This window comes from Phaseolus vulgaris, chromosome 2 (assembly GCF_000499845.2).
Source record: "Phaseolus vulgaris cultivar G19833 chromosome 2, P. vulgaris v2.0, whole genome shotgun sequence".
Taxonomy (NCBI): Eukaryota; Viridiplantae; Streptophyta; class Magnoliopsida; order Fabales; family Fabaceae; genus Phaseolus; species Phaseolus vulgaris.
In genome coordinates this window covers 22,333,026-22,398,240 of record NC_023758.2, presented here as the reverse complement: position 1 = coordinate 22,398,240, position 65,215 = coordinate 22,333,026, and the positions used below count along the sequence as shown (strand labels likewise).

Sequence of the window (65,215 nt, the reverse complement as noted above, 5' to 3'; positions counted from 1 at the left end):
ACAAAAGTCCTCCATTCTTGTTTGGATTCTAATCTCCTACTAATACAAAATTTAACTTATATAAATCTATTATAAAATTTATTAATTATACAAACTTTAAAAGTTAAATAATATTATATCCACATGAGTTGGTGTTACCAGAACTTTAATATCAGACAAATGATACATCAATGTTACAGCTTAAAACAATGTTTTTATGGTCATATATTAATTTTCAGTTTAATTGTGTTTTTTTATTTTTAATTATTTGTGTAAAAACAATAAAACATATTTATGATCTTTTATAATTTATATTTTATGTAGACATATTTGAAAGTAAGTAACACCATTACTACAAAATTGAAAACCAAAGCATTTTCTCAAAATAAACAAGTGATAAAAGTCCTCATCAGTTGTAATGTCAGTGTTGTGTTTCATTCATAAAAAAAACATTACAAATTGCTGATGTTTCATATTTTTGAATGCAAATTTACTGGTATTTATAAACAAATAGATCAGAAGTTAGTATAAATTACATAAGTGAAATAGACACATCTAAATTTTATGTTTGGATATATTATATCAGATTCATCGTGTGTTTTTCATTTATATTCATACCATATATGTTTCATAATAGCTAGTAAAGTATTATTTCTTCCTTTAAACCCTAAACAAGAATTTTGTTTTGCATTCACTAGTTCCTATATATGCATCTTCAATTTGCCAAATATCATGCTATTTATTATGCTTGTTGCTCATTAAAGTCTAAAACAAGTGCACCTAATGTTGGAGGCGAGGGTTTTCTATACACTAATATGTAATTTTCCTAAACGAACAGGACTAGAATAGTGGGAAGTTGCAACATCAGATTCTATGTATTGCCAATTCCCGTAAACTTAGGTTGCAAGTGACCCAATTTCTAAATTTTGTGAATCATGTATATGGATGAGATTTAATGCACAAAACAGCAAATACATTATGAATAATCTTCCTAACTTTTCTTCGGGAGCCTCCCAGAAGATAAAATGTATAAACTATTTAATTTTGCATGCTGATATTGACCAAGCATGTGCATGTCCCTCTAAAGCAAAACTTCCTCCTACTCTTACAACTTTCTAGACCAACATGGTGTCATCAAATTTAGTGTATATGGTGAATGTCTTTTTACCCTTCTTAATCATTTTTCTTTCCACTGCACAATGACCAGTTATTAGAGTCTATAGTGTATTAGGTCAACTAAGAGCTTCCATAACAAAAATTAAGTTAGATTATTTCATACAGAAAATAATTAAATAGTAACTAAATTTAATAATAAAAAATAATCAATTACTATATTGAAAATTTTGATTGGTAAAATATAAATAAAATAATGTGAAGCACTTTAGGGTAATCCAACTTTATTACTAAAAGAATGTCTAATAAAGAGGGTGTCTAACCAAACTTACAAGACCTAAGAGAATTACGTACTTTTGTGTCCCAAAACCAATGTCATCAGAAAAGTTTCTCCAAAACTTTGTTCCACTAATAACTTCATGAAGGACCAACTATTCAGAAGTCTTATTTCATATATACTTTGTTGTCACACAACCTTATAAAAATCATATATATTCCATAGTACAAACAACACATACTACAAAAGATATGCATACAAAATACAATCATATTAAGACCATAAATATGTTTAAATTCCTCAAAAAATCTTCTCAGAGACACAAGTTCCATTTAGCCCATCCAAAAGAGTAATGTCCAAACCCAATTTTGTGTACGAGATTGAATTGCACAATATTGTAAAGATGACTCCAACACCAACATCATGACTCCAGTCCGAACCACCAGATCACGCTTTTCAATCCATGTATTTGTACCCTGCATTACTAACAAAAAATCTTTCTCGACCAACTAAATGATCTATAACTTAAACGAATAAATTTTGCAGTCAGTCATACATATAAAAGCAATAATTCATTCAAGAGATTTTAAACATAAAATTGGGTACATAGACTAATAAGAGAAAGAGAAAGAAAAATGTGTTAAGTTGCATTTCAACCACTGCTAATATTTAAGTTAGGCCATTTACAAGATTTCCTTAACATCAAAACATAGTTTCTATCTTCCCATATTTGTCAAATTATTGCAAACCACACAACCTGCCAGTATTGATTTTGCGTTTTACTCAACAAAACTAAAGAAAACTACTCAAAATTTATAACAGAGACTAATTTATAAAATGGTTTCTAAATTGGTATCTAAATTAACTATCAAGTTTTTAGCTACTAATATTTTATATTATAAATTAGTTTCTAAAAGACTAATAAAGACTAATTTATAATATAAAATAGTTAGGTTCTAAAACTTTGGTAACGGATGGTTAGACACTAATTTAAAAACTACTTTATAATTTTTTATTAATAAAAGGAACTAATTATTTTGATCTTTAAAATTAGTTTATTTTTAATAATTTTCTTGTAGTATAAATGACTATAATATTATTTTAAAAAAGTAATTAAACATAATTTAACATCACAAAAATCAACTTTAAAAAAATTAGCATTTATATATATATAAACACTACAAGAAAAAATGGTTTTAACGGAGGTTATTTAGCGGAGGTTAATATAACCGTAGGAATTGATTTAATTAACAAAGGTTTTTTTAACCTTCGTTAAGTTCCAAAGGTTTTTCTAAAACCTCAGCAAAACAACAGTTTGTTTTTAACCTTCGTTAAATCCTAAAGATTTATTGTAAAACTTCAATAAAACACTCCAAATTTTTCAAACTTCAATAAATAAATATAATTAAATCTCTTTATAAATAAATAATTAAAAACTATATAGTTTTAATATATTTTATAACTAAATTCTCTAAAATTTTGAAAGTGTAACTTTACATTACAAATAAGTTTTCTAAAGTTTCAAAAATTTATTTTAAAAGCTTAGCAAAATAACATTGGATAATAAGTATTTTAACAACTAATATTGGATAATAAGTATTTCAACAGTATTTGCATATTTCTTATGATTGATGGTAGTTGGTTTATATAATTCTTAGTCTTTTTTTTGTTACGAGCTTATACTTCAAAAAACTTGACTTATTCTATTTTAGCTTTTGATGTACATATATTTTATGTGCAATTTTAGTTTTAGTTATAATTGTTAATATTTAATTCTCATAATTTTGAAATATTTTAAATTAAGGCCTTTATTTTAAAATGCATCTAATAATTAATTTACTGTGAAAGTGAGAAATAATAAAGTTAATTTTCTCTCGCAAATGTTTTTGCAATCTTTAGCCAAAATCACACATATCTGACAGATAATGCAATTATTTAGGATATATAAAGCAGTGATAAACATTAGTTGTTGCCGAGCTATGTAACAATGGCTTGTGACCCAAGTTGGGACAGTAAAGTGATGGAAGAAGCAATATTAGAGTAAGAAGAAGATAATGCCTTATTTAGTGTTTCTTCTCCTTATATATAATAGACATAAGTGTGGTTGAATTGTGATTCCTTGTTAGGATTGTCGTCAGCAACCATTAAGCCTTTGTCGGAGAGCAGTGTCTATGGTGGAAGAGAGAAAAGTCAGGAGGATCGTTAGAGATGGTGGAAAATGAGGTTGAATGTTGTTTTAAACTGTTGAAGATGGTTGCTGCCCCCTTCAAGATTGTGTTTGATGAAGACTTATATGTAGTGTTTGATGAAGACTTGTATGTAATTCTCATGTATTTTTGCTTTGCTTTAAGTATATTTTAGTTAGTGCTTAGAGGTTGTCTAAGAGTGGGCTTTTTGCTGAGTAACTCACCTCATAATCACTGGCCATGTGTTAAGAACAAGCATAAGATTTCTTAAACTGTTTTTCACATGTTTTACACAAAAACACGTTTACTGCATAAAAATAAATCTGTTCTTTTCTAAATAAACAGATTCATTTTCTTCACCGATGCCTTGGCTAAAGTCTTGTAAAAATTTGATTTTGTGCATCAGGTATTTTGACTAAGTCTTCTTCTTTTCAAAACGACTGAGTTTCAAATAGTTAAACTTTCTCTGTTTTCGTTTTGAAAAATAAATCTGTTCATCTGTAAATGAATAGATTCTTTTTGCCTCTGGTGCCATGTCAAGCTTAAACGTTTTTCAATTTTATCTCAGCACCAGAATGGTTGACTAAGTCTCCTCACTTAACAGATTCTCTAACTGCTTTTGAAAATAAATCAGTTTATTTTATTTTCAATTTGTTCATTTTATAACAGCTTTAACTGTTTTTCAAAATTCTGTTATAAGCTGACTTTCTATAAAATGCAAACTTGTTTTCTGAGTTCAACAACGATTCAAACAGTTCATACATTTGCACAAAACAAGTTTTGACAACAGAGAGTTAAGTGTTTTCAAGGATTAGCATTTGTTCTTCAAAGATTTCAAAAAATCACAAAGTGCTTGTTCTTGGTTTGGTTCCAAAAGCTTGGTGTGAGGTGCAGCTACTGTTCTAGCAATCTTGCCTACTGGTTTAAGGCAGATCTGTGTATCCTCAATCAGGTGTAGTCGTTTCACATCTCTTTCTTGTAATAGTTTGGTTGAACACTCTTCTTGATAGGTGTTCTTGAAGAGTGAGTGTGTGTGTATGCTGAAATAGGTTTTTTCAGCAAGAGTACCTAAGTTCTTGTAGGTTTCAAGAACAGTGGGAATTGTACTTGGTTGTACTGTGTGTTAGTGAATTCCACCTGTTGTTGGTGAAGACTGGATGTAGCTCAGGTTGAGTGAACCAGTATAATTGCTTGTGTTCATTTTCTCTCTCTCTCTCTGCAATTTCGTTTCTGCACAATTGATAAAACAGCAAAGAAATAAATCTGTTCAATTGAAAATAAATCTGTTCTTTCTGGGCATTGTGCATACTGTTCTTGATTTCTGAAAAAGGTGTTTGAATCTGATAAGAACATATATAATCTGCTAAAAACCATTGGAACAGATTGACTGTGATAGGCTGCTCAAGAAACTGTAAATGCTATTAATTGAATCTTAAACAAATTGCTTAAAGTTGAAGCTTGCTGTTCTGTGATTCATTGTTCTTAATTTCTGGAAAATTTCTTGACATCAAGAAGAACACTCATAGTCTGTTAAAAGCCACTGGAACAGCTTGTTTGCAAAGGTCACTCAATTAACTAGCATGCTATCAATTGAACCTTAATTACTTGCTTGAAATTGAAGCTTGCTGTTTTTGTGTTTCACTGTTTTTCAAATCTGATATTTGTGTGTGTGCTGCTGGAAATTCTCACTGCATAATCTTGTGATTAACCTTGCTGAATTAAAAGCTTTTCAAACAAAAACAGTGCTGAAATAAATCTGTTCATTTTCACATAAATCGATTTATTTTCTGTAAAACTATGTTAAACATTGTTTCTGCGAGAAAGTTTTAAAAGGTCAATTCACCCCCCCTCTTGAACTTTGGCACTATTAAACCCAACAATTGGTATCAAGAGCTAGGACTTGTATTTTAATCAAGTTTGTTTGTAATAATGTCTGAGTTCAATGTGCTTTTTGCTGAAGGTTCTGCTGTTAATAGACCACCTATGTTTAATGGAATGAATTATGCATTTTGGAAAGTTAGAATGAGAATTTTTATGGAATTCATTGATGCATTAATTTGGGAAGCTGTGGTCAATGGACCTTATGTGCCAATGCAGGTTGTCAAGGATGAACAAGTTGAAAAGCCAAGATCAGAATGGAATGAGACAGAAAGGAGGAAGGCTCAACATGATCTTGTGGCCAAGAACATCATAACCTCTGCATTGACCATGGATGAGTTCTTCAGGATATCTCAATGTAAGTCAGCTAAGGAGATGTGGGAAGTCTTAGAAGTGACTCATGAAGGTACTGAAGATGTGAAAAGGTCAAGGAAACATGCACTCATCCAAGAATATGAGCTGTTCAGAATGCAACCCGAGGAGAGCATTGCTGATGTGCAGAAGAGATTCACCCACATTGTGAATCACCTCACTGGCTTGGGAAAAGAATTTGACAGAGAGGAGCTCAACACAAAGATATTGAAGTGCCTCCACAGAAGCTGGCAACCAAAGGTGACAGCTATCTCTGAAAGCCGTGATCTGTCAAAATTGGAAACTGCTGCACTGTTTGGAAAGCTGATGGAGCATGAGCTAGAGCTTAAAAGACTTAAAGAGCAGGAAACAACAGAGAGAAAACCCAAAGGTCTTGCACTGAAAGCAACTGAATTGGATGAGATCAAGGAAGAAAAAGAAGATGCTGAAGATGCTGACACAATCAGCCTTCTTACAAAAAGATTCAGCAAATTCCTGAGAAAGAAAAGCAAAAATAGGAACCAACAGAAAAGAAGGTATCCTAAACCCAATGATTCAAATTCCTCTAAATATACTTGCTTTGGATGTGGCAAAACAGGGCATATCAAAACAGATTGTCCAGACAATCAAACAAGGGACAAATCTGCCAGCAAGAAATTTGAAAGGAACAAAGGAAGAAGAGCCTACATCTCATGGGAGGAAAATGAAGTATCCTCAACCAGCAGCTCTTCAACAGAAGATGAGGAGAATAATTTGTGCTTCATGATGAAGGATGAGGAGTCAAGCTCTGAATCAGTAAGTAATTTTTCTGCTGATTCTGATAACTATGATGATTTGCTTGCTGCCTTCAAGGAAACACATGAGGAAGCCAATAGGCTAGCTGTAATATGCAATAAGCTGCAAAAGGTAAATAATGTGCTTGCACCTAAAGTAAAAACACTTGAGGAAGAATTGCATAAGGCCAAAACAGATTTGGTAAGCCTTGAACTGACTTGCTTGCATGCCTCTATTAAAAACTGTGAAAACTGCAAAAGATTGGAAAAACAAGTGGAATATTTGCTGAAAACCCTTTCCAATTTCACCAAGGGAAGAGAAAACCTTGAGTCTCTCCTTGGATCACAGAATGTTGTTTTCAATAAGAATGGACTTGGTTATACCCCTGGAAATACAACCAATGTCAAAAAGCTTTCAAGTTTTTTTGTTCCAGCAAAATCAGTTTTTTCAGCTTTTAACAGTGGCAAAAAGGCATCTCATGTAACCTGTTTTTACTGCATGAAATCTGGTCATACATCTAGGTCTTGCATTGCTAGAAAACATCTTGTGCCTAAGAACTTAGCTAAATGGCTACCAAAGAGAAGGTTTTAATCTGTGCTGGACCCTATACTGAAAAGGGTACCATTTGTATATTTTTTATTCTGTTTTGCAGATTGAAAGCAAGAAAAACTAGTGGTACTTGGACAGTGGTTGTTCCAAGCATATGACTGGAGATCTTACAAAGTTCACCAGCTTAAAGCTCAAAGCAGAAGGACATGTGACCTATGGTGATAATAACCGAGGGAGGATTTTGGGCAGAGGAACTGTTGGAACAGGGAATTCAACAACCATTGAGAATGTGCTGTATGTAGAAGGACTCAAGCATAGTCTTCTCAGCATAAGTCAGCTTTGTGACAAAGGATACAAAGTGAATTTTGAGTCAAGTGGCTGCACAATCTCAAGTAATTCATCTAGTAAGGCACTGTTTACTGGTAAGAGAGTGAATAACATTTACTTGTTGAATATCATGGAAACTAACTCTTCAAATGAGTGCTTGCTGTCCAGAAGTGATGAGTCTTGGTTGTGGCACAGGAGGTTAGCTCACATACACACAAATCACTTGAATAAATTGAAATCTAAAGATTTAGTTTCTGGTTTACCTAACATTAAATTTCAGGATAACAGGCTTTGTGATGCTTGTGTGAAAGGTAAACAAATCAAATCCTCTTTCAAGTTAAAGGATATTGTCTCTACAAAAAATCCATTGGATGTGTTACATATGGACTTATTTGGTCTATCTAGAGTTGCTAGCTTGGCTGGAAATTTGTATGCTTTAGTTGTTGTGGATGATTACTCTAGATTTACATGGACTTTATTTCTTGCACATAAACATGATGCTTATTCTGCTTTTAAGAGATTAGCAAAAATTCTGCAAAATGAAAATGGTTGCTGCATAAAATCAATTCGAAGTGATCATGGGGGAGAGTTTCAAAATGCTAAGTTTGAGAGGTTCTGTGAGAAGCATGGGATAGCTCATACCTTTTCAGCTCCTAGGACACCCCAACAAAATGGTGTAGTTGAAAGGAAAAATAGATCACTAGAGGAACTTGCTAGAACTATGTTAAATGAATCTAAGCTTCCTAAGTACTTTTGGGCTGATGCTGTTTATACTGCAGGTTATGTCTTAAATAGGACCTTAATAAGACCAATTCTTAAGAAAACCCCATATGAACTGTATAAGGGCAGAAAATCTAGTGTGAGTCACCTTAGAGTATTTGGGTGTAAATGTTTTGTATTGAATAATGGCAAAGAAAATCTTGGTAAGTTTGATGCTAAATCTGATGAAGGTGTGCACATTGGTTATGCTTTGAATGGTCATGCATATAGAGTCTTCAATAAAAGGTTGCTCATAGTAGAAGAATCAATGCATGTTGTTTTTGATGAAACTGATCATAGTATATCTAAAACTGCTGATGAACCTGACAGTAATGAATTTAAATCTGTTTTAAATCAAAATGAATCGATTCATTTTGATACTGCTGATACACATGCTATACAAGAATCTACTGCAGCTGCAGGTTTGCCAAAAGAGTGGAAAACCCCAAGAGATTTAACACTTGATAATGTCATTGGAAACATTGAGAAAGGAGTGTCAACTAGAAAATCCTTAAACAAATTCTGTGAAGCAATGGCCTTTGTATCTCAAGTTGAACCCAAGAATTTGAAGGAAGCTCTCAAGGACAGCAACTGGATTTTAGCTATGCAAGAGGAACTGAATCAATTTGCTCTTAATGAAGTCTGGACTCTTGTTCCTAGAATACCTGAGATGAATGTAATTGGAACAAAATGGGTATTTAGAAACAAAATGGATGAGCATGGAGTGATCACCAGAAACAAAGCTAGGCTTGTAGCTAAAGGGTACAATCAAGAAGAAGGAATAGACTATGATGAGACATATGCACCAGTGACTCGGTTAGAAGCTGTTAGACTGCTGCTTGCTTTTTCCTGCATCAAAGGGTTCAAGCTATTTCAAATGGACGTGAAGAGTGCCTTTCTAAATGGCTATATAAATGAAGAAGTATTTGTCTCACAACCACCAGGTTTTGAAGACCATCAACATCCAGAATATGTGTTCAAACTCCAAAAGGCTCTCTATGGACCCAAGCAAGCTCCTAGGCAATGGTATGAGAGGCTAAGTGATTTTCTCACCTCTCAAGGCTATGACAGAGGCACATCAGATAAGACCTTGTTCATTAAGAAGAAAGGAGATGACTCAATTCTAGTAGAAGTATATGTGGATGATATCATTTTTGGATCAAACAATGGAGAATTGTGTGAAGCTTTCGTGAAAGTCATGAAGAGTGAGTTTGAAATGTCAATGATGGGTGAGTTGAACTATTTTCTAGGTCTGCAGGTCAAACAACTCAAGGATGGCATTTTCCTAAGTCAAGCTAAGTATTGCAAGGATTTGCTGAAGAAATTTGAAATGGACAAGTGTAAACCAATCAGCACACCCTTCTCAACAAGCTGTCATTTGGATCATGATGAAGCTGGAATTTCTGTTGATGAAACCAAATACAGAGGACTCATAGGATCACTACTGTATCTCACTGCTAGCAGGCCAGATATAATGTTTGCAGTGTGCATGTGTGCAAGGTTTCAATCTGCTCCTAAAGAATCACACTACAATGCTGTCAAAAGGATTTTGAAGTATTTACAAGGAACTAAAGAAGTTGGCTTGTGGTATCCAGGTAATATTTCATTAAGCTTAACTGGATATTCTGATTCAGATTTTGCAGGTTGCAAAATTGATAGGAAGAGCACAAGTGGAACCTGTCATTTGCTTGGATCAAGCTTGATCTCATGGCAATGCAAAAAGCAGGCTTGTGTAGCTCTTTCCACTGCTGAAGCAGAATACATTGCAGCAGGGAGTTGCTGTGCTCAAACTATATGGCTAAGACAACAATTGAATGATTTTGGTATCTTACTTAACCATATACCTCTGCTGTGTGATAATACAAGTGCAATCAACTTAACCAAAAATCCTGTCATGCATTCAAGAACCAAACACATTGAAATAATGCATCATTTTCTAAGGGAACACATTTCTAATGGAACATGTGATATTAAGTTCATTGGTACTGATCTACAACTTGCTGATTTGTTCACAAAACCATTAGCTAAAGATAGGTTTAATTTTCTGCTTAATGAATTGGGTATTATAAATGTCAATTGTACCTAGCAGTGAAAATTTAAATCTGTTTATTCGCAATTGAATGTGTTTATTTTCTGCACTGATATGAATTGATGACTAGGAAAGAGAAATTTTGATCTTTGACTGCTTGACTAACGTAGTGGGCATTAACCTCTGTACCTTTGACGGTTTTGGTCATGGTTATGTAACCGATTTGATGGTTTGGGTGCTCAATAATAATTTGAGTGTATGCATCGTGACCCTAAATATTTGGTGCATATTTTCAAAGATTCTCTGCACAAATTCAGAGCATAATATCTTCATGCATATCCACTCATAACTGCCATATCAATCCATTTATTCTGCTATAAATCTGTGTGAATACTTGCTACCCACATTGGCCATTCTCTTTCTATTTCTCACCATTTGAAATCAAGAAAAGAATTCAGGTTCAAAACATGGCTTCAAGACAAAAACAGAAAAGCAAGGGAAAGCAAACCACTTCTCAAGGTGTGTTAGAAGGATGGTTCGCTGGAAATGAAGAAGGCATCAATGCCTACATTCATGAAACAAGCAGGAAGCAGATCAACATACCCAAGGTGCTGGATTTCAACTGGCTGAAATCTGAAAAACTGGTAGAAACAAGGGCTGTGTTGAAGCACCAGAAACTGAAAAAGATGCTGGAATTAACGGGTAATGTTTATCCTGACTTGGTTAAAGTGTTTTATACTAACCTCACATTGGATGGGAAGAATGTTGTCTCTTATGTGAAAGGGACCAAGATGAAGATCACAAGTGAGGTGTGGAATTCTGTGGCTGGAATAAAATATGCTGGACTGAAAGTTGGGAAAGGAAATACCAGTGGAATTTCAGAATTCAACAAGCTGCAATATTATAAGAGTTGCATGAGGAATCCTACAGAGAGTATAAACAGGTTCCATGCAGGGCATTTGAACCTCACTCCACGTCTAGTTGCATACATCATAGCTTGGCAACTGATTTCTAGAGGTACAAACCATGTTGTCTTACATGAAGAGTATCTCATTCTCCTATATTGCATCATGAACCAGATTAAGGTAAATTGGGTGTTCATTGTCAATGAACACATGCTCAAGTCAAAAAGGTTGGCTGATTACAGATTTCCCTATGCTATTCTTGTTTCCAAATTAATTGATTACTTTGGTGTTGATGTTACAAATAAGAGAAATGATCCTATCAAAGCTGTAAGTGAGATTGATACTTCAACTCTCACCAAAATGGGTTTTCACAAAATTGAAAACAAGTGGGTGGTTCTCAAGGAGAAGGACACTCAAGCAGAACATGAGGATGAGGATGAAGCTATTCCTATGGATGATGACTCACCTGCTGCCCAATCTGAACATGAGGAAGTTGCTGCAAATGCCATTGTTGCCTATCAAAGTCCAGAATACCGTGGAGAACCAATGTCTATGTTTGAGAGGCAAGTGCTGTACCGTCTTGATGTCATGTCTGCAGAACAAAGGGCACACTTTGAGACTACTCATGCAAGGTTCCAACACCTTGATCATCAGATTGAAGGAGTTCAAGCACAGCTTGCAGAGCTTTACTACAAGGATCAGTAGTTTTTTTCTGCTTTTAATGCTTTCCTTATCAGTTTTCAAGTTTATGTAATGTTGAACAGTTCGGTTTTCTGGTTCTGAACTATTATGGTTATAATTTCTGCTTTATACCCCTGTATTCCCTATGCTTATATGCTGTTTGATGAATCCAAAGGGGGAGAAAAATAGCTCACCATGCTAGGTGATGCTAGCTATAACAGGGAGTTAATTCTGCACCTTTAAACCAATTCATATGCTATGCAATACTGCTGTTTTCTGGTTTAAAATCTGGTGCAGTGCAGGTACTTAAAGCAACAAAGCTATGAGGTTAGCTATGGGGATTTGTCTCCATCAAACAGGGGGAGATTGTTGAAGATGGTTGCTGCCCCCTTCAAGATTGTGTTTGATGAAGACTTATATGTAGTGTTTGATGAAGACTTGTATGTAATTCTCATGTATTTTTGCTTTGCTTTAAGTATATTTTAGTTAGTGCTTAGAGGTTGTCTAAGAGTGGGCTTTTTGCTGAGTAACTCACCTCATAATCACTGGCCATGTGTTAAGAACAAGCATAAGATTTCTTAAACTGTTTTTCACATGTTTTACACAAAAACATGTTTACTGCATAAAAATAAATCTGTTCTTTTCTAAATAAACAGATTCATTTTCTTCACTGATGCCTTGGCTAAAGTCTTGTAAAAATTTGATTTTGTGCATCAGGTATTTTGACTAAGTCTTCTTCTTTTCAAAACGACTGAGTTTCAAATAGTTAAACTTTCTCTGTTTTCGTTTTGAAAAATAAATCTGTTCATCTGTAAATGAATAGATTCTTTTTGCCTCTGGTGCCATGTCAAGCTTAAACGTTTTTCAATTTTATCTCAGCACCAGAATGGTTGACTAAGTCTCCTCACTTAACAGATTCTCTAACTGCTTTTGAAAATAAATCAGTTTATTTTATTTTCAATTTGTTCATTTTATAACAGCTTTAACTGTTTTTCAAAATTCTGTTATAAGCTGACTTTCTATAAAATGCAAACTTGTTTTCTGAGTTCAACAACGATTCAAACAGTTCATACATTTGCACAAAACAAGTTTTGACAGCAGAGAGTTAAGTGTTTTCAAGGATTAGCATTTGTTCTTCAAAGATTTCAAAAAATCACAAAGTGCTTGTTCTTGGTTTGGTTCCAAAAGCTTGGTGTGAGGTGCAGCTACTGTTCTAGCAATCTTGCCTACTGGTTTAAGGCAGATCTGTGTATCCTCAATCAGGTGTAGTCGTTTCACATCTCTTTCTTGTAATAGTTTGGTTGAACACTCTTCTTGATAGGTGTTCTTGAAGAGTGGGTGTGTGTGTATGCTGAAATAGGTTTTTTCAGCAAGAGTACCTAAGTTCTTGTAGGTTTCAAGAACAGTGGGAATTGTACTTGGTTGTACTGTGTGTTAGTGAATTCCACCTGTTGTTGGTGAAGACTGGATGTAGCTCAGGTTGAGTGAACCAGTATAATTGCTTGTGTTCATTTTCTCTCTCTCTCTCTGCAATTTCGTTTCTGCACAATTGATAAAACAACAAAGAAATAAATCTGTTCAATTGAAAATAAATCTGTTCTTTCTGGGCATTGTGCATACTGTTCTTGATTTCTGAAAAAGGTGTTTGAATCTGATAAGAACATATATAATCTGCTAAAAACCATTGGAACAGATTGACTGTGATAGGCTGCTCAAGAAACTGTAAATGCTATTAATTGAATCTTAAACAAATTGCTTAAAGTTGAAGCTTGCTGTTCTGTGATTCATTGTTCTTAATTTCTGGAAAATTTCTTGACATCAAAAAGAACACTCATAGTCTGTTAAAAGCCACTGGAACAGCTTGTTTGCAAAGGTCACTCAATTAACTAGCATGCTATCAATTGAACCTTAATTACTTGCTTGAAATTGAAGCTTGCTGTTTTTGTGTTTCACTGTTTTTCAAATCTGATATTTGTGTGTGTGCTGCTGGAAATTCTCACTGCATAATCTTGTGATTAACCTTGCTGAATTAAAAGCTTTTCAAACAAAAACAGTGCTGAAATAAATCTGTTCATTTTCACATAAATCGATTTATTTTCTGTAAAACTATGTTAAACATTGTTTCTGCGAGAAAGTTTTAAAAGGTCAATTCACCCCCCCTCTTGAACTTTGGCACTATTAAACCTAACATAAACGACAAGTCATTTTACAGAAATTTTAAAACTGATGATATTTTACGAAGATTCTTAAACCCATGATATTTTACGGAATTTTTTAAACTCATGGTATTTAACAGAGGTTTTGAAACCCATGATATTTTATGGAGATTCTTAAACCCATGGTATTTAATAGAGATTCTAAAAGACTTTTTTTGAAGTTTAAAAAAAATTCAAAGAACACATTTCCAATGATGATTTAGCGAAGAAAACTGTAACCTTAAATAAATGACTTAATAGAGATTTTAACCCTAAATAATATAAAAATAAATTCTATTAAAACATTTTTTTTATTATAGTTCACTTTCTCTGAAAATAAATTTATCTTATATTTGATTTTATAATATAGACAATGTGATATTAGATTAAAGTATAGTATGTAATAATTGCAAGATAAGTGAATGATGTATACTATTTTTTTTATTAGGTGGTAAGTTTTATTATGATGACATATTTATTATAATATTTTCATAAAGATCACACACTTTTAGCTTATGTAAATGTTTATGTGACCTTTTTAACTATTTATTTAAAAGAAGTCAAGGAAAAATAAGTTTGCATTTATTTTAGGTTCGAGTTCCTCCATCTCACTCCATAAAAAAGGTTATTTATTAGTAGTTAACTTAGATTTCATGAATGAATGTTCTAGGGAGATATGGAAAAAGGCAAGGGTTTGAAAGAAAAAACTTAACCTATAGGAGGAAATAAGGTACTCATTAAATTTGTGGTGCCCCACGTATGCTATGAGTTGCATGTTGGTTGCCATCTTCAATATATTGAAAAATTAATAAGGTTTGGGAGTCCTAAAAACCGCAGTGTGGTTGAAGCGAGTGAAGTTGATGATAAGATTAAAAAGAAGATGAAGTTTGGGTTTTAGGGTGACAACAACGTTTCATTTAGTTCTACTGCCCAAACAGTATGGAGATTAATTAAGAGACCAATTTTATTGTTGGCTAAGTTTTATAGAAAGCCATCGAAGTATGAAGATTTTTCTACTTCAACATGAACAATTTTATGTCAATCAAAACTAGTAAAGACACTTATTGCAATTAACAAAAACTATTTTCATGTTGCAGAAAATTCATTTTCACTACCAACATGAGAATGAGAAGTATGGGAAAAAACAATACAAAAAATTTTTAAATATTTTTTTTAAATCATACATAACTAATTATTATATTAATCAAATTATATATTTTAAAAATTAATAAAACTATTGATATTTAAAATAATTTCTACTATTAATAAATAATTTTTAAATTAATATCTAATTAATTATTAAAATTTTAGTTACCAATTTTATAATATAAATAATTAATAACTAAAACCTTATAATTACAGTAAAAAAAATTATTTTTAACGAGGGTTACATTTGGTATTTTGGTGATTTTAACTTCCGTTAAGTACATTATCCGCGATTTGTTTTTTCGTAGAAAATCTAACGTCGTTAATGGATTACCAGTGGTTTCTATGAACCCCTGGAAAATAATTACTTTCTGACGATTCTTCAAAACCCCTGTTACTCTCAGCGATTTGGAAACTCCTGTTATTTGGCAGTTTTCAAACCCTCGTTATTCTCGATAATTTTTGAAACCCCGTTACTTCTAGGAGATGCATATATAAAAAAGTAGGAAACAAATAATAAAAATGTTGAACCAAAATAGTCCAACGATTTTCTCAAATCCTCGTTACTTCAATTTTTTATTATTTACTTTCCAGAGTTATAAATTCAAAATAAATGAATACCAAAGAATAATGCTATTACAATTAAAAATAAAAATATTTATTAGTACAATACAATAAAAAAATATAAGTAAAAAAGATGTTGATAATAAAGTTTTAGAATTACACCGCACTTTGTATCATTCTGATTTTATTCATAATCATTTCTGCACTAACTCATAAATCGAGAAATACAAATATTACACCTTGTGGTGTATTAATCATTAATCGTTTTCAAGTGATTTCAACTTTATATTTTAAATATGCAAAATAAATTGAATATTTAAAGAAAATTTGTGTTATTTGTATTGATCGAATCTGATTAAAAAAGATTTAGCTCTTAAAAAAGAGATTTGTTCTATACAAGCCTTTATTATCTATCCAAGTGATTTTTTATAAAAGAAATTGCTTTACATCATTGAGATTGTTACAAAATTGTGTGAATCTCATTTCATATTTAATGAACCTCCCTTCTGATTTTGTAGTTTTCAACAAATTTTAACCAATGAGAATTTTGAGAAGGGTATATTAGAGATTTCATTGTTGACACTCATCCATAAATAATTGTTGATAACTTTGCCAAATTTGTAAAAAATTCATGCATTTCACATGAGACATATAGGGATGGCAAGGTGGGACGAGTCATGTGGGCTGGTGGCTCGTGGTCCGCTATCAAAAAGTGCGAGGCGGGCTCATTAATCTTGTCCGCTTACCTGCTTTGGCGGGACGAGTTGGCCCATTGGTCCGCGCAAATAAAAAAATATTTATTTAAAAAAAAATATCATGTCACATTCATCCATAGTGTACTAAAAATGATTTTAATGTACTAAAAAAATGAATGTTTTATTTTAATCATCTAAAGGAGTTAGTATTAAGAGTGAAAGTAAATTTAGTTTTAAGTAAAATCTTTTATTTAAAATTTGTTAATAAAAAAATAATATAAAGAAGATATTTCAATAGGATAGTTAAAAATTAGTCATCTTCATTAAAATATTTTGTAGCAAAACTTTGATAAGATCATCTTATACATTTATAGAAAAAAATAGATGCAAAGCAAAACTTTATTATTTTTAATTAAGCCTTTTAACAACCCTCATACTTGAATTTATATTTTTATCTTAATTAAATGAATTGAAACACGAATAAATTTTTAATTTTTCAATAATAAAAATAAGTTTTTTACAATTAATAAAATTTTAATTTTTTTTTAAATTCTTATGTGGCTGGCCCACAGGCTCGTGGGTTACTTCTTATGCGGGACGGATTAGTGAAATGAACTTGCACTCCTAGCACGGGGTGGACCAACCTAACCTGTATTTTGCAGACCAAATACGGGCAGACCAACCTGCATGGTGACCCTTAGAGACATATTCACGTCAATCAAATTCATTAACAATTTCATCAAAATCATTAACACCAGGAATGGATTATTGAACAATAATTAGATAAAAGTTTTAAAATCTAAAAAAATATTAACTATCATAAAGTATTTGAAGCCAAAACAAAACAAAATAATTATAATTGACCAATGCAATTATTCTACACTTGTTTACCAAGAAAAAATGATACGGTTAATCGTGAGGAAGTATATCTGACGTATATCTAACTTACGTTATGTCCATCCCTGATATATCAAATTCCAATTATATGCAAGAACAGTCAGACTCAGGTTTGTGAAGCTCCTTTTGTACAGTAACATTCACCGTTCAAGAAATGAAACAATAGGTTTGTTTAATAGTTTAAACTAGTAAAAAAAACATTATGGTATACAATTCCAAGCACTTCCAAGGATGATGAATATCAAATACAACATTCCCATTTCCCATGGTTGAGTGATTAACATATGTTGATGTTATAGTGGGGTCATGAATCACTACTTGGTATTCAATAATAGCACTTGTATAGGAGGTAGAGACAGTATTAGCATCATCTCTGAGCAACTGATCCCAACTCTGACCACAAACTTTCTTTCCTGAAAACCCAAGGACTAACTTCGACCACAAACTTCTTTCCTTTAAACCTAAGGACGACTCATGGTGTTTGAAAGGCACAAAAAGTAATAGACACATTTTCACAATTTTATGGGTAGCAACAATATAATTAATAGCTAGATAACAGTCGTCAAAGAAATCAGAGGATTATCTTTACCAGGCAGCAAAATCATCTTCAATGGGTTGATCATCATCACCTAATCCAAGTATAACTAGACGCTTTGCACTTGCAGCACACAACCATGTAGGAAGATATCTATGAAAAGCCAATAACTACTTTACATTCTAAAGTCTAATATACAAACTTCATAACTTTATTAGAACGAGATTTTATCATATTATTAGATATAATAAGATATTATGAGATATTATAGATATAGTTAGATATTTTATATTTATATAATGGGTTTAGTCCATATATTCCTTTTCTTATATAAATATAACTCTATGTTTTCAATATACACAAATGATTTATCCTGTTCTTTCTTTTACTTTAATATGGTATCTAGAGTATACGGTTAAGGTTCAATTTTTATTGGTGAACCCACTTTTCATTGGAATTTCCAACCACCGCCCCAATGCCTCGCTGGAGCTGCCACCGTCGTCGCCTCGTCAGAGACACTGTCAGAATCTCGTTTGAGCCTTCATCTTTGCTGCTATCGCCAATTGTCAGTGACTATATTTATCCTTATCTTCTATGGCTTCTTCCGTTCCCTCTTCCGCTGTCACTGTGGACCATATTTCAATTGATACCGCAGGCCAACCTATTATTTTCAATGAATTTCTTAAATGGTATGAGGATCGTCAAACGCCTCGTTCCAATGCTTCTATTACACATTCAGGTACATCTTTTGTTGGTTTCACTCACTCTAATTTCATTGTTTGGTTAACTTAATTTTGTTTAATGAAATGTGTTGGATGAAGGATAATCTGATGCGATGGGCTCAGTGAGCTGATTAATTTCAATTATGTCGCCTAACTATGAATATAAGTTACACTTTTTAATTATTATAATAATTAATTGATAGTTTTTAATAATTATTAAAATTCATATTTCAGAAATAAAATCTCAAGCATAACCTATCTCCATAAAAAAATCCCATGAATTACCAAAATAATTTTTTTTTATCGTATATCATCTCCAAAATACTTTTCCTTTAATTGAGATTTATTTCTAATAACCATTTTTCAGTATTAATCCTAATAAATGCCAGTTTAAGAAAATAATACTTTTAAACTTGATTAGTAAAATTAATGATATTATCGATTTTTCTTAATTGCTATATATGTGGATAAGTTAATTTTGGACATACATGTAAATAATTTTGAAAACTTGGGATTTAGTAACAGTTGTAAAGGATGAATTTTTTTTCTGCTAATCTAATATTATCATCATCAATGTCATTTGCTTCTTTACACCATTAAATATTAATTGAGAAACAAATTTAAAAGTTAAATAAATTCTGGAAGAAGCATAAAAGTTGTAAGAAGACTCAAGGTATAAAAATTTAAAGGCTAAAAAAACCCAAAATGCAATTTTGTAATCGTTTGTAGGCAGTTTAGAGCTTGAAGATGAATTATATTATCTTGTACCTCATCACGTCCTATTTAGAGATTTAAAACAAAGTTTATATATTATGTGATATTTTGGGTTTCTCAAATGGACGTAACATGTACAATGGAAACCAACTTACAATATGTGGATTTTAAGAGTTTCGACTCACAAGTCAACCATACATAAGATATTTGGGATTACTTTGAATCCGAAACTTAAGACAATGAATTTGCGAGTTTTTTTATATATATTGTTCATCTTCACTTAAAGTAAAGTGAGACTTCTGACTCCATGCTTAAATTCCTCACAATTTCCCCCTCAAGTGGAAGTCTTCACACATTGGAAGCTCTCCTTCCACCTCAAAAGTGTTTAATCCATGAGTCTTCTACCTGTACTTTCTACACATGATGCTAATTATTGAGTTGATGTACCAGGATGTCAATACCTAATTTGGAAAATGTGAATCCAATGAGTCTTTAACTATGAGTCAACTCATATATATATATATATATATATATATATATATATATATATATATATATATATATATATGACTTGATATCATCTCTAATTCAAAATGTGTAAGTATTATATTGCTCGTCTTCACTCAAAATGAAACTTTTCACTCCACTCTTAAATTTTTCATATAGTAGTGTTTATATGAGATGATACTTCATTGACATTTTATATATGACTCTTATTGAACATGAACAAATATGTATTTTAATTTTATTTGATTAACTTTTCTTCCTTGAATGCATGTGTTTGCACGAGTGCTTATGTCACTACAATAACATAATTAAATAGTAATTAAATTTAGAAACAAAAAATAATTAGTCATTGTATTAACTAAATTAGATACTAATTTAGAGACTAAAAAATTATTCATATTTAAAGTAGTTTTTATTATTAATAAAAATTTATAAAATTGTATCTAAATTAACTACCTAAGTTTTAGCGACTAAAATTTTAGATTCTAAATTAGTCCCTAAAAGACTGATAGAGACTAATTTAATATAAAGTAGTAAGTGGTTAAAACCTTGGTAGCTAATGGTTGGATACCAATTTAAAAACTATTTTATAATTTTTTTTATTAATAATAGAAATTACTTTAGATACCAATAGTTTTTTTAGTTTATAAAATGATCTCTAATTTAATCAAATACTAACTAATTATTTTGGTATCTAAAATTAGTTTTTATTTAATGATTTTGTTGTAATGTGTGTCTTTAATATAAATTTATCACATTAGGTGTTTTTATTGTATTAATTTTGGTGGTTGTCCTCTCATGTTTTGCATAAAATTTCTCTTATTAAAAAGTGGTAATGGAGATTAAATTTTAAAAAATTTAATAGAAATTCAATATTTAGATCAAATTTTAAATTGAAATTCATATTTTTTATAAAAGTAATTTAGATTTTTATAAATCTATATTCAAATATTTGGAATAAACTTTAAATCCAAATTCAAATCAAATTGATATTTTTATAAAAAAGTTTGAATTAAATTTTAAATTTAAATTTATACTTTTCTAAAAATTAACATAATATTAATGTAATAATATGTAAAAAAAAGTTTAATATTATATAAATATTAATTAAATATAAGAAAATTATAATTAATAATATCCAAATTAAAAATAACACAATACATAATTCTCAACACATTCTTATAAAATTGTTTTTATTTTAGTATTTAAATTAATTTTATTTATTATTTAAAAAGCAAGAAACATAAGTATCGATCTTTTTATTTTTATTTTCTATTAATTATGTTTTAAACTCTTTGTTCTGTAACTTTTTTTTTTTTAAAAAGTCAGAAAAGTTAATTTTCAACCAATTTTTAGTGTACCTAAATCTCTAGCAGTTCAAAAATATTTTCTGAAAAACTAAATTTTATAGTAGTGGACATATAAAGTTGATAAAAAAATATTTTTGGATTTTTAACTTGTTTAATAGAAAAAAAAACAAATATTATTATTATTGGAAGATTTGAGCAGAAAAAGTTGATTTCGAGAAGTGTTCGCGCTCCTATTAGGTGTAAATGTATTTAACATAGAATTCAGTTCAAATTTTTATTTTATTGTCATTGTTTGAAAAAAATTGTATACTTTATCATTGAGGTAATATGTGTATTTTAAAAATGATTAAATATAAATATATGAATTCTTAAATTTTTTCCAATAAAATAATTTATATATATATATCTAGAAAAAAATTGTATGAATTATAAATATTTTTTTGTCTAATATTTTAATATTATATTCATTTATAACCTTACCTTATTTAGAAAAGGTTGTGATGGGAATAAAATTATTAAAAGGAACTAGTTACTATACAATACTTAAATTAAAGAATGGAAATAGTTATCGGAATTTAATTAAAATTTGAATGATATTTTTATTTATGATTATAAGAAAAAAATTATATTTAAGCTAAAAGAAAACAAGTGAAGATAAGGATGGGGTTGATGAAGTGTGGTAAAAGTCAGCAACCTTTGAAATTGAGCTCCTGATGACAGTGCCGGTGGAGCAGTGTAGTTTTTAAGTGTAGATAGTATTCACTGATTAAAAGTTGAAAGAAACTTAGATTGAAAATTTGAATTTTTTAATTTTAAAATATGTATAAGAAATATGAAAGTTTGATCTGAAAAAATTATAAAATATGGATTAACAATAATTTTTAGCAACAATTTCTTATCGATTTCTACATGCAAACAAAAAAACATTAAGAGTTCAAAAACAACAATGAATTGAGTATTTTCATGAAAACCTCAACTTAAATCTAATTTGATAATTAAATTTTGTCAGTGATAAGTTTTTAAAATTTAATTTAATGACACTTCTAATTGTTTATATGCAGATAATAAGCAATTTTAGTAATTATGTAGAGTTTCTTTTTTCAATCAAATTAAGAATAACTGAATTGTATTATGATTTTGATTTTTTGAAATTTAATTTTGAGTTAATTAAGTGTCCTTTTTTAAAACTCAATAAATTTGGTCCATATTTTTTTTTCTAAATTAGTTTTGTCAAAGAAACATTGTAATAACACATTTAGACTAACATAAAAGCAACTTTCTTTACCGTCACAGGATAGTTAATGAAATATTAACTTCTAAAACTTTCAACTAGCTAGAATATTCTAAATTCTAATATGTTTAAGTTAGTTAAAGAATCATCAATAATTCCAACTTTTAATTGATTAAAAAAATAATAAAACACCTGTAACTCCAACGAGTATGAAAAAAATTCCTCTAAAAATGCATCATGTTCTCTGAAGTATTCTTTCACTATAAGACTAAAAAAATATGTTAGATGTAGGCGACTAATCAATATTCCTTTCAAAAAAACTTTTTTATTTGGATATTCTAATATTTTATCCTCAACATATGATAAAACTTATTGTATATTTCAAAGTTCTTTTTAGGTTCCATAAGGTGTCAATAACTCTAATTACTAAAATTGATCTATGATTAGAGAATAAACCTGATTCATCTTTGTTCTTGCCGGTTGACCTGGTCGCCGATTGACTTCAAAGACAAGCGGTGACTGCTCCTATTTCTGGTGGATCCTGTGCTTACTCTCAAATGTTGAAAAACGGCTCTATTGAAACAGAGGGGGTCCTACCTGTTGATTGCACTCCGACGATCAAGTCAATACTGGACTAAGAAACAATGAGTAAATAGGATAGTAGTTTCAGTCTTAGAAACGGTGTACCTTTACCGGAGATCTCAACTCCCTTTTATAGGCTGCTTTTAGGTTACCTCATTGTAACGACCCCTCTCTCACCAGAGCCTTATCTCTAGTGAAATTAGGTTTGCTGGGAGGACATTCTGTTACATTGTTACACAATCTTTGCACAACAACCGCACAAAATCTTCCTCTTTGAAGTGCACAATCTTAACATCATGGCTGACAGGGTACCAACTCATGTACCAACGTTATGGGGCCCATCTGTTCTGTAGGCGCCCTAGTCCTTTACGTATCATGCATGTAGCTTTCCCCTGAAAATCCTAGTGCCTTTGGGCCTTAGCGTCTTCAGGGAATACTTACTTGTGCTAGACCCGAATGTATTATACACACCACATGCATGCATTTCTCACTGACTAGGCCTTTCATATATATGGGTTTCTACCCACTATTGCGATCAGACCACCGAGCTGACCTGCTCCACAGGTGCCGATGTCCGAAGTCAGGTCCAGAACAATCTTCATATAGTTACAATTTTTTTTATAATATTTATGTAAAAATGAATAAAAAAAGTTTTAAATTATATTAATTTAATATTTATATTGTTGAAACTATATCTAATTTTTAATCAATATCTTAAGTTTCATCATGAGAATCTTTTATAAGTATTATGTTCTGTTCTTACAACAAGGACCAAGAACACTAGAATTGGGTTGACAAGATTAACTCTTATATAAATCTTCCAATCTTGGGCTGGACTCTCTTGGTTTCTTCTTGAGCTGGATCCTCTCGGCTTCAACTAGGGTTGGATGTTCTCGGCTTCAACTACGGTTGGATGCTCTCGGCTTCAACTAGGGCTGGATGCTCTCGGCTTCTCCTCAAGCTGGATGCTCTCGACTTCTCCTCACGCTGGGTGCTCTCGGCTTCTCCATCACACAGATGGGGGGGGGTGTACCTGTAAGGCGCTCCGATGACAAAGTCAGAAATAGATTTATGTTCATCAGACAAAAATCACTCTTACCTACCTCTTATGTTGACCTCCTATTTATACAGTTTCCTTAATGGGCTTATGCTTTTACCTTTGGACTTTCTTTCTACACCGTTTTATTATTTACGCAACCCCTAATGCAGGCTTTTATTTAATTGGGCCTTATTATAATAATATTTATATTTTGTTTTATTCTTTTATACATAACCTCTCGGTTATGTCTTGTATCTAGCTCTCGGCTTAACCTCTTGGTTTTAGCCTACCAGTACACTGGCCCCCGAGACATAAAGATTTTTATTTAAGTTTTAAGAAAAGTATTTATGTCTGAATATAATATAATAGTTTTGAAATGTGATTTGATTTGATATTAAATGCCTTGTTTCTCGTGATTGATTTGGCTCAAACTAAGTGATTTGACGTGAATTTGTTGTTTTAACCGTTAGATGATGTATTTTTGAACGGTTTCAAGTTGTTGTAACGTTTCAAGTTCTAGGGTTTGTTTTGGGTTATAAATAGGTCTCTCACTCAACCTATTATGGTTTTATGTGAGTTTCATTGCTTTCTGAAAGGAAGTTCGTTTTCAAGCTTCATTTGTGTCTTGAAAGGTAATATGTCTATTTCGAGTTCTTCTTCTGCTACTGATGATTTGAGTGGTTTTTCAAGCGCGGGTGGTGAATCTACTGGTCGAGTGGTTCGAGAAGAAGAGTATCTTGAATCAAAGTCTTCTTCTGCTACTCCTTCTTGTATGAAGGATTTGAATGGAGCTCCTACAGTTGACGCTCCTCCAATATTCGAAAGAATTATGCCTCCGAAAAATCTGCGTCCAGGTTATCAGTGGGTTAATCCTAAGGTCCGAGAGTTCTTTTCTCGGTACCGTTCTGCTAGTGAACTTCGTAGTTTCCTTTCCCATTCTCAGATTTATTATTCTGATATTGAGAATGATATAATTTCTTTTCAGCGTGTTGGAAATGTTGATAACGTCTGCCATGGCCGAGAGGGTGATAACTATGAATTTGTTTATTTTAACCTTGTTTTTTTAGAGACCTTCATATTCGATTGCCTTTGAACAATTTTCGAATGGGCGTTCTTAATTTTCTTAATATTGCTCCTACCCAACTTCATCCCAATGGTTGGGCTTCAATGCAAGCTTTTAGTATTTTATGTAAATTATTATCACTTTCTCTTAGCCCCACATCTTTCTTGTATTATTATAGCTCTCGGCCTGGTAAACGACCAGGTTGGTTGTCCCTTATTAGTAAACCCGATATTTGTTTTCTTAAACCTTTTACCTCTTCATATAAGGATTTTAAGGGAGGATTTTTCAAAATTCTAATAGAGCCAGAAGGAAGAGAGTATTTTTTTAATGGAGATTCTCCAAAGTTTCCTCTATATTGGACGAAAGATCCTTTGAAATTTAACTCAGTGTCTTTTCACTCAATGGATGTTGTCGATCGTCATGTTATTGAAGTTTTTAGTCACCTCTCGTACCGGATTCCCACTCGCGCCTTGCTACAATTGTACACTTCAACAAGACCTCGAGAAGATCTTATTGGTATGTGGTTATTTCACATTTTCTCGCTTTATAGGATGAGATTTTTAACTTTGCTAAATTTTTTTTATTGATTTTCAGCTTTGATGGCGAGCACCAATCCGAAAGCTCGATCTTGTTTCACAAGACTTCTCAACAAAGCAGAACGTGGTCAATCCTGTGGTGGAAGTGGAGACTATAGAACCTGTTTCATGCGTTGAAGCAGCTGAACCTACAAATGATGTTCATGTTGCTGGTGAGATAGAAGTAGCAAGAGATCTCACTCTTCTTCTCGACGCCATCGTCACGCTGAAGGTGGTTCAACTGAACCCCTTCCTGAAACAATTTTTGGTGCTTCAACGAAATATGCGAAGTTCATTCAAACCTCTTTTAGTGAATCATCTTATAATATGTTGAAAGGCATTGATGCTGCTTCTCTGGCTGATTCTATTATCGAGATTTCGAGTAGAACTCTTTTGATTGGGAAGATGATGAAAGCGAAGAATGGAAATTGTGTGTCTCTTGCTGAGTTTGAAAAGTTGAAGAGTGAACTTGCCGAGACTAATGAGAAAATAAGCTCGTTAAATTTGCAACTAGAAGAAATGAACATGCAGAAAAATCAACAAGAGATAGAAAAAGAAAATCTTGTAAAGCATATTTCTAAGTTAAAGGCCGAGAATTTGAAGATTGATAAAGATAACATTCGACTTCGTAGTGAAAATCAACTTTTGGATGAGAAGATATTGGAATTATCTTCTGTAAAGGAATCTAACACAAGCACCATCACGGTTATGAAGAAAGAGATAAAGCAGTTGAAGGTAAATGTTTTTGAAGCTGAGAGCTTTATCTTGGAGCAACATAAATTAGGCTTTGACAAGGCTCTTCTAAAAGCGAAGTATTTTTATAAGATTCCTATCGATGAAGGCAATTTTGATGTTAAAAAGGATTTTTACAACGGTGAATTCATTCCTGTTAGTGAGATTCCCGAAGAGGATGCTGAGGATGTGAACGTCGTGAACTAGATGAATATAGGTTATAATTTTTTTTTGTAGCTCTCGGTTTGCTTATCGAGAAGTGAATTTGTTTTGGAATGCCATGATATCTGATCAATGTATTGATGCTTGCATTCTTAATGTAACCGCTTTTGGAACTTATCGATTTGAATTTATAAAGTTTATTGTTTTCTTTTAATTCGAGCCATTTTTTGTTACCATTTAAATATCATTTTAGACCTCTCGGCCTAACCAACTAGTTATTTTTTTGAAATATTTAATGTTATTTTTCAGTTACCCATAAATATTATCACAAACTTCTCAATCTTGATCTTTCAGTTATGTGATCTGATTGATTAATTTTGTTTTTCGGTTACGAGCAAATGCTATCATAGACTTCTCGGTCTTAACTTCTCGGTGCTAATCTTTCGGTGCTAACCTTTCGGTCATCTAACTTAAATGCTTTAAATGTTATCTTTCGATTATAAATTATTATTTATTTATTATTGACATGAAATCATCAAGAAGTTATTTTGGATGTATAGCATCAAACTATATATAATATTTTACTTACTTTGCACGTAACCTAATCGCTTGCTAGTGAATAATCTTATTTAACATAGGTATGCAGGAAAGATAAAATTAGATGATCTAATATAACCAACTTATCCGGTTCCACCTTTTCGATTTTAGTATTCGGTTTTAACTTTGATTTATTTTTCCAACCTAAGATAAATTCATCTTACCTTTTCGGCTTCAATGACGACGAGATCTACACTATTCTTTGGAAAATAGTTGATTTAATACATCTTCAACTAGACCTTTCGATTGTTAAAGCATAAAATTATTAATCACCTTGTAACTTGAACCTTTCGATTTTGAAGTATAAAATTATTTAAGTACTTTGCAACCTGGACCTTTCGGTTTTTGAGGTTGAACCGAAAATAGTTGTTTATGAACTTCCTAATTAAAGTTCTCGGTTTTTCTAGTTACAGACCAATTTTGACTATTTTTACAGGTTTGAACTTTTGGACTTGATACTGCTACGCCAATGTTTGTTTAGACCTCTCGATTTTGCCTTAAGACCTCTCGGTTTTGCATTAGAACCTTTCGGTTTTTCGATAAGACCTCTCGGTTTTTGTTTTCTGCTATGCAAAAAATTTGAGACCTCTCGGTTTAGTATGCTTAAAATATATATTAGTTTAATGAATCTAATATAACAAACATGAGAACTATACATAATATTCTTTGGAAAATAGTTGATTTGATATATCTTTAATTAGAATTTTCGGTTTCTAAAAAATAAAATTATTGACCACTTTGCAACTTGGATCTTTCGGTTTTGAAGTAGACAATTATTAACCACCTTTCGGTTTTTTAGTAATACCGACTTAGCTCTCGGTTTCGTAATGCCAACGTTTGGTTGGACCTTATGATTTTATATTTTAAGATGCAAAAATTTAAGAGTTTTTTTGCTTTGCATTTCACTATACGTGATATCGGGAGGGTTTTCACTTAGAGTGAAAGCATCCAAGCCCGAATTGTTTTTTGCTTTGTCTTCTTTGACAGGGTTTTAATTATGATAAAATGTTCCAAGACCAAAGAATTCTTTCGGTTGGGTTTCACCTGGAATGAAATCATCCATGACCGAAAAATGAAAGTAAATGAGATGATTTTTGTCATTCAATATTGCTTCTTCTTCATTAAACGACAAATATGTACATCAAAGTCTTCTTTTTTACATCTTTTGCTTTAACTAAAATAAAACTTCAAATGGCTCGCATTCCAGGTTCTTGGTATCATTTTTTCTTCCAAAGTCTCTAATCTGTAGGCTCCATTTTGCAAATTTTCCAGTACCCTGAAAGGACCTTCCCAATTGGATGCTAGCTTTCCATGTCGTGGATCTTTTCGAGCATCAGTTCGCATTCTCCAGACCAAATCCCCTTCTTTAAAATCTCTTAACTTTACTTTTGCATTAAACCTCTTCATTGCTATTCTCTTTACTGATGCTTCCTTTATCTTTGCTCGTTCTCTAAGTTCTTCAATAAGATAAAGGTCAGTCCTCAAACATTCATTGTTGATATTCCAATCTTCCATTTGCCTTCGTAATGTTGGTTCATTAACTTCCACTGGTAGCATTGCATCTGTTCCATATGTGAGGTTGAATGGTGTTTCACCAGTTGAAGTTTGTGGTGTGCACCTATATGCCCATAATATCTCTGGCAACTTCTCTGCCCATAAACCTTTAGCGCTTCCTAACCTCTACTTTAATTGTCCGAGAATAACTTTGTTTGCAGCTTCGGCTTGTCCATTCGTTTGCGGATGTTCAACTGAAGTGTTTGTTGACTTGATACCCAAATCTGCGTAAAATTCCATAAGTTTTTTGTCAATGAACTGTCGGCCATTGTCAGTTATAATGGTGTGTGGGATTCCAAATCGACATATTATATTTTTCCATACAAATGTTTGAACTTGCTGAGTCGTTATCTTAGTCAATGCTTTTTCTTCTATCCATTTTGTAAAGTAGTCCACAACTACTATCATGAACTTGGTTTGTCCTCGTCCAAGTGGAAATGGACCAAGTATATCAATTCCCCACTTTGCAAATGGCCATGGAGAAACAATTCCTTGCAACTCTTGTGCTGGTATATGGTTTAAACTTCCAAACTCTTGACATTTTTTACATGCTTTAACATAGATCTCACAATCTTCTCGAATTGTTGGCCAGTAGTATCCGGCTCTGCAAACTTTTGTTGCCATTGTTCGAGCTCCACAGTGTAATCCACAAATTCCTTCATGAAGTTCTTTAACTACATATTGAGCTTGCTCTCTCGAGAGGCACTTTAGCAAAGACATAGAATATCCTCTTTTGTAAAGTTCATCACCAATTAAAACAAAACTAGCCACTTTCTTTGCCATTTTTGTATCTAGTTCAACACCTTGTTCTTGGCTCTTTATAACTTCTATATATGTGTTTATCCATTCATCTTTTGATGTTGTAATATTGAGGCATTCTTCTAAACTAACTGTCGGATGGCTGAGGGTTTGTTGTATGACTGAATTATGTTGCACTTGTCGTTGTTGGCTTGCTAACTTAGACAATGAGTCTGCTTTCATATTTAATCCTCTTGGAATATATTTTATTTCGGCCTTATTAAAGCACTGCATAATATTTAATACTTTATGATAATATTTCATTAATAATGGATCTTTTACCTGATACTCCCCTTGCACATGTCCTACCGAAAGCTGAGAGTCACTTTTGCAAATGACATTTTTCGACTCCCATGTCCCTGGCTAACAGCAATCCTGCAATAAGAGCTTCATATTCGGCTTGGTTGTTGGATGTTCTGAACTCAAATCTTAACGCCATCTCTACTTGGAAGTTATCTGGTTCTTCAAGTACTATCCCTGCTCCGCTTCCTTTTTTGCTTGACGCGCCATCTACATATAATGTCCACTGCTCCTGTTGTATTGTTTTCGACATTTGAATAATGAAATCCGCAAGGGATTGGGCTTTGATTGGTCCTCTTGGTTCATATTTGATTCCATATTCTGAGAGCTCCATCGATCATGTCACCATTCTACCTGCAAGTTCTGGTTTTCTCAAAATATTAGATATTGGATAGTCTGTTCTCACAATTATCTGATGATTATGAAAATATGGTCGGAGACGTCTTGCGGCATACACCAGTGTTAGGGCGACTTTTTCAACCTTGGGATATCTGGTTTCAGCATTTTGAAGGGACCTACTCACAAAATATATTGGTTTTTGTTCTGGGTTTTCTTGGACTAAGGCAACTCCTATAGCTTCATGTGAAGTTGCTAGGTAAACTATGATAGGTTGGGTTGACACAGGTTTAACTAAGATTGGTGGTTCGGCTACCATACTTTTGATTTGAGAAAAGGCTTGTTCACATCGCTCATTCCACTAAAAGGTTTCAGATTTTTTCAACAAGTTGACTATCGGTTTAGTTCTCTCGGCCAATATTGGTAAGAATCTTGACAATGAGTTCATCTTTCCCACTAGTCTTTGTACTTCCTTCAAGTTTTTTGGACTTCCCATCTTCATTATTTGATTATACCCTGAATAGGCATCAAGAAAGCTCATTATCTCTTGACCAGACGCCCCATCCACCAATCGGTCTATGTTGGGTAATGGATATGTGTCTTTTGGGCAAGCTTTATTCAAGTCTGTATAGTCTGTGCACATTCTCCATTTTCCATTCGGTTTCTTAACAAGCACTATGTTGGATAATCATGTCGTATACCGAGCCTCTCAAATGAAATCAGCTTGCATCAACTTTTCGGTTTCCTCAATTGCTTCCTTTCGTCTCTCTTCTCCCAATTTTCTTCGTTTTTGAGATACTGGTCTTGCTTCTCGGCAAACAAACAACTTGTGACAAATTACCTTCAGATCAATTCCAGGAATATTATATGGTTTCCAAGCAAATAAATCTTTGTTGTTACGTAACACCGTGATGTGTTTGTTCAACAATTCTTCAGGCAAACTTCCACCTATATAAGTACATTGTCTCTCGTCTCGGCCCAATACCATAGCTGTTGTCTCTTCTTTTGGTTCTAACCTCTCATCATTTAATCTGGGGTCCAAATCCACCATTGCCACCATTCTTTCAGTATCTTTATTTATCTTCAAATTCACCTGCCGCATGACATTCCCGAGCATATTTTTGATTGACATAAACTGTTGCTATCTCCCCCTTGTCTGTCGGGAACTTCATGGCCATGTGTGGTGTTGATACTATTGCCCCCAACTTGTTTAAAGAAGACCGTCCCAACAACACATTATATGACGTGGAGGCATCTACCACTAAATACCTGATTTTAATCTTTTTAGTTTTGTTGCCTCTTCCAAATGTTGTCATTAGATCAACATATCCTTTGGTGCTAACTCTTTCACCCGAGAAGCCAATGATTTTCTCTCGGAAGGGTATTATATCTCCTTCTCTCAGGTGTAACCTTTTGAAAGTATCCCAAAACAAAATATCAACTGAACTCCCCTGATCAACCAAGGTTTTCATGACAGCATATTCGACTATTTCCACCGTTATCACCATATGATCATCATGGTCAGGATCAATTTCTTGAAAATCTTCATCCGTGAAAAGCATCGGTGGCAGAGTTCTTCTTTTAAAAATATGATTAATGGTTTTGATACTTCTCCAATGTTGTTTTCTTGCCGACGAGGATTCTTTTCCAGAGAACCCACCTGAAATTGTATTTATAAACCCTCTGACTGGCCTTCCCAGACTCCGTTCCCTACTTCGCCTTACTGATTGGGTCTTTTGATAAACTTTATCACCTCTTCTCTCTTACCTTCCACCCCTTCTATCATCTCTCTTTTCCACTATTTTATCTTCTTTTTTTTCAAATCTTTCCACTCTTCTCTCTCCTACCTCTCCCCCTTTCAAACCCTTCTCCGGACTTAACCTCATTCTTGTATTTCCTCCTCGGATGAAACGTTTCAACTGCCCCGCTTGAATCAATTCTTCTATTATATCTTTCAACCCAATGCATTCTTATGTGTGATGACCATGATTTTTATGATACTCACAATGCTAAGTGTGATCTGCTCTCTCTGGTGTTCTTGCTTTTCTTGGTGGTGGTATTATTTCTGCTGCCATGGCTTCTGTAAAACTCTTGCTCTGTTTGTATTCAAAGGTGTGTATTGTTGGAATTTTCGACTTCTAAACTCTTCTCGGGCTCTTCTGACCTAGGTCCACTTTCTCTTTCCATCACCCTCTTTTCACCTCCATCAACCCTCACCTAGTTTCAGAACTCTCTTAGTTCTTCCATCTGCATAAATTTTGACGCTTGCTGCCTTAATTCATCCAAATTAGTCGCGGGTTTTTTGCAAAGGCTGTCTGGCAAATGGTCCCGATTTTAATGTCGTTATCATATGATGCATGGTAACCTCTGGGCTCAGATTTTGAATACCCAAGGCGACCTTTCCAAAGCGTTCCATGAACATTCTTAACGACTCCCCCTTCTTTTGTCTTATATTTACCAAGGCAATCGATGTTAAATGATGAGTGCGACTAGTTGTAAACTAAGCACCAAACTTTTCCACCAATGTATCGAAACAATCAACGTTCAAAGGTGGGAGGCGCGTGAACCAACTCAATGTTGCTCCTTTCAGCATCGTAGGGAACACCCTGCACATAATAGCATCATTCCACGTATATAAACTGATATGAGTGGTGTATATTGCAATATGTTCATCAGGGTCTGTACTTCCATCATATTTGTCAATGGTCAAATTTTTCCAATTGTCAGGTAATGGAGTATCAACTATAACATCATAGAACGAATGCTTTCTGGAAGATGCTCCTGCAAAAACCCCCAAAGTTTTCAAGCAATCTTATTTTGGTTTGGGAACTTTCATTGTGATGAATCCTTTCATTCACCTGTGCTCTAGGCTGAACAATTTCAAAGGATGAATTCAAAACTGTTTCCTCTTATAACTTTCTCCTCATATGTGCATTTTCGGCTCTCAACATACTTAATTCTTCTTCATTATTCTTTTTTAACTTCTTAAATTCTTGTTGTAGTTGTACCAACATTGCCATTGACATGTTAATATTGTCTGTCTGCTCTCCACCTTGTTCTTCTCTTTGATTCATCTTGTCTTCAACCTTTTTCAGCTACTTCTCGGCCCCACGGTGGGTGCCAAAATGTTCTTACAACAAGGACCAAGAACACTAGAATCGGGTTGACAAGATTAACTCTTGTACAAATCTTCCAATCTTGGGCTAGACTCTCTTGGTTTCTTCTTGGGCTGGATCCTCTCGGTTTCAACTAGGGTTGGATGTTCTCGGCTTCAACTAGGGTTGGATGCTCTCGGCTTCAACTAGGGCTGGATGCTCTCGGCTTCTCCTCAAGCTGGATGCTCTCGGCTTCTCCTCAAGCTGGATGCTCTCGACTTCTCCTCACGCTGGGTGCTCTCGGCTTCTCCATCACACAGATGGGGGGGGGGGTGTACCTGCAAGGCGCTCCGATGCCAAAGTCAGAAATAGATTTATGTTCATCAGACAAAAATCACTCTTACCTACCTCTTATGTTGACCTCCTATTTATACAGTTTCCTTAATGGGCTTATGCTTTTACCTTTGGACTTTCTTTCTACACCGTTTTATTATTTACGCACCCCCCTAATGCAGACTTTTATTTAATTAGGCCTTATTATAATAATATTTATATTTTGTTTTATTCTTTTATACATAACCTCTCGGTTATGTCTTGTATCTAGCTCTCGGCTTAACCTCTCAGTTTTAGCCTACCAGTACATGTTCCAATTTACTATATATTTTTTAATTATTTGTCGAAATAACAATATTATAAATGTTTTTTAGTAATAAAATACTTTAAGTTTCACCATGAGAATCTTTTATAAATATTATGTTTTAACTTACTATAATTTTTTTTATTGTTTGTCCAAATAATAATATTATAAGTATTTCTTTTAGTAATAAAGATGTATTGGAAGGAAAAGAAGAGTGTAAAATGATGTTGTTTGAATTAAAGGAAAGATGATAAAAAATAGAAAAATAAAAGAAAAATTTATGAAATTTTTATGAGTACTGTGTAATAGGTTTGAATGATAATGAAAATTTAATTGATAAAAAAGTAAATTTATAAATATGTCCTTATCATTGAAATTAATTAAATATAAAATATTTTAATTACATGGATTAAAATATTATTTGGTTTAAGAACTCAATTGAAAAAAATATAAATTATTTAATATTAGGAATATAAAAAAATTAGAATGAATTTTGATAAAATTAAATAAAATTTAAAAAAAAATAATTATAAAATATTTAAATATATTAATATAAAAATATATATTAATTTTAATATATTAACCTAAAAATATATACAAAGTTACAAAAAAAAAATATTTTATTAATAATTCCATTTCCCCAAGGTTAAAAACATTCTCTAATGTATGTTTTCATTATTGTGTTTAAACATACGTCTTTTTTTATTAAAATATGTATACTATTATTTACTTTTAAAATTTAAATATATATGATTTAACACCTCAGAAAATACATCTAACTGTTATAATACAAGTTTTACTGATTTTTATACAAACTTTGAGTTTTTCAAAATATTTTTATTATAAGATTATAACTTATTAAAATACAAATATTAACAATATAAAGTTCAAAATAACATCCTAAAACCTTCTAAAATCTTTGACACCTGTACGATCATCTCCTCGAGTACATAGTACGGTTATTGCAGTTCACAACGCAACAAGAAAAACAAGGGTAAGCTAATGAAAATAAAGTTTTATAATATACACAATTAAATCAAAAGAGAAAACCAAGTTACATGGATCAATTTTTGAATTATTCAATATTCTTCAAATCCCAACATAAAACAAATCCCAACATAAAACAATCACATAAATCTCACATGGATCTACACATCCAAGATATTCAGCAAGCATAATAAGAATTAACGAGTTTCGAAAGACTCATATTAAGTAAGTCCTACCAAAGACTAACACTTGATCCAACGATTATCAACGAATCCAAGAGAAAGGATCAAGGTAAGTTCAATACAACCGAAGTCGTGCATCTCATATGTCATGATGCACATGAACTCCTCCATCAACTTCTCACCACCTGATATCTTAGTCCATGTGACTTAGATCACCTCGAAGATCTCTGTTACCACATAGGCATCAATACTTAATACATAAACAAACATCAGTCCATACATTATTCCAAAATGTATGAATTCAATTTCATACCATTTTTATCATACAGTATCATTCAAAACGTGGTTCAAAACATTCAAAAGTCTATTTAACATAAAAAAAATTACACTTAAATACTAAATCATCAAAATCTAATATTTAATATATAAACAAACAACACAATATATATATATATATATACATACAACATCCCTGCAAGAGAAATTGAATATTGAGACCACGTCCATCCATATAATCTTTTAGCCTAGGGTGCTATTAAAAATTAAAGTTAGTTTCTCTTACCTTAATTGCTTGCTTTCCAAGCAAGCTCTAGAATTTTATCCTCTAGATACGCTTCAAGATTTAAGAGCCTAATGCAAGTTTTCCAAACATTGTCAAATTTTAGTATGTGGTAAATCAAGTTGAGAGGAGCACTTTTCTCAATTGTGCCCATCAAGATTGATGACTAAATCCTAAAGGAAAATAGATAATAAGGGATATTTAAAGTGAAAATAAGCTTACTTTTTTTTTGAAAATCTGATCCGGTAAAAATGTACTCTGACTCCTCAGCTAAAGCATGGTGTGATCAAATTTCAAAATAGTCGAGGAATCAATCTATAATACAAATAGAAGGCACTCTCAGAGTAACTTTAAAAAAAAAAAATCAAACTTAACAAATTTCAAATTTTAACTAAAAGTAGTAATCTCAAATTGATTCTGGGAGTGACAAGTGGCACGCCGTAGAACTTACACGTGTCACAAAACTCTCATTTTATTATCACTCACTTTTCCCTCTCTCTCATTTTATTATCACTCACATTTCCCTCTCTCTCATTTTATTATCACTCACATTTCCCTCTCATTTACTTTCATTCAGCGTTTCTCTCTCTTCCATTCCGCCTTTCTCTTTCTTTTATTTTGTTGCCTTTTGGTTTCTATCATTCATTTTCATTTCTTGGGTTTCTTCTTCTCTGGGTTTGCTCTATTTTTCTCACATTTTGCCCTTTCTTGGATTTCTTCTTCTCTGGATTAGCTCTATGCTTTTTCTCACATTTCGCCCTATTTCATTTGATTTGGGCTTTCTTTTGTCTGTGCAACAATCGATAGTGGAATAGATTTTCCTTCTTATTCATGTTTGGTGAATTGGAATCCATCGTATGTTCAAGCACCGAGGTGAAATATTTTCCTTCTTCTGTTCGAATGGGTGTTTTCATTATTGGTTTTTTGCTGATTTAATCGTTAATGGAGTAATTTTTTTTTTGGGTACTTAGGGTTTGGACTTCTTCTCAAAGACATCTCCTTTTTGTTGTTAAACTTTCTTTTAAAACTTTTTTTCACCTTTTTTCCACCTATTTTTCATCCGAAACCAATGTTGAAGTTGTTTTGTTAAAGATGTGTGCTTTTTCCTTCTTTTGTTCGCATGGTTGTGTTTTCATTATTGGTTTTCTGTTGTTTTAATCTTTAATGGGGATTTCTTTTTGCTACTTAGGGTTTGGACTTCCTCTCAAAGACATCTCCTTTTTGTTGTTAAACTTTCTTTTTAAACTTTTTTTCCATCTATATTTCATTTTGAGACCAATGTTGAAGTTGTTTTGTTAAAATATGTGAACAAAGGTCTAGATAAAGCAAATTTCAAAATTACTACTACTCATAAAGACTCTACAGAGACACCAGTTATTGATGAAATTAAACAGTATTATGATTGTAGATATATATCCCCATGTGAAGCTGTGTGGAGAGTATTTGCCTTTGATATTCATCATGGATAGCCTCCAGCTCAACGATTGACTTTTCATCTATTGTATGAGCAACCGATTCTCTTTAAAGACAATGAAGACATTGATGAAATATTGAACTTGAATGAACATAAAAGAACAATGTTTTTAGCTTAGTTTGAGGCTAACAAAATTTATCCATAGGGAACAAAAATTGACTTATTGTGAATACCCTAGACATTTTGTTTGAATGGCAGACAGAAGAGAGTGGAAGCCAAGGAAAATTGGTGTTAGTATTGGAAGGCTAACATTTATTCCTCTGGGGTCAGGGGAATTATATTATCTGATATTATTGTTGAATTATCAAAAGGGTTGTTGTAACTATGATAACATCAAGACTGTTAATGGTTTCATTCACTAAACATATAAAGACGCATGATATGCAATGGGGTTATTGAGAGATGATAAAGAGTTTATTGATGCCATTATAGAGTCCAACAACCTTGCTTCAGGAATTCAGTTGAGAAGATTGTTTGTTACTCTTTTACTGATGAATACTATGTCTAGACCAGATGAAGTGTGGAACAAAACATGAAAGTTGTTATCAGATGACATTCTATACCAAAAAAGAAAGGAGTTTTCCTACCATGTATAAATGTTTTATTTCTTGAAAATTTATAATTTATAATTATTGTATGACATATATTTTCTTTCCCAGGTCTTAAAATTGAAGATGCTCAAATACAAAACCTTTGTCTTTTACACGTCGAAGGCTTATTAAGTTCGAATGATAAGTCTTTGAAAGACTTTCCAAGTCTGCCACAACCTATTCATTTAGATTCTTTTATTTATCAAAATAGATTCATTATTGATGAATTGAATTATGAAAAAATAGAAATGTCGGAAATGCATTGTTCTCTTTTTCAGTCTCTTACTCTGGAGCAAGTGGAAGTCTATGAGAATATAATGACAACAGCCCTGTCAGAGGTTGGTGGTTTTTTTTTTCTTATATGGTTATGTAGGAACCAAAAAAACTTTTATGTGGAAAACTTTGTCCACTGCGATTATATCAAAAGGGTTGATTGTGTTGAATGTAGCTTCTAACGGTATAAATTCTTTGTTACTTTCAGGAGGAAAAACAACTCATTCTACCTTTTGCATTCCTTTGTTAATAAATGAAGAGTCAACCTACAATATACCTCAAGAAAGTCTTAGGGCCAAATTGTTGATCGAAACTAAATTAATTATATGGGATGAAGCCCCAATGATTAATAGGTTATGTTTTGAAGTCCTGGATTGAACTTTAAGTGATGTCATGAGAGCTAAAAGTGAAGAAAATGCTCTTAAACCTTTTGGTGGTAAAGTCATTGTATTGGGAGGAGACTTTCAACAGATATTACCTGTTGTAAAAAAATGGATCAAGATATATGACATTGTGAATGCAACAATAAATTACTCGAAATTATGGAAACATTGCAAAGTCATAAAACTTACAGAGAATATGAGATTAAAGAGTCATACATCAATGCAGAGTCATACATTAAAGAGTTTGTTGATTGGATACTTCACATTGGAGATGGAGATATGGACTTAAATGAGTTGTGATAAGGAAGTATTGAAATACCAAAAGACATTTTAATTTTAGATGTTGAACAACCTTTATTGTAGTTGGTTGGATTTGTTTATTCCTCCTACATAAACAATGTGACCTGTGATGGTTCTTTTGAAGATGGGGCAATATTATGTCCTACTACAGAATGTGTGGATCAAGTGAATGAGTTTATTTTATCCTTAATACCAGGAAACGAAGTTACTTATTTAAGTTCAGAAAGTCCTTGCAAATTTGAAGAACAAGAAAATGCTCAAGCTGAGTGGTTTACAACTGAATTTTTGAATGATGTTAAATGCTCTGGAATTCCCAATCACCGTGTTAAATTAAAAGTTGGAGTTCCAATAATGCTTCTAAGAAATATTGATCAAGCCAGTAAAATTTGCAATAGAACAAGATTACAGGTAACTCACTTGGGGAAGAATGTTATTGGTGCCAAAGTTATTACTGGGAAAAATATTGGTGATCAGATATTTATTCCGAGAATGAACTTGACTCCTTCCGAAACAGGATTGTCGTTTAAGTTTCAAATAAGACAATTTCCAATATCTTTGTGCTTTGTGATGACAATAAATAAAAGCCAAGGTTAAACGCTCAATAAAGTTGGTCTAAAATCTACCACGTCCAGTGTTTACACATGAACAATTATATGTTGGTCTTTGCAAAGTAAAATCTAAGAAAGGGTTGAAGATATTGATTTTGGATAATAATGGAAATACCATTAATTGAACTACTAATGTGGTTTACAGATAAATATTCGAAAATGTTTGAAGTATATTCTTACAGCCATACATATGAGGTATGAAAATTCTTTAATTAATTGAAAAATATTCTTATTTCTCATCTCTTTTTTGTAATATATGAACATGAATTTAAGAACTAATATACATTGTCTATAACATGTTTGACCATGGATTTTGTGTGTCACAAAAGTCTGTACGAACCTTATTTTATCGGAAAATATTTTGATGGTCATCTTGAAAGTATGGTACATATTCTTTATTAATTGTAGAATGTGGTAGATTTAATTATGAAATACCTTTGTCATAGTTTTTTAATTTAATTTCATGTTTTAAAGGAATTTCCTTATCAGAAGAAACGGTTGTGTACTATTAAAGTTTATACATGATGATTCTTTGAAGCACTTAATGAGGTATTGCTTACTTAAATTATTAATTTACATAATTTATTCTTACTATTACAAATTTCGTGTATCAATTTGTGTACTTAATATCCCAAGATTGTTAATAAATTGTCAAATCAGGGTCTTGAAATGTAATGTGAAACTGTTGATTTATGGAGTGAAATCATTTTAAGGGCTACAAACTGGATGATCATATCTCATTGAAGACATTAAGGACAAATATCAATATTGAAAATGTAGTAATTTTAATGTATTATTCGCACTACTTGAACAATTTTAGTTTCTATTCGTTACTTTGTACATATTATTTAATTTATATTGAGAATATATTTTGATGTATTAGTAGAATTACTTTTTAAAATTTCTTTGTGTAATGTGTTGGTTTCATCATTGGACACAATGTTTCAGGTATGCTTAATATTGGAGTTAAAACAATTTCTTAAACTTCAAAATATATATATATATATATATATATTATGTTACTTTAATCAGTTTTTTATTTATAATTGATATAATAATTTATTTTTCTGAATATTTTAGGTAAAATTGTTTGTTTCAAGAAACTTTACAGGTATGTCAATTACCTTATACTAATTGTATAACTATTTGTCAAACAATTGTTACAGGAATGTAAAATTATTTTTTTCCTAACAAATTTGTTATTCATTTTCAATTTTCAATATATGTTATTTTAATGAGGTAAATTTTCCATCCAACTTTAATAAAATTATTTTCTCTTATTGTCATCATTTTTTTGTGTGTATATTTTAATAGTTTATTTTATTAGTAATAACAATGTGTTTTCTTAATTTTTAGCTGTTTTACTTTTTAAGCTAATTAAAGTTGGCTTATTTAAATGGTTGACAATTGAATATAATATTGTTACGATAAAAATATGCCAACTACAACATCAGTTGTTCATATCTCATCTTTAATTATTGTTTTGTAATGGTCATCATTTTTATGTACATATTAACTATTCTTTTGTAGTACTTATATTGTTTTTTTTCTTATTTAAATGGTTAGAATTTGAATATAATATTCTTAGGCCCAAAATAAACAATTAGAGCATCACCTGTTTTGTTTAATTATTATTGTTTCTAGTATGCTATGTCTTACAATTAATTGTTATTTAATCATGCTCCGTTTTTATACCTTATATCTCATACCTTAAATGCATTATATACGTTACTCTGTTGAGTATATATCAACATTATGCTCAATAAAACAAGATAGAAGCTACATCATTTAATATTTTCAAGCCTTTTGTTTATTGATACACAAGTGCATTAAATAGGTGTTAGAGTAATTAACTCAATAATTTATTTGAGATAGAGTGTGCCCTTTCTGAATTCCTTATACACTCTTTTCCAAATTTTCTTTACTCTTCCTATGCAGAGTTAGTGCAGCAGGTAGTCATTTCATCCCCATATTAACAATGTCAATAACTTTTAGGATTCCCAAATTATTTTTTTTTACATAATTCAAATTTATTTACTTTTTAACATTATTTAAATTTAAACCTTTGGATTTAAATCCTTATTATTATTATTTATGTCAAATAATTATACGTTGTATGTAATGTGTTTTTTCTAGGGCGAGGTCTTTATCATTTTATTTGTTTTTTTATGCTATGTTTCTATTATCAAACTTCTTAAAAATTGACAAATTCATTATTCGAAAACATTTATTAAATAAAACAAACAAATAAATATTTAAAGGCTTTGTTTATTGATACATGCGTGTTTTCCATACATCTCATAGCAATCAACTCAGAAATTTATTTTGTTCCTTTTTCAGAGAACTCTGACCTACTTGATTTGTTCTTTTTTAGATTTACTATGACCTACTTGATTTTGTTTTTTTTCATATACACGTGGCTGATGTACTTTCTCTCACACGATTTTCAAAATATTCATCCATCTTCCCTATCAGATTTGGTAGATTTAGATAATCATTTCATTTCAACATTAAACATTAATAATTTAAATTTCGGATTCCTAAAATCAATTTTTACACAACTAAAATTTAATTCAATTTCAATATTATTTAAATTTTAACCTTTTTATTTAAAATTGAATATTATTTATATATTATTATATTTAAGTAATTATATGACATAATGTACATATAACAATATTATTCTTTTTTACGTTATTGCAAACATTGAAACTTAAAATATTTTATATATGATTTACAAGTATTTACATGTTTTATCTACATGTTAATTGTTTGGTAGGTATAATTATTGTTATTTTTGTTAAAAAAAATTAATTTCAGTTTAATTGTTATTTTTTAATATTAATTAATGTTATACTTGAAATGAAACAGACTGTTCTTTGTTGCAACGGACAAACCAAAGGTCATAAAATATGTTATAAATAGTTACACAAAATGTCATAATATTGTGCGGTTTTTTATTATTCACAATCGTACTCTTTTCTTCTTTCTTCCTTTATAAAATCATTTTCTCTACTACTTCCTTCTTGGTGCTTTCTCTATTATTCACTTTTTCTCCTACTTACTTCTTGGTGTTTTCTCCACTATTCATTTAATGGTGCCCAGTGCTGAAGAAATCAGTAGACTTGAAACAAGAGGAGTCTTTTGGTCCATGAACCGCCGTGGTGAAGTATGTATATTTTTTTGAACATGGGAGCTTTGATGTATCAAATCTACATGAAGCCTGAAGTTGTGCTGTTTTTTTGTTTGGGTTTAGATTAGGGTGTTTAGAATCTTTGTTAAGATCAGTTCTTAATCCTACACAAAGCTTGATCAAACAGTTTTAAAAGAAACAAAGTGTTTTTCCAAGCAAAGGGAAAACAACTGGTTGAATCATCGAGATAATCGGTTGTTTGTCACTTAGCTAGCTTGAGGTTTTTGAAACTGTTTTTTTAATTAGTTATGCAACTGCTTGACTCATTCAATCGGTTAAATCGTGGTTTCAACCGGTTAAATGTGTGTTTTCATAACAGATTTTTGAAAACTTGTTTTAATTGATTTAGCTGATTAATTCTGCCTTAAACGGCTACATTTCAAGAGCTATAAATATAGCCCTTCTTTCAATGCAAAATACACAATCAAATACAACAAGTATTGATACAGATTTGAGATCAAAGAAAGAGATTTGTTTTTTGAAAGGAGTTTTTCAAAGTGCAAGATTGTTGTACAAGCTTTGTTGTGGTAACAAGTTCGGATCATGAGTTTCCTGTATTGTGCAAATTCAGGTGTTTTTTATCCTTGTCTAGATACTTCTAATAGTGTTTCCTTTATCTGTTGTGTGTGTTTGAAATCCTGTAAAGACAGAGGTTGTTCTGTCTTGAGGTGTTTGATATTTCAAAGAGGGTGAGTAAATCTTGTGGATTGCGAGGTTACCTCTTTGTGTGTGTTGTAATCTGGTTTTGATTACTAGTGGAACTCAGAGGTTGTTCTGAGAACTCGATGTAGCTCATGTGTGAGAGAACCAGTATAAACCTATTGTGTAAATCTCTCTTTCTCTCAAACTCTCTATAACTGTTTGATAATTTCATTTTTGTTGCTGATATAAACAACCGATTAAAATGCAATTTTAACCGGTTAAAATTATGATAATTGTTACTGTGGATTGTTTGATTGCTTTCCTTAATTTCTTATCTGGATTGTTTGATAAAGATTCATTCTAAATCAAGTCTTTGCGAAAATCTTTCATAAAAAAATTCACCCCTCTTGTTTAAGCCATCAATTCTTACAATTGGCATCAAGAACTAGGTTCTTGAAAAATACTCAAGTTCTTATTTATGTTTTTCTGAAAAATCTTTTTGATGGCTGACAAAATGCCTTTTGGGGAAGGTGCTTCCATAAACAGGCCACCACTATTTTGTGGGGTAAATTACCAGTTTTGGAAGGTGAGAATGAAAATCTTTATGCACTCAACTGATAAGGATATTTGGGAAAGGATTGAAAATGGTCCCTTTATACCTCAAGTCAAAAGAGATGAGGTTTTAATTGTTAAACCTTCATCGGAGTGGACTGAGGCTGAAAGTAAAAGAGCCAAGTTTGATTAGATTGCCAAGAATATAAAAACCTTTGCTTTGAGCTGTGATGAATTTTTCAAGGTTTCACAGTGTAGCTCTGCAAAGGAAATGTGGGACATCCTAGAAGTCACACATGAAAGAACAAATGATGTCAAGCGAGCTAGAAAGTATGCTCTGATTCAAGAGTATGAACTCTTCAGAATGCAGAAGGGAGAAACCATTTGTGATGTGCACAAAAGGTTTTCTCACATTGTAAATCATTTGATGAGTCTTGGTAAGGCTTTTGATAAAGAGGAGTTGAACATCAAAATACTGAAGTGTCTTGATAGAACATGTCAGCCAAAGGCCACTGTCATCTCAGAATCCAAAGATTTAACATCTATGACTGTTGTCGCATTGTTTGGTAAGCTTAGGGAACATGAACTTGAAATAAATAGGCTTGATGTCCAAGAAAGTGAGGACAAGCACAACAAGGGCATAACACTCAAAGCTTGCAACCACAAATAGCAACCAGACTCAAGTGGGAGTGATGAAGACACTATGAGTCTTCTATCAAGAAAATTCAACAAGTTCTTGAAGAAAAGACAAGCTTCAAAGAGGTATGGTTTTAAAAAACCTAGTGAATTTAATACTAACAAGTACACTTGCTATGGCTGTGGAGAACAAGGTCATATCAAGGCTGAATGTCCCAATAATGAAGTCAAAGAAAAGGCATACTTCTAGAAAGAGAAAAAGGGAAAAGCCAAGAAGGCCTATGTAGCATGGGATGACAATGAAGTCTCATCCTCAAGCTCTTCAGATGATGAAGAAGCAAATCTCTGCCTTAAAGCTTCAGTATCAAGTAGCATGATTTCTTCATCCTCAAGTAAAGGTAACAATTACTATCAATTGCTTGATGCTTTTAATGAAACCATGAAGAGGCTAACCGATTGACACTTTCTCTCAACCGGTTGAAAAGTCTGAATAATAGGTTGGAAAACAGAGTCAAGTATTTAGAGGAAGAGTTGAGTAAAACAAAAGAAGATTTTGAAAACCTTGATTTAGTTTACAAAAACTCTTCTTGCAGTTGTGAGTCAAAAGTTTGTGGAAATTGTGAAAATCTTGAAAGAAAGATTTACTATCTTTTGAAAACCTTGGACAAACTTACAACTGAAAAATCCAATTTTGAAGATGTTCTTGCATCTCAAAAATGTGTTTTTGGAAAAGCTGGTTTAGGGTTATATCCTCAAAGCAAAGGAAATAAGATTTTAAAACCTTTTACATTTGTACTAGAAAAACAATCGGTTAAAAGGTCGATTCAATTGGTTGTTACATGCTTCTATTGCATAAAGAAAGGCCATATTGTTAGGTACAGCAGGTTTTGAAAAACTCTTGTGCCTAAAGGCATCTTTAAATGAATTCCGAGATGTATTGATGGTTCTAAAGATAGGTCTAACACAAAAGGTCCCAAATTTTTTAAGGGATCAAACCTTGTGATTTGACAAGTTCTATTTTGCAAATTTCTGACTGTGCTTGAAGGTTCAAAAAGGTCAGGAGCTCAAGAAGATCTTTGTGCATGTCAAAGTCTTATTCTGATTACATGAACTGCTCATACGAGTGTAACTGTAATATGAGGATAACTATTTTGTTTTTCTCTTTGTTGAACAATTACATCTTAAATCCAATTCAAAGTTGTTCTCTGTGATTTAACACAAAAGGTCCCAAATTTTTTAAGGGATCAAACTTTGTGATTTGACAAGTTCTATTTTGCATATTTCTGACTATGCTTGAAGGTTTAAAAAGGTCAGGACCTCAAGAAGATCTTTGTGCATGTCAAAGTCTTATTCTGATTACATGAACCGCTCATATGAGTGTAACTGTAATATGAGGATAACTATTTTGTTTTTCTCCTTGTTGAACAATTAAATCTTAAATCCAATTCAAAGTTGTTCTCTGTGATTAGAATATAGTTAGCTGACATTTCATTTATGCTTTGTACATATTTGTATCAATTATAAACCATGATGTTTAATAGTGCATGGTTGTTCAAGAAAACCTGCTTTTCTCAAAAAAATTCAAACAAAGTAAAATTTCAACCGATTGTTTTATCTGTGTCAGCACTAGACTAATTTTTTTTTAATTTCTAAATTCTGATTTGAAATTCTATTCAAACCCAGTAATATTTGTGGTCAATATTGCATTAATTTCTTGTTTGAATACAATTTACCCCTGTTGTAACTGCTCTTAAGAATTAGATTCCTCCTATCTTGGAAATTAAAATTGCCTTTAATGTTTGGTCAAATCAACATGTGAGAATTTGTACTTTCTGTTTAACTGACAAAACCAGCTTTATCGTTTAGATTTGATTCGTTTTTCTGTTTTGAAAACAACCCTCTCTGTGCCAACTTTGACCAAGAATTTTGGCTATATAAAGCAATGCAATTAGTTGTTGTTTCCACATAAAACAACCTGTTGTTCTTCTTTCTCTCTACTCTAAAACCTATTTGCAGTGTGCAAAAGCTTGCTTCTGGGTATAACAATGGCTGGAACTCCTCCCTCAGCTAAGAGAATGAAATCTAAGGTTGTTAAGAGTGGTGGAAAACTTGAAGGTTGGTTTTCAGGTGATGTTGATCTTATCAACAAATATCTACTTGAAACAAATAGAAAAAGTGTGAATACACCCAAGTGGTTTCCTTCACTTGGATGAAACAACAAAAATTGGACACTGTGAGAAGCATCCTCAAAGAACAAAGATTGAAGAGATTCCAAGAGCTCACTGGGAACATATATCTAGATTTGGTGAAGGTATTTTACACTAACCTTCATTTCAATGGTGACTCACTTATTTCTCATGTGAAAGGTGTAGAGATGGTCATCATAAGTGATGTATGAGCTGATGTGGCTGGATTAAAATCGTATGGACTGAGGATCAATAGAGGAAACCTTGGAATTGTTGACGAGTTCAACAAAATGCATTTCTATAGAGGTTGTCTCAAGAATCCCCAATCCAAAGTGAGGAACTTTTCAGTTGGAGGATTAAAACTTGAAGAAAGGCTCATTGCCTTCATAGTATCATGGATTCTCACACCTAGGTGGAGCAACCACTCCACTCTTTCTGAAGAAGATCTTCTGTTGATCTATTGCATCATGAACAAAGTGAAGATCAATTGGATCCACACAATCAAAGAGCATATGCAAAAGTCCATGAGGTTATGTGATTTCCACTATCCCTATGCTATTTTGATATCTAAATTTCTTCACTATTTTGAAGTGAATTTAGAAGGGGAACTAGCTGAAGTAATCAAGCCCTCTAGTGAGATCAATAGTGGATCCCTAAGTAAAATGGGATTTACTAAAATTGGTGGAAGATGGGTGAGCAAGGATAGTGATCAAGCTGGCCCAAGTGGAACACATGAGGACGATGAACCTGAAGAAGCAGTAACACAAGATGAACCTGTTGTTAAGGCTCAAGAGGATTATCACAATGATACTAACATGGGAGAAAGGATGACAACAATGTCACCTTTTAAAAGATTGATGATCAACCGTATGGACACCTTTGATGAGAATCAAAGGAACCTTTATGATATGTGTGAATCAAGATTTAACAATATGGACTCATGTTTCTCAACACTGGATGAACATATTGACGATGTCCAGAAGCAGATTATGGAACTCCAATTTGAAAGGGAGGACAACCCTTCTTTTTAAATTTATGGTTTAAGTTTTTAAACAATTTGTTTTGTTCTTATGTTGTTTTTAATCATGCCTTTTGTTTATTTGATGAGACAAATATGGGGAGAAGTTGGTTATGTAATGTTCTTATTAACTACTTTCTTTATTGCTTTGAACATTATTCCTATGAACTGCTTTAAATTTGAATTTTGGTAAACAATGAACTCTGGTATACAAAATTTCAACTGGTTATTCCTGCGAAATAACCAATTGTTTATCTGTTTTGCACCTATGTATGTTTGTTGGTTTCTCATCTAATTTGGCTGATGTTCCTGTTTTGGAAATCACCAAGAGAGAACTGGTTTCTGGTGCTTATTTGATTTGGAATAGATTACCCCGTGTTTCTGTGTTTGCTCATGAATGCAGGTTGAACAAATTCTAAACAAAGAACATTCCTAAAAGCATCCCAAGGATTTGTCTCCATAAAATAGGGGGAGATTGTTGAACATGGGAGCTTTGATGTATCAAATCCATATGAAGCCTGAAGCTGTGTTGCTTTTAGGTTTGGGTTTAGATTAGGGTGTTTAGAATCTTTGTTAAGATGAATTCTTAATCCTACACAAAGCTTGATAAAAAGTTTTAAAAGAAACTAAATGTTTTTCCAAGCAAAGGGAAAACAACCGGTTGAATCAGTTAGATAATCAGTTGTTTGTCACTTAGCTGGCTTGAGATTTTTGAAACTGCTTTTTGAATTAGTTATGCAACTGTTTGATTCATTCAACCAGTTAAATCGTTGTTTCAACCAGTTAAATGTGTGTTTTCATAACAGATTTTTTAAAACTTGTTTTAACTGATTCAGCTGATTAAATCTGCCTTAAACGACTACATTTTAAGAGCTATAAATATAGTCCTTCTTTCAATGCAAAATACACAATCAAATACAACAAGTATTGATACAAATTTGAGATCAAAGAAAGAGATTTGTTTTTTGAAAGGAGTTTTTCAAAGTGCAAGATTGTTGTTCAAGCTTTGTTGTGGTAACAAGTTCTGATCATAGGAGTTTCTTGTATTGTGCAAATTCAGGTGTTTTCTATCATTGTCTAGTTACTTAATAATACTTCCTTTATCTGTTGTGTGTGTTTGAAATCCTGTAAAGACAGAGGTTGTTCTGTCTTGAGGTGTTTGATATTTCAAAGAGGGTGAGTGAATCTTGTGGGTTGTAAGGTTACCTCTTTGTGTGTGTTGTAATCTTGTTTTGACGAGGTTGTTCTGAGAACTTGATGTAGCTCATGTGTGAGTGAACCAGTATAAAACTATTGTGTAAATCTCTCTTTCTCTCAAACTCTCTATAACTGTTTGATAATTTCATTTTTGTTGCTGGTATAAACAACCGATTAAAACGCAGTTTTAACCGGTTAAAATTCTTATAACTGTGTATGTGGATTGTTTGATTGCTTTCCTTAATTGCTTATCTGGATTGTTTGATAAAGATTCATTCTAAATCAAGTCTTTGCGAAAATTATTTTAAAATCAATAGCTTGGTTATGTTGATTGTGCTTTCGCCATCGAGTTTAAAAAAGAACTTGGAGAGGAGTGGACGCTTGCAGATTCAGTCAGGAACATCCATATACTGTAGTATAACGAAAATTTATTGTCGCCGAAAATGTTGCGTGGATGGTGGACTTTGACTTATTTTTATGGCTTCACAGGTGATCACTATATGTTATTCCGTTACGTGGGTGATAACGCTTTCCATATAACGGTTTATATGGATGACGTCCCTAAAAGTGGAGTAAATCGTTATTTGGAGGAAATTGAAGACAAAGAACCCTTAAAGATTGGTTCCTATGACAATTTTGTTAGAATGTATGGCTTTAAACTAGAAGGGGGGGGGGGTGAATGGTTTAAAGAGGGTTTTCGCAAACTTTTAAGTCTAGAATGAAATTACTTCGAGAAAAACTTGATTAAGAAATCAGTTTGCCAAAACACAAAGCAATTAAGCACAACACCAGAAACAATCGGTTGTTTATAACAGTTCACAAATACAAATTGAAATTAAAGAGTTTAAGGGATAGAGAGATTGAACACAGAGGTTTATACTGGTTCACTCTTAACCAAGAGCTACATCCAGTCTTCCCAGAAACCACTAAGCAATCAACCCTAGATTACTTACAACACCACCAAAGAAGTGACCTTGATCCCCTCAAGACACACACTTCCTTTGGCTCAGCACAACACCACTAAGAATGCTAATCTTGACAACCTCAAGAACACACAATACTTCTCAGCTTCACACACAGAGTTTCTTCAAAGTACAAAGGATTACACTTGTTACAGAAAAGATCTAAAATCAATACAAGATGAAAATCATATATCACACTCTCTTTGATCCAAGCAATCTCAAAGCAATCTCTAACTCTTTCAAAAGCAAAGTTAGTGAAAAACTCAAATCTGTTTTTCATTGATTAAAACTCAGTTGTTGTTTGTTATATAATCTGTACAAACTATTTATTGCATTCAAAGACTGGTCAAAACATTTAAAACTGGAGCGTATTCAATTATAAAATCATTTAATGCTCAGTCAAAGCACAAAACAGTTTTCTGTTATGGTCCCAAAACAAACAATCGGTTGAATGCTCAAATCAATAAGTTGTTTTGGTTTGACAGCAAGTCAACCATCAAAAACAATTTTCAACCTTTCTAAAAACATCTAAGTATAAAACAATCGGTTGTTTCGACAAAACAACAGGTTGTTTTTCACTTAGTTTGAAAAAACACTTTTCATTTAAAAGATTTGAGAATGCTTATGCTTTGGATTCAATCAAGAGTGGATTTACACATAAAATCTACCTCAGATCCTATCTAAAGACAACTCAGCAACAACAAGCACATCCAGCCATTCATCAACCTTCAAAGGGTTTGGATTCTTCAAAGCTTGAACACACTTGATTCAACAAATTTTTCCATAAAGTTGTCTCGATTAAGTATCAAAGTCAGTTATCTAGTTAGTATAACATTCATTTATTTTAAAATGCCCTATATTATATTCTACTTCATTTCTTTATACTTATTATTTTGATATTGTTGTAGGATCTTCCTACTCCATTTGCACAATATATTCGACAAGGTAGATTCAATAAGGTTACTCTCCATGGTCTACTAATGGAGGTGGAATGCAAGGTGTTCAAAAGGAAGTTTTCTTCTAGCCGCATTAAACTTGGCAACGGGTGGAAGAATTTGTCATCTTCATTCTTTCCGTGAAGGAGACAAGATTATCTTTGAATGTGATACCAAAAATCCTTATTCTCATATAAGGGTTTTGTTACTTCTATTCACCGTTTAAGCTATCATGGATAATTTCTTTTATTATTCTCTTAGGATAACAGTTACCAGTGCTTACGAAAGATCAAACATATTTATTTGTGTGCTTTTACTTTGTTGAAAACCTGAATAGTTAAGTGTTATTTATGTTTATGTTGACTATATGTTTATGTTTAGTAGTATTCATATTTTATTTGTTCACGCATTACTTGCAATGTGAATACATAAACTATTTGTTCATGCATTACTTGCAATGTGAATGCATATATGTTTATTTTTGTTGTATGGTTTTTAAGATCTTCAGTTATTTATATAAATATTATTTCATTGTATTTATATTTCATCATATTTTATTTGTATTATATTAAATTTTAATTTATATCACAAAAGGTGACTTCATAATTTAATATGATTTTTTCCTACAATATATTTGTGGAAGAAACACACATTTACTATAATTGTACTTGGTATAATATAATAATTTTTTTTAATTGCAATAATTATTCAAAGAGAGATTTTTGCAGAGATTAACTTACCACATGAAGTTGGTGAAGAGTAATTCATTTTCACCGTAAATATCTTATGGGAACATAATATTAGATAATTATTTATATAATGTAAATTTGTTCAAATTATTGTATTGTATTGTAATGTATTTATTATGGAAAAAATTTATTCATTCAATTTTTACTTATAATTAATTTGTGGACTACTAACATTCCAAATTTATGATAAGTTAAATACCAAATTTATGATAAGTTAAATTAAATTCTTTAATATGCAAAAGTATGTAAACTTATGCTCAATGCTTAGTGTATTATATTTAATTTCATTTGCTCAATTTTATATTTTTTATATGTAAAAAAATGTTTTTTGATTATAAATTTAATATTTATATATAAAATGTTCTAAAATTGTCAACATACTAGTGAGAGATAAATTAAAGAGAGAAGAAAGAGGAAGAGAGAAGAGAGAGAAAAAGAATAGGGAAGTTCTATTGTTTGTTTTTTGTTAGGTGCCTTACACGAGTTACACGAGTGTGTTTTCTCTATTCTATTAACATTAAATAAGTTGTTACACCAATTTCATATTAAAAAAAAAATTATTATAAAACATAACAACTGTATAAACAATTCTTAAAAAAATATAAAATTACGTGCGTTACATATGAGGTACATAAAAGTTGAAAACTCGTGAAAAGAATAAAATCATTATGGTGCATTAAGCAACATTTAATAAATTCCTTATCTTACTAAAGTTACCTAGTACGTGTGACTAATGTAATAGATTTTCTTTTTCGTTTTTCATTTATACATCAATAACTTAACATGTCTTTTGATGATATATTTATTGAGGTTATGTTTTATGGGCAAATCTTAACTCAAACACAATTAATCGTTAATTATAAGCTATAGGTAGGGATGGTAAAGCGGGGTGGGCCATGCGGGCTGGCCCGCGGCCCGCAGGTAAAAAACGCAGGACAAACTAACATTTTCAACTCGCTAACCCGCATTAGCCTGCGCGAGCCAGTAGCGGGGCGGGCTGGTCCGCTAACCCGCAAGAAAAAAAAATGTCATTGTTTCAATGTGTGCAGATGACGGAGAAGATTATAATTATGAAAAAATGAATGAAAGTTCTTCTAAGACAACAATGTTATTGAAATGGAAGAATGTCAATAATGTTTATGTTTAATGTTTTTGGATTAATGTTTATGTTTAATGTTTTGGAATTAGGTATGTTTAATGTTTTGGAAGTGGAAGAATAGTGATATTTGATATTTATTTTAATGTTTAAATTTTAGATGTTTGACTATGTTTGAAAATGAAGAAAAAAAATCGGGTTTGATAGTAACAAATATATAGATTTAATTTGACAATTTTTTAAGAACAAAATGTAAAAAATATATATTTAATTTAAAAAAAACGCGGACCAACTCTTATGCAGGGTGGGTCGGGAATTCTAACCCACAATAACTTTACGGGGCGGGTCAATGCGGGACGGGCTGACCCGCTTTGCCACCCTTAACTATAGGATAATATATAGAAAAAAATGTTAAATGTCATGATAATAATATAATAAAAGGAATATCATATTTAAATGATAGTGAATTTTGCATAATTCCGCAGACAATGTTGTGATTAGCTTGTTAAGTAATTAATTAGAATTAAAGTATGCTGAGACATAGTCTATACCCATACAAAAGAATCATTTGTATATTAATACATAGATTTTAATCAATTTTAACTTAAATAAGTATGTGACTAAAATCTTCAGCTATGATTATCAATCACAATCAATATATAACTGAAATAATTGTTAACATAGATTTCCCATAAATAAATTTATAATATTAAATTGTGTATGAAAAGGATATATTGACGTGTCATCAATTTAAGAGAAAAAAAGATAACAATTTTTTGGATTAAGTGTTTTCCACACGTATATTAGAAGCAGCAATTAGAAAAATTAGATTGTTTGGATTTTAGTTCTAGAAAAGGAAGACCAAGGAGACCAATAATGGCAATATAATTATCATATGATCCATTTGAATGACTTCATTCAATACAATAAGTTTTTTTTTTTTAATAGTTTAGCTATTGTTTGAAGATTAATAAATAATAAAATGGTTAAATATGTTTTTTTTAAAAAAATTTAATTCAAATTTTTAGATTTTATATATACTAGTAAGAAAATTATAGAATGAGTTTTATAATTTTTTTAATAAATTATATTGTAATATTTATTATAAAATATTTTAACCTTCTAACAAAATTCATTTATAATGTTGAAAAAATATAATAATTAATTAATTTCGCGTTTGAATACAAAAAATATATTTAACTTAAAATAAAAATAAAAAACAATAAAATAATTTAATATAATAATATAAATATACTACAATTGTTTTACTATTTTTATTAAAATAATAGAATAATATCATAAAATATACACAATATTTATTTGAAATAGAAGTCGTCTTATAACAGGGAAAAGAAAGAAATGACAATGATAATAAAATCACTACTGAATAGTTAACATAAAGCAACCATGTTTAAGAAATGTAAAACAAGTAAAATAAATAATAAAATAATTTATAACTTATATTAGTATAAAAGTAATTTTTTTTTTCAAAATTATTTTACAAACGTGATGACAATAAACGATGTTATTATCGCCAAATTTAATTATTAATTCTTTTAAACTGGATAAATTCTAAAAATATAAAACAAAGTCTCTTGCTGTATAACAACAACTATAATATAACTATTAGTCTTAAGAAATAATTTAAGAGAAAAAATCATTTATTTGATGAATATATTTTTTTTATAAAAAATGAGTTATTTAGATAAAAAAATTAAAAACAATTGAAATGTTAGAATATAATTCAAATAATAAAATTTAAAAATTCAGTATAAAAGAAGGAGAAATCAAAATTACACGATAAATCATTTCCTCTCTTTATATATATAAATTAAATTATTAAATATTTAATTGATTAATATTTTTTAAAAAGTTTAATTTTAAAATAATATTTATCTAAAAAAATTAGTTGTTTTATCTAAAACAATTAAGTATAAAATATTTTAATTACATCTATCCACATACAAAATTTAGAAAAAAAAATTATCAAGCACACAATTAATTTAGTCCTTAAAAATAAATATTTATTTTAGTCAATGCGTAAAAAAATATACCATTTTATTTTATTATTAATTTTTGTAAAAATATTTATTATAAAATTAGGGACTAGTTTAAATTCAATTTTTTTACTAATTCAGAATTAAATCATATTCAAGAAATAAAAAACTAAGACAAATATTGAACTATCTAGTCGTTTATTTATTTTTGCCACTACTAGGATGGCGTGCGATATTTTTCTTTCTCAGCGTAACGTAAGGACATTCGGCGAGAAAGAACAAAGAGCAAAATGGTAAAGATGCGTTTTCCAATTTGTTGCGAGGATATACACTGAATCATGTGATTACGATAGTACATAGTCCAAAGGATATTTCATTATTTCAGAAGACCATAACCAAAATGGAGCCAATTAAATAATGCTACCAACTCGCACTACTACACCACCAACATTTACACTCCCTCTCTCTCTCTCTCTCTCTCTCTCTCTCATCACCTAACCACTTTCTCTCTCTCTCTCTGTGTTCGTTCGTCGATCACATCAATCTCTTAGCTACCATGGGTAACACGATGCTCTTTCACTCTCATCGCCTAACACTTGCTTTTTTCGTCAATCGAATTCGAATCGCTTTTTCTCGTTTTTATCTTTTCGATTTGATTTTGATTTTGATTTTAAAATGTTTGGTTCGTTCGTGCAGTGACTGAGAACCCGTTCAGTAGCATTCTGAGGACGCTCGAGAAGCCTGGTGGTGGTGGCGAGTTCGGGAAGTACTATAGCTTGCCTGCTCTCAACGATCCTAGAATCGGTTAGTCACTGATTTTTATTTTGAAATGGTTGATGAGAGAAAATGTTGAAGGAAGCACTTCAGTTTTGTTTAATTTTACTTCCGTGTGTTGATTTGATGGCTCTGTTTTTCTATTGCATTTTATCTGTTGATATTGTGTGTGTCTGGTGAGATCTGCTACTGGTTTTTCTCGTGATGATTTTTGAGTTAAATTTGAATCTGGAGAAGCTGGGAATTGATGGTGATATTCATGTGTTTGTCACGACAGATAGACTTCCTTATTCTGTGAGGATACTTTTGGAATCTGCAATCCGTAATTGTGATGAGTTTCAAGTTAAGAGTCCTGACGTTGAAAAAATTATTGATTGGGAGAATACCTCTCCCAAGCAAGTGGAGATTCCGTTCAAACCAGCTAGAGTGCTTCTGCAGGTGAGTAACATGAAGATGTTGATGCCGAGTGTTATTGCTTTTAAATTCTGTGAGTGTCTGCTGTTTTTGTGGTGTTCAGTTGAGTGAGGTTTCTTGAATGGTGATATCAGGATTTTACTGGGGTACCTGCTGTCGTTGATCTTGCTTGCATGCGAGATGCAATGAACAAACTTGGCGGTGATTCTAATAAAATTAATCCCTTGGTAAGGCACGTGTTTGTGAACAATAATGAACTTACATTGACATTTGAATTTTTTCAATGCATTTGATACGTTTTAATGATTTTAAAATTGGTTTTCTTCAGGTACCAGTGGATCTTGTCATTGATCACTCTGTTCAGGTTGATGTGGCAAGATCTGAAAATGCTGTTCAGGCAAATATGGAACTTGAATTCCAAAGAAACAAAGAAAGATTTGGTTTCCTTAAATGGGGTTCAAATGCATTCAATAATATGCTCGTTGTTCCTCCTGGATCAGGGATAGTTCATCAGGTAATTGAATCATTCGGTAAAAATGGTGATGTATATGTATGTGTATGGATACAACACATAATATTTTATTTGATTCTGTTATATTCAATTTCTGAATGTTTTTATTTTTACAAGAAAAACTTTCTTTCATTAGTGATTCCTGCTTGTCTTCCGAATCAAGTTCTGTGATTTTAATTTTGCAGGTTAATTTAGAATACCTTGGTAGAGTTGTGTTCAACACAAATGGTGTGCTTTATCCTGACAGTGTTGTTGGAACTGATTCACACACAACTATGATAGATGGCCTGGGTGTCGCTGGATGGGGAGTTGGTGGAATAGAAGCAGAAGCTGCAATGCTTGGCCAGGTAGAACTAACATGCTAATTTGTTATAGGACTCTATTAGTTAAAAAATTAAAATTGGAGAGTGGAATTTATTTATTTATTGAGTATTTGAAAATTTTCAATTCTCTTATGTTCGTGATATTATATTTAGACCTGCGTGGTTTTGGCAAATAGAAAAGTTATTGTTAGATAAATTTATTTATCTCTGATATTTTTGCAGCCCATGAGCATGGTCCTTCCAGGTGTTGTTGGGTTTAAATTATTAGGAAAACTACGAGATGGTGTCACAGCAACTGACTTGGTGTTGACTGTCACTCAAATGCTGAGAAAGCACGGGGTTGTTGGCAAGTTTGTGGAGTTTTATGGTAAATACCAATTTATGCAAATGATGCAGATGTATCTTCTTTTTATAGCATCATCTGTCTAGCTGATTAATCTTTACTTGAATAATTCCTTTTTATCTCCCTAATACAGGGGAAGGCATGAGTGAACTGTCTTTGGCAGATCGTGCCACCATAGCAAACATGTCTCCCGAGTATGGTGCAACGATGGGCTTCTTTCCTGTGGATCATGTAACTTTGCAATATTTGAGACTGACTGGCAGAAGTGATGAGACTGTAAGTGAACACCCTTGTCACTGTGTCATGATATTTTATGTTGTCTACATGTGCTTAGATGTCTTTCTTACAGGTTTCTATGATAGAATCCTATTTACGAGCAAATAAGATGTTTGTGGATTATAGTGAGGTATGCTATGCATAGATTTTTGTTATTAGATATTTATATAATAAATGTCTGGAAGGACCTGTTCTGAGTGGGATTTTGCTTTTGTACAGCCTCAAGTGGAGAGAGTGTACTCATCGTATTTGGAACTCAATCTTGAGGATGTAGAGTCCTGTGTCTCTGGCCCAAAAAGGTAAAGAGTTCTTGTGCTTTCCTCTTAAAAAGTAAGGGTAAACTATTCTCCTATATTCTTGTATTTTGCATTTTATACAAACGCCCTCCCTCTAATGATAAATTGTACAAAGAACTTCCTTGCTTTAGATAAATTAAAACGTTACCATCCTAAATGCTATAAGGTCTTACGAATTTGTTGAAAACATCATTCCTTTATTCAGACATATATTCTACCAAAAAGGGAAGAACACATTCATTTGGCTTAGCACAATTGATGCTTGATTTTTCACAAAACATCTTAAGCTACTTGGTAAACAAGTATGCGATGTTTCAACATTGTGGAGTGTTGCATTTTATATTTTAATGAATATACTGGAGTTAGGGTTTCAAAACGGACGGTCTATATAGTAATCACAGATTAGAAGGGAAGAGGACATATTTTATTCTAGAAGTAAAATTACATTTTCAGTTTTTAAATGGTGTAACCCTTGCTTAAATCTTTTCAGGCCTCATGATCGTGTCCCTTTGAAAGAAATGAAGGCAGACTGGCTTGCCTGTCTCAACAATAGAGTTGGATTCAAGGTATTTTTTTTAATGTTGAAATATATAGTACTAATGTTACATAACTTATCTGTTCAATCTAAGGTGTCTAAGTTTTCATATCTTAAGATTAAGTATGATTTTTCAAAAGGAATTGCACTCTTAAGGTAAATTGACTAGTTTTTGCGTGCACCTTCGGCACATCTTAATAGTTCAGATAAGGCACACCTTTAGCACCTTACTGATATATTTATATATATAATAGATTAAAAGAGCCCAGCCATTTAACATTTGTGACTGTGAAGGCCGTAAAATAGTCAGAAAATAAAAAAGATCCCATCCTATGTGATGTTTTTTTTTAATGAGATACTTGTTCAATCAATTCATATGGCTAATTAATACAATAGTCATATATTTTGCTATTTATTTTTTAATTTAATAGCCACCTTGTATGAAGTGTGCAATGTTTGACCCTCTTCATGTGTGTTAGCCCCCTTAGCACCTCACAAATTTACTTCTCCTTTGACTGCTCTGGATGAAATTTGAATTTACAATCCTGCAGATAGGTGCTCATTGCCTCTACCAGGAAGTTAAAAGTGCAGTTGACTATATATTTATCCTAGTGAAGTGATTTTAGAATTTTGGGGTTCATTGTTTTTTGTTGTTTGAACTCTATAAAACTGCATTGTTACAGGGTTTTGCTGTACCCGTAGAATCTCAAATTAAGGTTGCAGACTTCACATTCCATGGTACACCAGCACATCTTAGGCATGGTGATGTTGTTATAGCTGCTATCACCAGTTGTACAAATACTTCAAATCCTAGTGTTATGCTTGGAGCTGCATTGGTTGCAAAGAAAGCATGTGAATTGGGTTTGCAGGTTAGTAGATGGTTATGTATTTTGTACCTTCACCATTATACTTTTATGATTTAACTTAATAATGATAGGCTTGCACATAATTATGTGCATAAATCCAACAAGAATGTTTGTCCCTTGCTATATACTTCGGTGCCATAATTGGTATGATAGAGTAGTGAAAAACATGATCTCGGTTTTACTTTTGGTGTCTGACTGCATTTATATCTTTATATCATTGTTAAAATACGATGGGATTGCATTTATATCTTTATATAACTGTTAAAAGGCAATGAAATTGGATTTATATTTATATAACATTATTGCCTTGGTTAATGTGGCACTTTGTATAGCTTCGTATTCTTGCTCCTTTCTCATTTATGAATAATTTGAAGTTATAGTAGCATTTGTTTTATGGTTTTTTATGTTTTTATGTCTAGTAGTTAGAAATGTAATTGAAATATGATGATATTTGATTTTTTCTTTTTCCCAACGTTGTTTGTTTCTAATTGTTTGCTTTTGTTTCACAATTTGATATTGAATATTAGGTGAAGCCATGGATTAAAACGAGTCTTGCTCCAGGTTCTGGTGTTGTAACCAAGTATTTGCAGAGGAGGTAGGTAGTCTTTAGAATCTAGTCAAGTGTATTGAATCCATAACATGGTGTACTAAACTCTCTTGATTCCTAAATTTCTCCTGGTTCCTGCAGTGGCTTGCAGAAGTATTTGAATCAGCTTGGTTTTCATATAGTTGGGTACGGATGCACAACTTGCATTGGAAATTCAGGGGATATTGATGAAGCTGTAGCATCTGCAATTACGGAAAATGGTACACACGGTTATGTAAATAATATTTTCTTAATACTCACTCAACAATCTCTAAGGTTTTACCCAAGCATTTTTTTTTTCTGAATATTCCAGATATAGTAGCTGCAGCTGTATTGTCTGGAAATAGGAACTTTGAGGGCCGAGTTCACCCATTAACAAGAGCTAATTATCTTGCTTCTCCTCCTCTTGTTGTTGCCTATGCCCTTGCTGGCACAGTGCGTGACTTGTCAATTGATTTCATTTTGCAAGTATGCATTTCAAAACTTGCTGCACTCTCTAATTTGGACACACTACTCTGTAGGTGAACATTGACTTTGACACTGAACCCATTGGGATAGCCAAGGATGGAACCAAGATCTTCTTCAATGATATTTGGCCATCCAGTGAAGAAATAGCAAACGTAAGTGGCTGTGGGTTTAATTATGACTGTCATCAAATCTTGTATATTAAATTTGAGCCATCACAACACTCTAGACCAGGGACTTCTCTCAACCTACTATCCCTTTTAACATGCTACATGACTTCTCCGACATCAGCCATATCATTTGTACCCCTCAAATACTGTTGTTTAAGTTTAGTCAGTGTCAAATTATCTAGTTAGGTCCAAAATTTTCTATATTTGTAAATTTAAAATTATTTTGTTTTTAATTCTGGCACATCATATAAAATTTACTCTTCAATTCTAAAAGTCTTCTCTCTTAAAATTTATTCTTATATAACAATAACAATTTCAAAATCTTATATTTTAATTTACTCCTATATGTTGAGATTTTTCATGATTTGTGTGGATATTATGCATGGTTTGGATTGTATAGCAAGTTAGAATAAGAGATTTTCATAGGAGATAGGCTGAGCTTGATTCCTACCTCACCCAAAATTTAATAGGGTCGTGCAGTTGGACCCAAAATTGAACAGATCTTCTAGGGTAGAGAACCAGATCAACTTGATTTGTTTAATTAATATAATATCTTAATATTATGTATAAGCTAAATTATAAAATTAAAGTAGCGTAAACCTGAAATTGGGGCATGCTTTAAAATTTATACCATTATTGTAAAACAATATTAATATAAATATAATATCATGTTATGCAGAATATCATGTTTTAAGTCTAGAAGTCTTGCATAATTATCAAAAAGATGTATAATTTCAAAAGAATGCGAGACCAAGTGGGGTTGGAAATGACTTGAACCCGAATCTGTCTCCAAAATGCTATCAAGTACAGTATTTAAATCCCAAACCCGTCAAAATTAGTTTTAGGGCAGGATATTGAGTACCCATAGCTAGGATATCTCCTTCATTCTGTCCTTTTATCTTGATTTTCCGTACATCATAGTTAGTTAGCTTTTGACTCTTTCTGTTATCTCTTGTATATTCTTTCCAAAAGGATGGGATTGTCCTTGTACAAATTTTCTTCTATAAAGTTGAGAGGATCCCCAAGCAATATTCATACAATTCTGAGTTTCCACTCTATATAACAAAATAGAACTTTATCTAAACAATGAGGACATTTATTATCATATTTTATTCCTTCTTATGACATGTAGATTTGTCATTGTTTGATAGAAGTAATATTCTATTAATTTATATTTATAGTTTTTTCCTAAATTTATAGTAATATGCCCCAGAAACTTGCTAGTTTAAATAAAAAATGTTGTCAGTAGATTGTTCATATTTGTCTGATTTTCAGGTCGTACAATCTAGTGTGTTGCCTGATATGTTTAAAGATACATACAACGCAATCACCCAAGGCAATCCTATGTGGAATAATTTATCTGTTCCTTCGGGCACTCTTTATGCTTGGGACCCTACATCAACTTATATTCACGAGCCACCTTATTTCAAAAACATGACCATGTCTCCCCCAGGCTCTCACGGAGTGAAGGATGCTTACTGTTTACTCAACTTTGGAGACAGTATTACAACTGACCACATCTCTCCAGCCGGCAGCATACATAAGGACAGTCCTGCAGCTAGATACCTTATAGAACGTGGAGTTGATCGACGAGACTTCAACTCTTATGGAAGTCGTCGTGGTAATGATGAAGTGATGGCAAGAGGAACATTTGCCAATATTCGCATTGTCAACAAATTTTTGAATGGAGAAGTTGGACCTAAAACTATTCATATTCCTTCCGGGGAGAAGTTATCAGTCTTTGATGCTGCTGAGGTGATTTTTCTAAACCATGTAATCTGTAGGCATATTAGTCAATGCTTTTACTTTGCATCTGGCATCCTTCACTTTCTGTGGAACTGTGTGTTCTATTTGATGTTTTGTTGGTAAGATTCTTCATGATGCAGCTGGATCTATAAAATAACAGTGAGCTCTATCTGATATTTCATTGTGCAACAAGTATCGAATAGCCAAAATGGAAAAAAACTAGAGAAAGATAGTGTCAGTAACCTTGAACAAATGATTTATGATTCCTATCTTTTTCATCCAACCGTCCCAACAATTGGTAGTTGGCTTCTTGTTAATCTTGTATGCTGTCATATTGTCTGAGGTAGATTGCAAAATGTTCAATCTATAAATCAAATTTCTAACTCTTCAACCTTCATTGATCCCTTTTGGTATTGACACTACTTAATTGTCAGAAATACAAGAATGAGGGGCATGATATGATTATCTTGGCCGGTGCTGAGTATGGGAGTGGAAGTTCTCGAGATTGGGCTGCAAAGGGGCCAATGCTACTGGTACATTCTGGAGGCCTGTTGTGCTCTCACTGATTTATTTGTGCATGTTTTGCTGGTTTGTTTAATGCTGAATACATTTACTATTATTTCTAGGGTGTGAAAGCTGTCATAGCAAAAAGTTTTGAAAGGATTCACCGAAGTAATTTGGTGGGTATGGGTATCATTCCTCTTTGTTTTAAGTCCGGGGAGGATGCTGATTCTCTTGGATTAACTGGCCATGAACGTTACACCATTGATCTACCAAGCGACGTGAATGAAATAAGACCTGGTCAAGATGTCACAGTGGTGACAGATACCGGGAAGACATTTGTATCTACCTTGAGATTTGATACAGAGGTACCATTTTATCTTTCATCTCTCATGGTGTTGGTGGTAGTGATGAGTTTCTTGTGCCTTACTCTTTGACATTTTCCTTTTCCCTGCTGCTGATGTTTTCGTTACTTCCTTATAGGTTGAACTAGCTTACTTCAACCATGGAGGCATCTTGCAATATGCCATCAGAAACTTGATTAATGCTAAACATTGAATCGGATATAAACCAAGTATGCAGGTTGAATTGTTAGCTCCCATTGCCACGGATTATTAGCTTCGGTCTTAACAATCTACTGCTAGTATGGCTGCCACCGGGAAACCCATCCTGTATTCAGCTATTGTCTTAATAATAAACCAAGGAACTACATGGCTGCTGCAAGGAAGAGTTACTATGACTGTCGTTTGTTGAAGAGAAATGTGATTTTCTTTAAAATTTATTTGGGGATGATAACTCTCATTTTTTTTTCTGGTTTTACTACCGGAAACTTTCTAGTAAACATTTACATTCTATTGCTGCCACTCAACTCTTGAGAATTAATAAAATAAGGAATATTTATTAAAATTATAAGCATTGTACCGTTATGTTCTCTGTAAGTTTCATGAATTCTTATCATGATCCATTATTTATTTTTCTGTGAAAACTTATAGAACTAGAAAAGTGAAAAATTTCAAGTTTCATTTTATTTAGTTTTTTTAAAATGGAGTCGAAAAATGGATCAATTTTTCTCATAAGTTGAAAAAGGCAATTCGCCTTTCTTCCCTCAAAGGTTAAACAAAAATTGCTTTTTCTTTTTGTCATTGAATCTATTTAAAGAAATGGTTGAAACTTTTGACGGGTATTCACTGTCCTTTAGGTATGGTAATGGGTCTACTCAGGGGTGGGTTTAGTTCACATTATTCCTATGACTTTTAATTCATATGTTCTTTTGACACTTCAATACAAAATATTTTTTTTATTCTTTTTGTGCTAGCTTTTATATTTTGGATTACATAATAGTATTTATATAATTTGAGTCCTCCAACAGCAAATCGAGCATCTCTTAGCAGCCAAGATCAAAGAAGTCGTCGAACAAGTAACTCGTCTAGCGGAGCAGATTGTCCAACTTACAATAAGAGCTTGTCCAGAAGGACAAGTTCTTCGTCGACGAGGTTGAGGTCTATAACACAAGCCATTTGGGATTCGAGGTTGTCATCGAGAAGCCTCCATCTGGACTTGGACTTCTCTCAACTTGGACCAAGCAAAAGGATGGTAGATGGACAAACTGTAGAAAATTAAACATTGTGTAACTATGCACTATTGACACTTTCGTACTCTATTTTTATTATCAACCTGTCTTACTTTACCACAATTATTTGTCATATAAGAATGCTTTAAATCTTTGCACATGCATGTCATGATTAACCTCGACTAGTTCAAGTAGCTTAAGATAATGTGTACATGTATAAGTATATCAATCAACCAACTCGTCTTTGGTGCTAACTCTTCCCACCATAATAAAGATAATCAAAGTTTAACGAAATTAACCTTTTGTTGGACCATTCGCAATAGCCTCTACAGGCTAGCGCTCAAAGTGGTGTGTTCAGAGGTATCTTACCTTGAATCCAATAGGTACCGCCTTGCATGGTGCGTGCTCGGACGACTGAGCTATGCAACTTAAAAATCATTCTCGCAGAGCACTTGTACCCGGGTGACTGGCAACACTTGAGTTGTCCTACACCAATCAGGTGATTTACCTGCGCAATCGGCTCATCCCACATAACGTCTATACTCGGGTGTTTCTCACACGTTGAGCTAGCTCAACTCACCATGTGCCAACTGATGGAAAAGGCCCAAGCTTAAGCCCTAGTTCAAGCCCAACAACTAGGTTCATGGCAAAGAGGATTCAAAAAGATTGGGACTCTGCTACTGATGGCAGAGAAACATTTCTTTATATGTTCAAAGAGGACCAGAAGTAAAGCCCAAGTCATGAGAGCCAATTTCTTTATTTGTAATTTTAGTAGAATAGGGTTCATTTAGCATAATGGGGTGGTGTGCTTATCATTGTAGCTTGAGTAAAGCCTTTTAGGGTAAGAAGTTAACCTAACTTCTAGAAGTTTCCTCCTAGGATGCGGCATTGACTTTAGTCAAAACCCTAGCAGCCGCTCTTTTGTGTATTCCCCTTCCTACCCTTGCTCCTTGTTCTCCAAGGCACTTGAACCTATATAATGGGGTGCTTGGCTCATGTTTTAATAAGATCAATTTTATGAGTAAAATGCTGTCAAATATTGCAAGCTTCTACTCCCTTGTCTAGTCTCTCTAGGTTAGACACTTTGATCTTCACCTCCACCTTTCTCCAAGTGATATGGCCCAACCAATCACTCTTCATACCTTTCATGCACCTACAAGGAACCCATAGCTCCCTCCTTAACCCATCAACCCATTGCTTTCGCCACCATTTTCAAATCTCCAAGAAGAACGACCCATCATTTGGTATCCAGAGCTTTGGTTCTTCAAGAGATAAGTGTTCTCTTAATTTTATTTTTTGAGTTTTCTCCAAATCCGTGTTGTTCATCTTGCCTTTGATTGTCTTGCTGTTTTTTTTATGTCATTTTAAATGTGTTGTTGTTTTAAAATTGCTCTACGGTTTTATTTTGGTTCAAATTGTTCTTGAGCTTTCAAACTATTTTTAGGTTCCATTGAGTATTTTGTGTTGGTTGTTTTGTTTTTAATTTTATTTGAGTCTTATTGATATTTTAATCGGTGCAAAGTGTT

General features: G+C 32.3%; 2 protein-coding genes and 2 pseudogenes across 2 annotated transcripts; 3 read left to right on the top strand and 1 right to left on the bottom strand.

Annotated features, from left to right (window-relative positions):
• Nucleotides 1-30,771: 30,771 nt before the first annotated feature.
• LOC137809202 (uncharacterized) lies at nucleotides 30,772-31,624 on the bottom strand. Its single transcript, XM_068610338.1, has 2 exons — nucleotides 31,322-31,624; nucleotides 30,772-31,155 (listed from the first exon to the last, which is right to left on the bottom strand). The coding sequence occupies exons 1-2, from the start codon at nucleotides 31,622-31,624 to the stop codon at nucleotides 30,772-30,774; spliced, it is 687 nt and encodes a 228-aa protein (XP_068466439.1).
• Nucleotides 31,625-37,187: 5,563 nt separating this feature from the next.
• Nucleotides 37,188-38,531, top strand: LOC137809201 (uncharacterized; annotated as a pseudogene).
• Nucleotides 38,532-39,317, top strand: LOC137809200 (uncharacterized; annotated as a pseudogene).
• A 15,188-nt stretch (nucleotides 39,318-54,505) lies between these two features.
• LOC137810928 (aconitate hydratase, cytoplasmic-like) lies at nucleotides 54,506-63,025 on the top strand. The gene is made up of 20 exons (XM_068612427.1): nucleotides 54,506-54,873; nucleotides 55,010-55,117; nucleotides 55,365-55,525; nucleotides 55,636-55,728; nucleotides 55,830-56,015; nucleotides 56,198-56,359; nucleotides 56,558-56,702; nucleotides 56,812-56,954; nucleotides 57,028-57,084; nucleotides 57,174-57,253; nucleotides 57,741-57,816; nucleotides 58,469-58,654; nucleotides 59,179-59,246; nucleotides 59,340-59,458; nucleotides 59,551-59,672; nucleotides 59,759-59,857; nucleotides 61,148-61,627; nucleotides 62,053-62,151; nucleotides 62,245-62,487; nucleotides 62,603-63,025. The coding sequence occupies exons 1-20, from the start codon at nucleotides 54,870-54,872 to the stop codon at nucleotides 62,675-62,677; spliced, it is 2,706 nt and encodes a 901-aa protein (XP_068468528.1). The 5' UTR covers nucleotides 54,506-54,869; the 3' UTR covers nucleotides 62,678-63,025.
• Nucleotides 63,026-65,215: the final 2,190 nt, after the last annotated feature.

Excerpts from the sequence above, each read along its gene's own strand:
- LOC137809202 (XM_068610338.1), bottom strand. The coding sequence starts at position 31,624 with ATGCTTTTCACGGATGAAGATTTTCAAGAAATTGATCCTGACCATGAT. Across the intron at positions 31,156-31,321 it reads TTAAAATCAGGTATTTAGTG|GTGAATTTGAAGATAAATAA; the intron begins GTAGATGCCTCC and ends GTCATGCGGCAG.
- LOC137810928 (XM_068612427.1), top strand. Across the intron at positions 55,526-55,635 it reads CAGCTAGAGTGCTTCTGCAG|GATTTTACTGGGGTACCTGC; the intron begins GTGAGTAACATG and ends TGGTGATATCAG. Across the intron at positions 56,955-57,027 it reads CTGGCAGAAGTGATGAGACT|GTTTCTATGATAGAATCCTA; the intron begins GTAAGTGAACAC and ends TCTTTCTTACAG.